Raw genomic sequence first — 72,089 nt, forward strand, 5'->3', positions numbered from 1 at the left:
TTTTTTCAAGAGTTGAGATCTGATCTTAAGGCAGTTTGCCCTGGGGTCAGTGTTTCTGACTGACTTCCAATGCTGGGTAATTATTGCCAGGTGCTGAGCTCTTCTGGGGCTCAGCAGCTTACAATTTACCTTTTGTATCACTTGTTGGGTGTTTTACAGCAAATCTGCTAAGACTGCTTGCAACCAGAACAGAGTAGCCTAAGAGTCTCACAGAAGATTCCCTGGTTCATGAAAGTTGCAACCTGTGACTCCTTACTCCAACTCCTTGCCCCAGGCTCCCTGTGTTGTGTCTGGGCTTGACAGACTATCACTATCCCATTTGAAAAAGACCTCTTCTGAAGTTCTTTCAAAGCATCTTCATATGGGGATGTGTTGTACTCCAGATATTTGTGGGTTCTATTACTCTAAAACCACTTTAGAGTCTTAATCTTCTGTTGGTTTGAGAGAAGGTCAGAGGAGGTCACAGAAAGTCATGTCTGCTCTCTGCCATCTTGGCTACACCCCACCTCCCAAGGAGCCAGCTCATTTTACAAATTGGGAAACTTAGACAAACAAAATTGAATGACACAGCTACCAAATATCTGAGGTCAAATTTGAACTTAGGAATAGATGAATTTTTTTGACTACAGTTCCATCATTCTATCTCTAGTACTACATACATGTTCATAAGATGATACTTTAGTAAACTGTGTGAAGTATTATTGATGGAGATGTGACAATTAAGGTTCTCAGAAAGCTCCCTGGAAAATGTGATTAGCTTTAGGATAAGAATCAAAACTCTCAACAATATTATATATAAAAAAAATAAGGATTACTAACTTTATCTTCCCGCCCCAGGAATCTTTTAAACAGGGCATAATACAGATAAAAATTTCATTTGAGTTTGGACAGTGTTTATAATATTGACAGTAATAATAATAAATTTTTTCCCCACAATTCTGAAAGGTGTCATCCATCTTTCCAAAAGAACAAGGAAATGGAAAAAAGTACTAAACCTTACTGGAAGGAGATTGAGAATTTATTAGAGTTGGAATCTTCAGACCAATCAAATTCAACCAAAATCCAATCAAATCATGGAATTTAAACTTGAAGGAATACAAAGATTTAATCCAATCCTATACCTCTTTACATAATAATGTGGTTATACTGCCTCTACTTGAAAACCCTCAGTGAGAGAGAATCCACCATGTCTTAAAAAACCTATTAGACATCAAATGAGATAATATTTGTAAAATGCTTAGTATAATACCTGGCACACAGAGGATATTTAATAAATACTTATCTTCATTCCTTTAATTATTAAGTATTTCCCCACACATGTAGCCTAAGTTCTCATTGTACTGTTTTAATCATTTGCCTTGTTTTATCTTCTGGAGACAAACAAACAAAAAAAAAATTTCCTCTTCTAAATGACAGTGCAGAAATACAGCTGTTATATCTCACTGGAGTTTATTTGTTTCCTTCTCCAACTTAAATATACCAGCTCCTTCATTCGATCCTCATTTGGCATAAACTCAAGGCCCTTCATCATCCTTATTATATTCTTCTCAACGTTATTTTTTTCCTTTTGAATGAAGAAATGAATAAAAAAAATTATGAAGTACATACTATATGAACAGCACCATGCTAAGTACTAAGAATATAAATTTTGAAAAGCAAGACAGTCCTTATTCTCAAGAAGCTTATATTCTAATACTAAGATATTGAACATAAAATTTGAAAGCAAATCAGTTAGAAGGGTCCAGTGACTCTTTGGTTGAAATGGCAAAGCCCATGGCAATGTATTTTCTTTAATGTAATTATCATTGATAAAACCATATCCATTTCTGACCCTGAACCATTTGGCAATGTCAGGAATTTTGGTAGTAAAAACATTTTTAATCTGAATCTTCAATAGCTGCTGAGGTGAGGGAAGAGGGGAGGATTGCTATTTCCTGTATAGTCAGTCACCAGCATGCATCTCCACAAGGGTTGTGCTTTTCTCTTATGTCTAGAGATATAAGATGTTAGTCTGAGGATACAATTGGGTGCTAATCTTTGGTTTGCTTATTCCTGGTCTGCTTCCAAGAGGTTGTAGTGAGAGGTAAATATTAAAGATTTGGCAGTCATTTCTCCTGGTTCTCACATATCACCCTCTGTCTTATACTTAACATTACTTGATGCATCAAACCAAATAGTACCTATTATACCAAATGTGTTGCAACCAGGGAAGGGTACAGAAGGACTCCTTTTCACGCCTAGATTTCATTACTTTATTTAACTAACATACCATACTGCTGACTTAGCTAACAGTCCACTCAAACTTCAAGATGCTTTTCAGACAATTAATTGTCCAAATATTCCCCCTACTATAAATTGTAAAGTTGATTAATTGAACTCAGGTTTAAGTTCTTATACTTCTCTCTATTGAATTTTATCTTATTAATCACCTAAATGGTCTAAAATGTTAACATCATTTTAGCTTATTTTCAGTGTGCTCTCTATCCCTCCCATTATATAGAAGGTGGTATTTGAATTTTCTTCAAGGAAACCAGGAATTCCAAGAGTCAGAGGATAGAGAGAGTATGATATAAACATGGGAGACTGCCAGTGCAAAGACATGTAAATGGTTAGATAGAGCACCATAGAAAAGAAACAGAAAGGAGTGAAGACTGGATTGGAGTACATAGAGGATAATACCTTGTAAGAAGATTCAACTCGTATGTCATAGCATCACTTTCTTGATGTAATAATTCTCTTCAAGAACAAAGGACAAATAACAACAACAGCAATACAATAACTAAGGGGATCGTGAAGGGATTTATGGACCAAACTGAGGAGCTGTATTTGTAGAGATAATGGGAAGCTACCAAAATGTATTGAATAAGACAATGAAATGATAAAACATGCACTCTAATGGAAATTGCTTTGGCAGTCTGTGAAGAAGATTGGAATGGAGAAAGACCTGATAAAGGGAGACCATTAGGAAACTGTTTCTATAGCCTAGGTAAGAACTGATGAGGGCCTAAGCTAGGATGATGACTATGTGAATGGAGAGAAGGGGGAAGATATGCAAAACGTTATAGAGATAAAAGTGAAAAAGTTTTAGCAAATGACTCTCTATAGAAGTTCTCTATAAAACAAAGGTTTTGAACTTATCTAACTGGAATGATGAATGTAGAGAAATTTGGAAGAGGAGGGGTTAGATGAGAAAGATAGGTAATTCTGTTTTGGACATTGAATTTGAGACATCCGTAGAATATCCAATCCCTATAGGCAGTTAGTGATGTAGAATTGTGTTAAGGATAAAAACTAGGATTATATTTATGTATCTGGGAGTTAACTTCTTGAGAACTATTTTTCTAAATCTAAAATAATATCATACAGCAGTCAGTATTATAACAGAGACCTTTTAAAGCTTTTAATAAAACCCCTGGGGTGCTATTTTATGCTAAAGTGGATAGTGGTATAGTGAGGCTCCAAGATAGTAGCCATTAAATTGTTAGAAAGCTGCATCATGGGGGAATTTAATGTAACCCAAAGATTCACCACAAAAGACTCAAATCTTGTAATTGTGGGCTGAAGCCATTATCCAATTAGTTACATTTTACTCAGTAACTATAATGCATATTGAATCTGTTTACAATCTCACAACAGTGGAGGGCTATATGATCTATAATAAATGTGTTGCAACTCGATTTTATATTACAAAGCATTTTATTTATAGGAATTTTTCTATTCTTTATAAATATAAACAATTCAAGATTTGTCACAGAAATTTCAAATTATTTTCAAGCATCATATTTTTTTGGTACAAAAGCTACATTACACATCCTGAGATTATGGATTGTTGTATGGATTTCACCATCTATTTATGGACCTGAGTTAGGACAATCTAAAATTATGATTTTTCCCCCAGAAAACCAGAGTTACAGTCCCAATCCTGACATGAGTAAGCTGTATGACACTGATTCACTCTTCTAAATCTTAGTTTATTCAGCTTAAAAAAAAAAAAAGAGTTTAATCTAAGTTTCTAAGTCTTTATGATAGAGGTCATTCTGTGAATTAATTTAATGAAAATACAAATGACTCCTTTGATACCAGTAATTCATCTTCCAAAAAAAATTACATACATTTACAATATGGATGGGAAAAGAAAGTTCAATTTGAGATATATTGTGTATAATTGCAAACTAAAGTAACAAGAAAAATTGTGAACCACAATGTATATTTTTAAATGAGTTTTATTTCTTTGTTCTTTTTCCCTTAGGACTGACCTTCAGTTATATTGTGCTGCAAGTTGAAATGCATTATAATTTCATATTTTTGAGAATTCTAGCCATGTCAGTCTCAGAGTCTGATTTTATTTTCTCTTATCAATTTCTTCAGATATCTACTTTCTCAACTCTAAAACAAGACGATTTATCTTTGAAGTCCCTTCTAGTTCTAAATCTATGATATTATGATACTATGAATCCCATATGTTTCATTGATTATCTGGAATATATACTATCTGGCTACTAGAAGTGGGGTCAAAACTTCAATAGCAAATCATTCTCTAAGCAGATGCACATTTAATCAATTGGTGCACATTAATCTTATTAAGTACCTATTATGTTTCAGACACTGTTAATCATTGGAAATATAAAAATATTAAAGAAATATCCCCTATCCTCAAAAAGTTTGTATAATTTATGTGTATTCATGTGTAACATTTAAATATGTATATATACATACATAGATGCATGTATATATGGATATATACATGTATATATGCATATATTATTTTTATATTATTTATTCATCAACATAGATAACTGATTAGGAACCTATACCTGTTAGAATCTATTCTGTAATTTGTAATTTTAGAGAATGGGCTGGGGAAGCAAGAAGTTATGTGGTTTGTTCAGTGTTAGATACTATTTGTCAAAACTGGGATTCAATTCATTTTACCACTTGAGCCTTATTCTCAATCTATTATGCCAATTGGGAAGTGGGAAGACAATGAAAACAATGATATCTGAGCTGAGTTTTGATGAAAATTTGTGATTCTAAAAAGCAGAGGGGAAGAAAAAATTAATTCAAAACATGGGAATAGCCAGCAAAAATGGAGTATCTATCATGTGTGAAGAGCAACAAGAAAGCCAATATGACTCAAACATAAAGTGTGTGAAGAAGGGTAATGTATAATAAATATGAAAAGATAAATTGGAATCAGGTTGTGAAGGATAAAGAACACCAAAAGAACTTATTCTGCATATACATTAGCATTGAACAATTTTTAAAATAAAAGCAAATGATTAATTGACAATTTTTTTCATACTTGATTCTTCCCAAAGACTCTTCCTTCCCTCTCCAACCTTAACCCTCATCAACAGAAATATATTCTTATGGAACAGTGTAGCAAAACAGTGAGATGATTTTACTATAGAGGTGAAAAGCCTATTGAACTTAATGATAGCTGGTTGTCCAAAAAATGAATTTAAATTCAACTTTAAATTTCACCTAAGTACCTATAGACATTATTTAAATTTAAATGTTACTCAAAAGAGGGACAACTCTTTTGATACGCAGACAAACTTTTCTAGAGGATAATGGAACTAACACAAAACATCATAGGCCTAAGAGCAGCCATCAATTAAGAAAGCATGAAAGCTCAAACTTATTTAATACTTAATACCTATAATTAATCAAAATCCCTAATCTTATATTGGACAATTCTATATTTATTTAGAAGATATAATGCTAATATGAGTAACCTGAATATATTCTCCTTGCACAAGCATATATACAGATCGGAACAACTGCTTACACTTTACCAAACAAATAATTATAACTACATACTAGTACCTTATTATATATTTTGTTAACCCAACCCAGGTGTGCATGTAAAGGAAAGATTAAAAGGAATAAAAGGAACTCGGCAAATATGAACCCCGCCTGTTTCCCAAAAACATCACCTCTAGCATTTACCAGTATTAGAGGCACTGCCTGCCCGGTGAGTTATGACTTTAACGGCCGTGGTATCCTGACCGTGCAAAGGTAGCATCATCACTTAAGCAAAACATAGCATAATGGCCATAACTGCCAGTGTATGCCTAATTCTTCACATATGCAATCTATCACCTTCCTTTTAAGGGAAAAATGTTTCAGCAACAGTTTTCTGAAATTGTAATTGTCAAAGTTCTGGCATTAAGCTAAAGGGAATTATGCTGCTAGATGTGGTTTCTTTCATAGAAGGAAACGAGGAAAATGTAGAGCACTAAAATTCCATGGTGGTTTTTGCAAAAGCAATTAAGTTAATCTTGGTGTCTTGACCTAATTTTAGCATAATTTAGTTAATCATATTTTCTCTTTTAAAATATCTTCTTCAATTTCAGTCAATGCAATATTTTCTTCAAAACACTGGCTAAATTTCATCCCAAAAACAATTGCATTTATATATGTAAGTGAACCTGTTATAAGATTTAAGAAACACTCTGGGAATATCCCAGTTTGAAAGTGCTATATAATTATCACTATTAGGCTTAGGAGATTTTTTTTCCCACTGAGGTTGAAACAGATTCAATTGATTCTCTATTCTCAAAACAAAAACAAGGTTATTTGTATAAATAGAATTCTCCCCTTTTTGCATTTTACTATCCTACTTCTTTAAAAAAATAAAATTTATTTTTCCTTTGGGCCTATTTGTATGTATGCCAGTCAATTACACTTATTTTACATTTCCAACTGAAATGTTTTCAAGGAGGAAAAGTGACAAATTCCAAATAGAAGAAAATGAAGATGACAAAGAAGAAGAAGGTAAAGGCCAAGATAGCAAAGGAGAAGACAACAAAGATGAAAGTAGTGAAGAGGAGGACAAGGAAAAAGAGAAAAAGGAGCAGGAGGAGGAGCAGGAAGAACAACAGAGGGAGGAGGAGAAAAATGAGGAGAAGACAAAGGAAAAAAGAAGACAAAAGAAAAGGAAAAGGAGGAGGAGGAGGAGGAAAAATAAGAGGAGAAGGAGGAGGAGAAGAAGATAAGCAGAAAGAAAAAAGAAGAAAAAGAAGATATTGTTGAAAAGAACCTTAGAGATCACTCAGAACAGGGTTTTTAGCCTTTTTTTTTGTTTCATGAGCCCCTTTAGCAGTCTGTTGAAGCTTATGGACCTCTTCTCAGAAAAAAAAATAATGCATAAAATAAAGTACAAAAGCTTACCAAAAATATTAAAACATAGTAATCACAATATTTTAAAAAACATTTCCATGGATGTCAGTTTAAGAACCCTATATATAGAAAAAAATGAGAAAGTTGAGATCTAAAGTGATGAAATAATTTGTTCAAAGTCACACATCACTTAGTGGGATAGGAGAACTAGAAACTATTATTACTTCCTTTCTAAAATATTCATTTTCACTTACAGTCTAGATTCATTATAGGTTATCTATTTGCAGAGATTTTCCTAGATAAACAAGGTTTTTTACTGGCATAATATTAGAAGGAGGATTTGGAATCCTAAATAGTCATTCTTTGAATTATAGAAGACCAATACTGAGTAAAGAAACAGTTAGGGGGGAGGGAAAATCAATCTCAAGTTGTTACACATGTTACACATACACATATACTTTCACTATTGTAGCAGTGACTATGATAAAGTAGACTGAAGTAAGAGAGGTTATCTGAGAATGGCAGGATTCCTTCTCAAAGAGATGCTCAAATTTAATTTCAGTGAAGGGCTCAGGAATACCAAAAAGAAATCAATTAATCAGGAATCATTTTTAAGTACCAGACATTCTGTGAGGCACAACAAGACAAATGAGAGACAGTCTTTGCCTCAAGGAGCTTGCATTCTGTTAGGGAGATAAAGGAATGATTAAATGGGGGGAATAACTAATAAGTGAGGGAATGGGGAAAAGCCTCTTTGAGGAGGTAATATTTGATTTAATTCTGGTTGGAAAATAAGGATTGCAAGAGGCAGAGGTAAGGAAGGAGCTCATGCCAAACATAAAGAGCACCTTTTGCAAATACTCTAAAGCATAAACACAAAACATAACTTGAATCAGATTAAAATGTAATTGGGGATTGTTTAACAAAATAAATTTAAAATACAGTATTACATAGACAATGTTAATTTGAGATTTTCTAAGTCAATTTGCTGCCCTCAGGAATCTGTTTCTATTTGATTTTGACACCACTGATCTAAAAGAAGCCTGAGAAATTAGGAGGATAATATTACCATCTACAGTAATAAGGAAAGGAGGAGAAAAGGGAGGGTTTAAAGGGAAATATAATTCAGTTTTGTGGTTATTGCGTTTAAGGTGTTTATCGGGCATACCATTAAAGATATCTGAAAGGTAGCTAGAGATGAAATTTAGAGGTCAGCAAGGAGATTGGGACACTAAAGGTATAAAGGATACATATATACTAGCAAGCTATGAAAACTAAGATCTAACAAAGGCCTTTGTCAAAATGTGGTACTTGAACTTCCTTCTGAAGAAAGTTAAGAGCTTTATGAGAAATAGTTAAGAAAGAACATTCAGGTAGGGAATAGCCAACAAAAAAACACTCAAACAGGAGATGGCTCAGTCCATGTGAGGAAACAAATAGACCCAATATTGTTGAACCACAGAGTGTGTTGAGGAGAGTACTAGAAAGTAAGAACACAAAGGGTGGGTAAGAATTTTAAAAGAAGAGTGTGTTACTGAGGAAAAGGAGAAAGGTGACATAGTCAGACCTGTACTTTGGGAAAATCATCTTAGTATTACATGGAAAAAAGTGCTGAAATAGAGAAAGACTTCAGTCAGGGACACCAATGAAAAGTTATTGTCACAGTCCATGTAAAAACTGATTGTAAAGAATAAGGAGAAGGGGATAAATAGATAGATAGTTTATCTCTATTCATTTATCTGATGTTGGAAAAAAAAAAAGAAATGACAAGATTTGGTAACTAATTAGGTGTTATATAACAACTGAGGAGTCAAGGATCACACATAGACTATGAATTTAAGTAAATGGAAGAATGATGGTGTTCTCAGTAGAAGTAGTGAAGATAGCTAAAATATAGAAACTAAAGAGGGGGTCACAAATTTTTGATGTAATCCTGTAAGAGTTGTGGCAAGAACATATATAATTTATATCAGATTACTTACCATCTCTGGAGCAGAGGTAGGGGAAGCAGGAGTGGGGGCAGGGCAAGGAAGGAAAAAGGGATAGAATTTGGAACTTAAAACTTTATTTTTAAATGTCAAAAAATTTTAATGTAATTGGGGAAAATAGAATATAAAAATTAATTGTGGGAAGAAAATTTATATTAAGAATGAAATCAGATTGTAAGGAATTCAAAAAGGTTTACTTTCCCTCTCTTTGTATTTTAAGATATATTGGGGGAAATGATGATGATGATAACACTATTAATAATAATAATAGCTAGCATTTGTGTAGCACTTACTATATTCCAGACATTTACTGAATACTTTACAATTTGTTGATGCAAATTTTTGGTGGTCATAATAACTCTGCAAAAGAGGTACTATTATTATCCCCATTTTATAGATGAGGAAATTGAGGCAGGAGGTAAATGATTTCCCCAGTATTATGAAGCTAGTTCATATCTTTCTCATTTGTGGTCCAACACATTATCTATTGTTCTTCCTTACTGGGATAAGACCATTGCTCTAGATAGATCCCAAAATGAGAAATAACAACAGAGCAAAAACAGAGTTGCCGATTTCTTGTTTTCCTTCTGTTTACAAAGAAGGATCTTTAGACTGGAAAGAAAAAAAAAATCATCTAGCTGCCCTGAAAAATTCAAGTACCATAGCCCAGATAAACTGTGTTATTTGGTATTGGAAAAAAAAAATCAACACATGTGCTAACTGAACCTCTGTCAGTGGTATTTGAAAGATCCTTGGAAATGCAGTAATGAGAATTCACTTCAGATCTGGATTTCACTAGCTTGCTGCAGAGATCTTCCTCTTCCAGATTTGAAAAGATGTGATTTTCTATTCTCTACTGGTTTTCTTATACATCAGAAAGGAATAGAAGACATTTTGTCCACTGTTATTACAGTGCTGATTGTAAGGATTTGTGGGGGGAAAAGATCACCTCATAAATATTTGTAGCTTATACATCAAGATTTTTTTCTATAGGACATAGATGTAGATAAATTTTATGACTAATAATAAAAATATCCATATTAAATCAACTTAATTTTGATATTTGGTGATATCAATCAACAACCATTTATTCAGTGCCTATTATGCACACTTAAGGGCACTTAGTGGTACAAAGACAAGTGAATTCCAGGCTCATGACAATATGTACTTGTCACTTCAAGGAAAGTATATCACCATCATCAATGCAAAATCTCCCACCATGATAAACCCTGATGAGGTCAAAGAAAATTTTATCAAGACATGTATTCTAATGTATTGTTGGATGAAAATCAATCCAAACATTCTATAAATGTATTTAAAATTATGTAAGGATAGTTGATTAACCAACATTTATTAAGCACTATGTCCCTGGTATTGTGCAAAGCACTGGGTATATAAAGAAAGGCAAAAAACTGTATCTTCTCTCAAGGAGTGTATAGTCTAATGAAGGAGACAATAGATAAACAAGATGTACAGCCAAACTATATAGGATCAATTGGAGAAAAATCAATAGAGAGAAGGCATAGTACAGTAAAAATTGATTAATTGTTGATCCAGGGATTCCACTCCCAGGCGTATGAACTAAGGAGGTTAAACACAGAAGGAAAGATCTCATATACACAGTATAATACTTTTTTTTTTTTGTATGAGTAAACAATTAGAAAATAAGTGCCCATAGATTAGAGTACAATTTAGTTGTAGTCAAGAAGCAACAAATATGAGAACAAAGAATCAAATAAACAAATAATAAACCACAAAAATAATATATACAACTATTTAAATACTGTAAGTAGAAATAACAACAAAATGACCAAACTTTATAATTATGATGATGAAAATGAGAAAATGTGCCCCCCTTTCTATTGCAAAAGGTAGGGTCTTGTGAATGGGAAATAATGCATGTACTATCAGAAATGTTTTAAACTATTGGGCGGTTTCTAAAAATTGCTTTCCCCCCCTTTTTTTTCTTTTAATCTTTGTGATAAGGGGATAATATCTTAAAAGTATTTATCTGGAGAGTATAAAAAAATAACATCAATCTTTTAAATTTAAAAAATAAAAAATTATCACATTTTTAAAACATTTTAAAATAATTTAAAATTCTGCTATATGAGTTTCTCTTTTGTCATAAAGAGAAGAAAACAAAAGAAAAATGTAAAATCATAAATGAAGTACTTCATCTGTGTTTCTTCTAGTTAAACTATTCATCTTTAATTAAACCAGAATTGTTTCTGGGGAAAATTGGAATTCTATTTTTTTTTTAAATGACAAACTCCTCTAGGGCAAGGGTCTGTGTTATATAAATCTTTATATTCAAATGGGAGAAATATATACAAACATTTCTTAAAAGATATAAAGTTTTATAGCATTTGATCACTAAGCATATATTCTAAGTAATGGTTCACTAATTTGGAAGTAGGTATTTGTCATATATTATAAATTCTTGGCAATAATTTGTAATTCTATATGATTTTTTTAGAAGCCTGGGTAAGTTTTGAAAACTTCATAGATTAAGAAAAAAAGAATATTATTAAAAATATTTTGTGGAGTACAATAGTAGATCCTATGTTGATCTTAATAACTTTATTTTTCTACATTTAATAATATAGAAGTAACCCTCAGAGAGAGGAGGAAATATAGGCCCTGGCTATGATTATGCTATATCAAGTAATTCTTGGTAATAATCAGCTATCACCTTTTGTATCAGCTTTCTCCCTCAGCCAAACTTTTCTTTTTCCATTTCATTTCATTTTCTTTCTTTTTCTCTTCTAGCTCCTTTGTTTATGCATAAAGCTTGCCAATTATATGTCTACTATATTCCACTGAGTTAGACTATAGTCACTGTGGTGTTCTCTTCTTTTTTATAATATATGATGGTTATCTGTGAGGATAATAATTGTTATTATCCAACAATAGATAATGTGTTGGACGTCAAATGAGAAAGATCTGAACTAGCTTCATGATACTGGGGAAACCTGAGAGCAGGTTTCTTGGGGAGGTTTCTGGAGGCAGCCTTAGTTTCAGTTCAGAATAATAATCATCCCAAACACAGTCAGGTGTTAAAGTAGTTCTTTATTGTTTCTTTCAAAATAGCCCAGTTAGCTTTCTTTGGTTCTGAGAGCTCTTGTTGCTAGCTTCAGCCTCTCTCTGAAATTTGGTTCTGCCCGACTGCAGATTAGCTTCTCAATCTCCCAAACTGAACTCTCACTCTGTCAATCTTCTGAAGTGACTTCTGGCTCTAGCTCAACTCTGACTTGGGGTTTCTTCTGAACTGACTCTGACTGACTCACTGAAGCTCTTTTTATGCTCGGTGTAAAAGGTTGACTCCTCCTCCAAGAGTGGGATTATGTGAGGTGTGAATTCACAAAGTTACAAAGTTAACTTTGTGTATCTCCTGTACTTGTGAACTCCAATGTGTGAGCTCTAATGTGTGGTCTCTAATGTGTAAACTCTTAAAGGTGCAAACCCAAGCACACAAGCATTGCTTTCATCAATTCCACTTAGTACCTTGTCTCAAGTTCTAGCCCATAACATCTCCTTGTAAAATCAGATCAATCATACTGAACCATGCTAAATTAGATAATTATTGTCTCTATCAATTCTAATGACTTAACACTTTGTAAGGATTCCAACAAGTCAGAGAATAATATTTTATTCTAGAAACTCATGTTAGGGCATTAATTCTCTGTGAAACATCCAGAAGAGGGAAATAAGGATAATGAAGTAACTTGAGAATAAGCTCTATGATCAACTGAAACAATTGAGAGTATTTATTCTGAAGAGGGAAAAGAAAGTTTAGAAAGAATTTGTGTCTTCAAGTATTTGAAGGACTCAGATAGAAATTGAACAATATTGTTTTTCTTAGTCCCAGACAGCAAAGTAGGACTAATTGAAGAGAGACTTAGAATTGATACAAAGCAATGTACCAAATGATTTAGAAGTAGAAAAAAAATGGAATGAGATTCTTCAAGATGGAGTATAATCCTTCTTATTAACAATGAAAACTGGATAACTAGTTGATAGATATTTTACACATTCTTGTTTGGAAATAGGTTGGATCTTTTCCTATCCTCATAGACTCCTCCTATCCTCATAGTCCTCATAGACTATCTTTTAGTCTATGAGATAGAAGAAATTCTGAAATAATGTTATTCTAATGACACTAGGAATACTGATAGTTTAGGTCAATTGGTAGCATTAATAGTTGAAGTGCTGATTTTTTGGAGTCTACTACCGGTTTCCATGGATTTAAACTTATAAATATTATGTGATGGGAAACTAACCAATGAAAGTCTAATACATGAAAGCATATATACTGTACTAGATCAGATAAAATGTCCTTTATGGATTTTGCAGCATGGACAGGTAATCTAGAGTTATTTCTAATCTTTCTATTGCATGACTTTAGGTTGTCTGCTAAGCCAGTACTGAAAATACATATAAAAGACTCCCAGAGAGGCAATTTGGTCTTTTCCCTCACTGGTTGTGTTTGAGTGAGGAGACAATAACTGCTATAAATCTTTAGGTGGGAACAGTGCCAATGGCCAGGTAGACATAAAACCATGAGTGAATACATGGCCCTGCTGTTCTTTGTCCCTATTGTGTCTAATTTTTCTTGCCTTTTGCCTAGGAATATTGGAGATGGAAAACAAAACAAAACCAAACACCACCATCACTATTCTGTGACCTTGTGAGTTTAAAAAGGTTATGAGATCAAGGTCCAGGAGCTAGAGTCCATGCCAGAGTGTTTAAACAATTAATCTAGGTGAAGAATGATCTGTTTGTTCCAATTTGTTCTAGTATATTGCTGGCAGTTGAGTCAACAACTCATCCATCAGAGATGCTACATTCGAAAGTAAATTTAGTGGAGTGAATGCTTTTGCAGCCACTATGTTAAATTTGAGCTCATTCTCAGAGACTAATCTGATATCAGGGAGGATGTATACCTAGGTATTAAAGAAATGTTTTTGCAATTCCCATTATATCTTTCAAATAAACATTGCTTTAGTTTTTTAATTTAATTTTTCCTGGTTATACATCAACATTCATTTTTTTAAACACATTTCCTTATGAATCATGTTGAGAGAGAAAAATAAGAATAAAAAGGGAAAAACCATGAAAAAAAAACCAAAAAAAATTTTTAAATGAACATAACATGTATGGATTTACATTCAATTTCCACATTTTTCTCTCTGGATGCAGATGGCCTTTTTCATCCAAAATGTTTTAAGATTGCCTTGAATCACTGAATTGCTGAGAAGAATCAAGTCTTTCCTAGTTGATCAATGCACAATCTTGCTGTAACCATGCACAATGTATTTCTAGTTCTGCCTGTTTTACTCAGCATCATTCATGTAAATCTTTCCAGGTTTTTCTAAAATCAGCTTGTTCATCTCCTCCCCCCCCCCCCCCCCCCCCCCGGCCCGGCAATTGGAGTTAAGTGACTTGCCTAGGGTCACACAGCTAAGAAGTATTAAATTACTTAGATCAGATTTGAACTCAGTTCCTCCTGATTTCAGGACTGGTGCTCTATCTGGTGTACCAACTAGCTGCCCTTTGTTCATCATTTTTAATAGAACAATAATATTCCATTCCTTTCATATGCCATCATTTATTCAGCCATTCCCCAATTAACGGACAACTACTCATTTTCCAATTTTTGCCACCACAAAAACTACTGCTACAAACATTTTTGTACATCTGGGTCCTTTCCCCTCCTTTTTGATTTCCGTGGGATACGCAATAGTGACACTATTGGATCAAAGAGTGTGCACAGTTTTATATACCTTTGAGCATAGTTCCAACTTATTCTCCAAAATAGTTAGTGTGTTAGTTTTCCCACATCCCCTCCAACATTTATCATTATTGTTTCCTGTTATTTTAGCCAATTTGAGAGGTGAATAGTGGTATCTCTGTCATGTGCAAGTAATTGTTATTGCTGTGGGGCAGGAGAGGAAAAAATCCCTCTTTTCTGCCACGGAAATTTCAAAACCATTGGTGTCTTAAGTCATACAATTAGAAGAGAAAAAGAGAGAAACAATAGTAATTCTCTGTCCTTTAAAGTCCATTGATTAGACAACTCTTCCTTTCATTATCTTCGATGCAGCCCCTTCATGGAGGTAGGTAGGATTGGACACATAAGGGCAAATCTGAAGCTTCTAGTTATGCAGAGGTCAAATTGCATGTATTGAAGGAAGTAGTCAGGAATGGGACTCACACCATACAAGTTCTATAGGATGACTCTGTGAATTGATTCCCAATCAAGCTACATGAGGAAGATTCTGAACTAATTTATCTCTCCTCGATCAATCTCCCCTCCCTCCCAAACTACATTACAAAAAATTCTAATTATGTGAAATGTACTGCTAGCATAAACTTACAAATTCATCTTCTTGTATCAAAACTTAGAAACTTGAACACTTTTAAATCTAATTCCTTGAAATTCCATGGCCAGTTAAAGAACATTTCTCAGAAATGACATTGTTTTCTTAGTATAAGTTTGGTGTGCTTATAACTTAGTTATTTTCTTTTGTGAAATAATTTCCCATTTTTTTTCATGTATGCACTGTATTGCAATATAGACTGAAACACTGACTACCCACTGACTGAAGGAATGCTAATTATCTTTCATCCTTGCCTCATGTTCTTTGAAACTCTTAAGGGGGGTTAAGGTTTAATGGTTCTTTGCTAATGCTTCAAGACTGTACAGATAGTGTTCAGTCAAGAGTAAGAGAAGATCCTCTGTTCCCCAGTTCCATTTAACCACTAAGATTTGGATTAGATTTTATAAAGGAATATTCACTTTAAAAGACTTAGTTACAAATATGCAAACTAATCCCCAAAGATGAGTCTCAATTCTTCTTCTTTCTATAACTTCATTCTCTAGGGAGAGGAAAGGGTTTAGGTTTATAATTTAGGTCAGTTCCTATGATATCCAATCCCAAATTCCAAATCCAAATTCTTCTTTGGGTTGAAGTACTGGACAATCGGGTTTCTCTGGTCTTCCCTGTTGGCTGGTTAGCCTTCTAGTACAGCCTCCAGTGCCTCTGGGACTCTAACTCCTGGCTTGGTAGGGATTACTGCCTGCATTTAGACACCAAGGACAGAAGAAATAGAGCAGAAATAGACACTCTAAATCCTTCTCTTGGGGCTAAAGTTAAAAAAAGAGAATTGATTGTGAGGCCAGGCATAGGGGAGAACAAATGGGAAGGTCCCCTATTTCTGCATCACTTCAAGATGGCTTTATAGTGGGTAAACTTTGTATTCTTATTCACTATCTGGAAGCTGTGGGAAAGCCTATAAGAAAAAGATCAAGTGTCATAGTCTGATTAGTCTTAAAGTCCCAAATTATTCAAGTAAACTATCACAGGAGGCTCCTTTCACATGATTTGATAGAAAAATACAAGATGCAGGATGCTAGATCTGGACACTCTCAGGGCAAGCCCCCTACAAAATTTAAGAGAAATTTTTATTCAATTATACAGATTACCATGGGGATTAATCAAGATTGAAATATATGCTGTGGGAACCTAAAAGTGCCAATTAAAAACATAACATTAATTTTTGTCTGTACTTTTTTGTGTTACTTTGCTTGGATATTAATAATTTATATTAATAATTTTGATAGTCAAATTTCTACACTTACTGGGATCAAATGAAAAGAGCATTCAATTTAAAGAGGCTCTAAATTCAAACCTTTTCTGTGTTGATTAGCACATTTGTGACCTTAGGAAAACAAGGGATTTAAGTCTCTTTCAGTTTTTTCATCTTTTAAAATAAGGCTAGATAGCTTCTACAATTTTTTCCATCCCTCGAGATTCAGTGCAAAAGCGTTCATTAGATCTTGGTATATATAATACATCAATCTAAGTGTTTATCTTTGAAAGACAAAAATGAAAGTCTGTACTGAAAGTCTCTACTAGAAAGAAAAGATATGCACTCAGATAGTTGAATTTAAATATATGCCAAGTAAATACAAAATAATTGTTTTTTTTTTATTTAATAGCCTTTTATTTACAGGATATATACATGGGTAACTTTACAGCATTAAGAATTGCCAGACCTCTTGTTCCAATTTTTCACCTCTTACCTCACCTTCCCTAGATGGCAGGATGACAGTAGATGTTAAATATATTAAAATATAACTTAGTATACAGTACATATATGACAAAAGTTATTTTGCTGTACAAAGAATCAGACTTAAATATTGTACATTAGCTTGTGAAGGAAATCAAAAATGCAGGTGTGTGATAAATATAGGGATTGGGAATTCAATGTAATGGTTTTTAGTCATCTCCTAGAGTTCTTTTTCTGGGCATAGTTAGTTTCAGTTCATTACTGCTCCATTAGAAATGATTTGGTTGATCTCGTTGCTGAGGATGGCCTGGTCATCAGAACTGGTCATCATATAGTATTGTTGTTGAAGTATATAATGATCTCCTGGTCCTGCCATTTCACTCAGCATCAGTTCATGTAAGTCTCTCCAGGCCTTTCTGAAATCATCCTGTTGTATTTCTTACAGAACAGTAATATTCCATAATATTCATATACCACAATTTATTCAGCTATTCTCCAACTGATGGGCATCCATTCAGTTTCAGTTTTAGCCACTACAAAGGCTGCAAAACATTCGTGCACATACAGGTCCCTTTCCTTCTTTATAATCTCTTTGGGATATAATCCCAGTAGTAACACTGTGATCAAAGGGTATGACAGTCTTGATAACTTTTGAGCATAGTTCCAAACTACTCTCAAAATGGTTGGATTCTGTTCACAGCTCCACCAACAATCATCAATGTCCAGTTTTCCTACATCCCTCCAACAATCATCATATTATTTTTCCTGTCATCTTAGCCAATCTGACAGGTGTGTAGTGGTATCTTAGAGTTGTCTTAATTTGCATTTCTCTAATTAATAATGACTTGGAGCATCTTTTCATATGACTAGAAATAGTTTCACTTCTCATCTGAGAAGTGTCTGTTCATATCTTTGACCATTTTTCAATTGAGAATGGCTTGATTTTTTATAAATAGAGTTAATTTCTATATATTTTGGAAATGAGGCCTTTATAGAACCTTTGTTGTTAAAATATTTTCCAGTTTATTGCTTCCTTCTAATCTTGTCTGTATTAGTTTTGTTTGTACAAAACTTTCAGTTTGGTATAATCGAAATTTCTATTTTGTGATCAGTAATGATCTCTAGTTCTGCTTTGGTCATAAAGACCTTCCCTTCCACAGGTCTGTAGAGGTAAACTCATCCTGTGTTCTCTAATTTATTAATATTATTCTTTATGCCTAGGTCATGAACCCATTTTGACCTTATCTGTGTACGGTGTAAGTATGGATCAATGCCTAGTTTCTGCCATATTAGTTTCAATTTTCTAGCAATTTTATCAAACAGTAAGTTCTTATCCAAAAGCTGGGTCTTGGGTTTGTCAAAGACTAGGTTGCTATATTTGCTTGACTGTTTTATCCCTTGAACCTAGTCTATTCCACTGATCAACTAATTCTATTCCTTAGCCAATACCAAATAGTTTTGGTAACTGCTGCTTTATAATATAATTTAGATCTGTACAGCTTAAGACTCATTTGATTTTTTTTTCATTATTCCTTTGAAATTTTGACCTTTGTTTTTCCATATGAACTTTGTTGTTATTTTTTCTAGGTCATTAAAATAGTTTTTTGGGAGTCTGATTGGTATAGCACTAAATAAATAGATTAGTTTAGGTAATATTGTCATCTTTATTATATTTGCTCGTCCTATCTAAGAGCATTTAATATTTTTCCAATTGGTTAGATCAGACTTAATTTGTGTGAAAAGTAGTCTGTAATTTTGCTCATAAAGTTTCTGATTTTCCTTGCAGATAGATTCCTAAATATTTTATATTATCAGTAGTTACTTTAAATGGAATTTCTCTTTGTAACTCTGACTGTTGGATTTGTTAGTGATATATAAGAATTTGATGACTTATGTGGTTTATTTTATAACCAGCAACTTTACTAAAGTTGTGGATTATTTCTAATAACTTTTTGGCAGAATCTCTGGGGTTCTCTAAGTTACATCATGTCATCGGTAAAGAGTGACAATTTGGTTTCTCATTGCCTATTCTTATTCCTTTAATCTCTTTCTCAGCTCTTATTACTATAGCTAGCGTTTCTAACACAATATTAAATAGTAACGGTGATGTGGGCAACCTTGTTTCCTCCAGATCTTATTGGGAATGGTTGCAGTTTGTCTCCATTACATATGATGCTGATGGTTTTAAATAGATGCAGCTGATTATTTTAAGGAAAAGTCCATTTATTCCTATACTCTCAAGTGTTTTTAATAGGAATGGATGTTGGATTTTATCAAATGCTTTTTCTGCATCTATTGAGATGATCATATGGTTTTGTTAATTTGTATTAACATGGCCAATTATATTGATAGTTTTCCAATATTGAACCAGCCCTGCATTCCTGGTATAAATCCTACTTGATCATAGTGTATTATCTTGAGATGATTTTCTGTAGTCTTTTGCTAATATCTTATTTAAGATTTTAGCATCAATATCATTAGGGAGATTGGTCTATAATTTTCTTCTTGTTTTCAGCCTACCTGGTTTAGGTATCAGTACCATGTCTGTGTCATAGAAGGAATTTGGTAGGACTCCTTCATTCCTATTTTATCAAATAATTTATATAGCATTGGGGCCAATTGTTCTTTTAAATGTTTGGTAAAATTCACATGTAAATCCATCTGTCCTGGGATTTTTCTTAGGGAGTTGTTTAATTGCCTGTTCTATTTCTTTTTCTGAAATGGGACTATTCAAGCAATTTACTTCTCCTCTGTTAGTCTGGGAAGTTCATATTTTTGAGGTAGTCATCCATTTCACTTAGGTTATCAAATTATTTGCACAAAGTTGGGCAAAATAACTCCTTATTATTTCTCTAATTTCCTCTTCCTTGGTGGAAAGTTCTCCTTTTCATTTTTAAGACTACTAATTTCATTTTCCTCTCCTTTTCTAATCAGATTTACCAAAGGCTTATCTATTTTATTGGCTTTTCATAGAACCAAGTCTTAGTTTTATTAATTAGTTCAATAGTTTTTTACTTTCAATATTTTTAATTTCTCTTTAATTTTAGAATTTCCAATTTAGTATTGATTGGGGTTTTAATTTGGTCTTTTTAGTTTTTTTTTAGTTGAGCCCAATTCATTAATCTTTTTCTTTTCTGTTTTATCTCAGTAAGCCTCTAGGATATAAAATTCCTCTTATTATGCTTTTTGCATCCTAAATTTTGTATGATGTCTCATCATTGTCATTATCTTGAGTGAAATTATTAATTGTATCTATAATTTGCTGCTTCACCCAATCATTCTTTAAGATGAGATTGTTTAGTTTCCATTACTTTTGGTCTATTTCCCTAACTTTATGTTGAATGTAGTTTTATTGCATCATGATCTGAAAAGAAAGCATTTACTATTTCTGCTTTCTTGCATTTAATTTTGAGGTCTTTATGTCCTAATATATGGTCAATTTTGAATAGGTTCCATGAACTGCTGAGAAGAAAGTATATTCCTTTCTATCTCCATTCAATTTTCTCAAAATCCAACATACCTAATTTTTCTAATATTCTATTTACTTTAATTTCTTTTCTTATTTGTTTTGTGGTTTGATTTGTCTAATTCTGAGAGTGCAAGGTTGAGATCTCCTACTATTACAGTTTCTTGTCTATTTCTTCTTGCAACTCTCTTTTAACTTCTCCTTTAGGAAGTTGGATGCATACCACTTGGTGCATATATGTTTAATATTGATATTGTTCTTGTTTATGCTACTTTAGCAGGATGTGGTTTCTTCCTTCTCTTTTAATTAGATCAATTTTTACTTTTGCTTGATCTGAGATAAGGATGGCTACCCTGCTTTTTGACTTCACCTGAAGCATATAGATTTTGCTCAGCCTTTTACCTTTACTCTATATGTATCTCCTGCTTTAAATGTGTTTCTTGTAAACAAATATTGTAGGGTTCTGACTTTTGATCCAGTCTGCTATCTGCCTCCTCTTATGGGGGAGTTCATCCCATTCATCATTACGGTTAGAATTACAAATCTGTATTTCTGCCATCCTATACCCCAGATTATGCTTTACTTATTCTTTTGCCTCCCCAACACTCTTTCCCCTTTAAACTTATGTACCCTCTTTTATCACAATGCTTATCCTCTTTATAATCCCTCCTCCCCTTTGAGTCTTCCCCTTCCTTCCTTTATTACTCTTTTTCTTTCTTTCCTCTCCCCGTTTTAATGAGGCGAGAGAATTTTCTCTAAAACAAATGTCAATTATTTTTCTTTGAGCCAACTCTGTTTAGAGTAAGATTCTACATAATGTTCCTCCACTCTAAGTTCCCTCAGATAGTATAAATTTCCTTGCTCTTTGTGGGATGTGGTTTCCTTTTATCCTATCCCTTCTTCTGCCATCATCCCTTTTCATATCTACTTCCTTTTTATGTTATATCAGTAAATCAAATTATACATGTATTCTTTTGTATATCCACAATCAGAAATACAATTCTCAAGAGTATTTTACCTTTTCTGCATCTCTGAGTTCTATGGTTGAGATCAATTTTTTTGTTTAGCTGGTTTTTTCAGAAACAAATGGAATTCATTTGTTCATTAAATGTCCATCTTTCTTCCTGGAAGAAAATGCTCAGCTTAGCTGTAGTTTTATTCTTGTGCATCCTAAGTTCTTGTGCTTTTGGAATATCATATTCAGGCCTTTTTCCTTTTAATGAGAGGCAGCCAGATCTTGGGTGATCCTTATTGTGGCACCTTCGGTTTTTAAATGGTGTTTTTTGGCTGCTTGTAAAATTTTTTCCTTAATCTGATAGTTCTGAAATTTGGCCACAATATTCCTTGGGTTTTTATTTTAGGTTTCTTTCAGAAGGTGTTAGATGAATTCTTTCAATGCCTATTTTTACCTTCTGATTCTATTACATCTGGAAAGTTCTTTTGATGATTTCTTTGTAAATAGTATCTTAGGCTTTTTTTCATCATAGTTTTCGGAAAGTCAATAATCCTCAGATTATCCTCCTAGATCTATTTTCCAAGTCTGTCATTTTGCAAGTAGATAATCATGGTTTTTCCAGTTTGTCTTTTTTTTTTTTTGCTTGATCTGATTCTTGCTGTCTCAATGAATCATTAGTTTCATTTGTTCAGCTTCCAATTTTTAAAGAATTATTTTCTTTCATAGCTTTTTTTTTACTTTTTCTGTATATGTCAATTGAGTTTTAAATGTATTGCTTTGGTCTGTGGAATTTTTCCATTTCATAATTTTTTTTTTTTTAGTGATTATTTTTTTCAATTCACAGATCCTTCTTTCTTGCTTGAGTTCTTTGTCTTTTCATTTCACAAATCCTACTTTCTAGTGGAATTCTTTATTTTCACAAATTCTATACTTTCCTGAGATTTTTTATTTTTTCACTTCACCAATTTTGTTTCCCTGGATCTGGGAATTTTAACTTTTCACATTGATTTGCATGGGTTAGTTGCTCTCTGGTTTTTCTCCCATTTATTTCTAACTCTTTTGAGACTTTCAATGGTCTCTTCTAGAGCATATGTGTGAGGACGTCTTGATGCATTTGTGTTGAGGTCTCCCTTCCAGGTTTGTGATCTGTCTTTTCTGCATAGAAGCTGTTGATAGTCTTTTCATCTTTTGTTTGCAATGTTTTAAAATCTTTAGGTAATGTCTCCCTAGTGCAGTGTATAGCTTCCTCTGCGAGCAGGAGAGATGTAAAGCCTTTCAGTTCTGAGGTATGGGGTAGCTTGAGTGAGAGTTTTCCTTCCAACGGAGTGGATTTAGCACTGGTCGAAGCTAATGGTGCCCAGTTTGGCTGTGTGGGTTAGCCGACTGCCCTTTGGCTTAGAGACTAGGGTGAAAGTCTGCCTAGCTTCGAGCTTTGTGGACTGAGAGATTGAGCTGAGACATGTAGGGTGAGAAGGACGCTGAAACTCTGCCAGGGTTTCTGCATATTGGTCTGACCTCTGAAAAGTTATGTGTAAAGATCTAAGATTAGGAAGCAATGAGGGCTGTGTTCTGGAGTGATACAACTGACTCTAAGGAAAACTGACTGGTTGAAGTGGATTGTGTGAGATCTGTGCTTACTTTGGTTGAGGGCTCTCTCAGAACTAACTTCTCCAGTTTCTGATTTCCCTGGCCAGGGAACAAATTTTTGTGAGACAGCAGATTTTTTCTTCGGTCGAGAGTTGTTCTACTCTTATCTTTATGAATTGTAGAGTAATGAACTATTTTGAGGTCTGAATAATATTGATAAAGAGGGTAAGAGAAGAGTTAGAAAGTAGTAGTCATTCTCCGATTTGGTCTGTCTAAAATAATTTTGTGAGGTGAGATTAACAATATTAGGAAATCTAGAGGGGCCTAATATAAGAGATATAAATTGAACTGGATTACTGAAGAAAACTAGGAATGCTAAGAGGAAAAGGGGAGGAGGACAATTAATTCCAGGGATTGGAGGGAAGGTTACATACAAGGAACAACTCATGGACCAGTTTGTTTGGAAAGTAGAATGAGGGAAGCAAAGTGATGTAAAAAAAAAAAAAATCTGAAAAGAGTGAAATTGTGGAAGGACTAAAATGATAGATTGAGAAGTTTCTATTTTATCTTAGAAGCAATGAAGAAACGAATGAAACTTTTTGAACAGAGGCGTGAATAAACATGTGCTTTAGGGTAACAATTTGGTAGGTTTGTAGAGTATGGATTAGAGTGGGTAGACATTTGAAGGTAGAAATGCCGATTAGAAGATACTTCTATTAAATTACATTGATAATTTATATATAGATAATTTGATATATAAAATGTTAAATGTCAATTTAAATAATTGATATATATAGTGATAACAGACTAGAGTAGTGATTGAGTTACAAGAAGAGAATGAATACAAACCATGGTGAAGGAGAAGTCACAAAATTTGGAAACATGATTTATGGAGAGTGTAATAGAGTGAAGGGTATGATGAAATAGGGTAACTAGAAATACAATTGTGAAACAAGGTATCCAAAGTATTGTGGAAATAATTCACAGAAATAGTGAGGTAAGGAAGAAGGATGGATTTGGAGAGATACTGTTTTACGTAAATTGAGTTTGAAGTGTCTGAGACATAAACATAGAAATGTTCAGCAGGTAGTTTGGGGGCACAAATATTTAACTCCATAAAAAGATGAGGACAGGAAGTATAAATCTGGGAATCATTTGTATAGAATTTATTTTAACTGATTGCATGAGATCATAAAGAGAGAATATAAAAAAGAAAAGAGGATCCAAGATAGATGATTCATAACTGAAGAAGAAGAAATTGATTTTAATTTATGAAGGAGACCGAGGATGATGAGGAAAGAAGAGAGAAAAGAGAAAAAAGCAGGAGAATCAAGAAAAGAACATTGTAGCTAATAGTTGAGATTGTTGGTAAACAACTTTGGATAGGCCATTTTCAGTTTAGAGCAGGGGTCAGGAGTCAGATAGAATCTAGAAGAGAGTAAGCAATTAAAGAATTTATTCAATATTCAACTAGAAAAATTAGTCCCGTGGTCATTTAACTCCACTCATACATGGTCCCCCACCTGCTTGTAGTCCCGAAACTTCTCTCAATCAAGAGTTAAAATATGTGCTGATAAAGGATAACCACTGTGGTGACTGAGAAAAGAGAAGAGAATGAATAAAAGACATAGAGTAAAATATCGAAATACAATTTGCTAGTGACGGTAACAAGAAGATGTCCCTACAAACTCAGCTGTATGAAAGAACGGCTGGACTGGGGAGTCATGGGAGGTTGTGAATTGTCTGGGGTCACTCGGCTTGTACAGGTAAATGCTAACCCAGATTTTCCGTCCACAATACCAAGTAGAACCAAGATGGTTCTAGACATCCACCGGGACAGTGCTTAATATTCGTTCTCTGGACTGATGAAATTTCGTGCACTGTGATAAGTTTAAAATAAGTCTCTGAACAAGCAGGGCCAAGAGATCATTATATACTTCAACAACAATACTATATGATGACCAGTTCTGATGGACCTGGCCATCCTCAGCAATGAGATCAACCAAATCAGTTCCAATGGTGCAGTAATGAACTGAGCCAGCTACGCCCAGAGAAAGAACTCTGGGAGATGACTAAAAACCATTACATTGAATTCCCAATCCCTATATTTATGCCCACCTGCATTTTTTATTTCCTTCACAAGCTAATTGTACAATATTTCAGAGTCTGATGCTTTTTGTGCAGCAAAATAACGGTTTGGTCATGTATACTTATTGTGTATCTAATTTATATTTTAATATATTTAACATCTACTGGTCATCCTGCCATCTGGGGGAGGGGGTGGGGGCTGAGGTGAAAAATTGGAACAAGAGATTTGGCAATTGTTTTTTATTTTTTTTTTTATTTAATAGCCTTTTGTTTACAGGATATATGCATGGGTAACTTTACAGCATTAACAATGATTTGGCAATTGTTAATGCTGTAAAGCTACCCATGCATATAAACCTGTAAATAAAAGGCTATTAAATTAAAAAAAGAAAAAAAAAGAAAAAGAAAAAAAGTCTCAGGAAAGAATGAGTCTCCATTTTCTTAATAATGGGAAAATAAATTTATATTCCCGTTGCTCAGACGACTTCGAAAAAATGTGTCGACCTCCTTTAGCAACAAACAAATTAAACCAGCGGCACACGGAGACTCTACAGAGCTCCCCTGGGCCCTTTCCCCAGGATCACTATGTGCCCGCCTCCTGCGTGTGACGTCACCGACGCTTCCTTCTCCACCCTTCCTGCCCCCACCCCTTTCGTCGTTTTATGGCAACAAGAAGCGTCCCTAGTAGCCGGGGCGTCTCTAGAGATGTGCAAACTTCCGGTTCCCGCAGTGGCCCGGGCCTGGCCTCCGCCGCCGGTTCCTCCTCCCAGGCGTCCGCCTACTTCTTTGCTGCGCCCATGGTTCTAGCCGGCGCCCAGGCCTGGGCCGGGGCCGGCAAGGCGGAGCGGGCGAAGGCGGCGTGGTGAGCCGGCGGCGCGGGTATGATGTGGACCTCGCGTTGCCGCTGCTGTTGCCACCGCTTGCTGTCGGCCGCGCTGCTGCTGGCGCTAAGCGGGCAGCTGTCTTTGCTGCTGCTGCTGCTGCTGCTCCTGCTGGACGGAGCGGCCGCCCTCGCCTCTCACACCTCTGTGCCCGGAGCCCCACTGAAGCCTTCCCAGCCCCCGCCGCTGCCTCGGGCCTCGGGCACTGTCTTCCCCGCCAGGCCCGGCCTCCCGAGTGCTGGCAGGACCGTGTCCCCTTCCGGGCAGGCCGGGCTCAGCGGCAATGGCAGCGGCCCCGGAGCCGGGCCTGCCGAGATCGGAGGCGGCGGGCTGGCGGTGTCCCCGAATTCTGGCGACAAACCCATGACCCAGCGGGCCCTCCTGGTGCTGATGGTGGTGAGCGCCGCGGTGCTTGTGTACTTTGTGATTAGAACCATCAGGTGAGGCGGGCCTGCGTGGGGAGCACGGGTCCCGGGAGGGGCTGGGGGGGTTCGCTATGACCCCGAGTGCACCATCTCGGGTTACCTTGCTGCGGTCTTTGGAAAGGTTACAGTGACAAGTTTCCTTATGGGAGCGGGGCGTCAAATGACTGAGACTTCCGCTCATTTCTAATTATCTAGTGATAGTGGAGTGTTACAGCTGTCAAGTAGCAGTCGTTTCCAATTTATAATAGTTACAGAGCTCCTTCATTTCCGGATTTCCCAATTTCCTTGGCAGATTGTGTCTGTTACCTGGGGAGCCATTCACAGGCTGCTTGCAAGGTGATACATTTTTCATCGACTGCAACTCTTGAAGTTTAATGGGGAGAATCTCCATATCAGCAAAATCACGCATCTTTTGATAATTAAAATAGTTACTTCACTTATGATGCTTTAAAAAAAAATCAATCAGCTTTACAATCCCTATCACAAAAGAAGATTTTTATTTTATTACCCAATTTATGACTAATTTTAAGTGTTTTCATTGTTTTGGCAGCATTACTTTTAGGATACCTCAGATGATGGAAACAAGTTAAGTAGTGACTGTAACTTCCCTGTACACAGTAGAAATGATTCCAGGTATAGATTTATGATTCTATGAGAGTCCTCTAATTTTGTCATGCTTGGACCATAACATTAATACTGAGAGCTACATTTTATTAATTATATTGACCAACTCAAGTTGGTGCTGGAAATAGTGATCACTGAGATAGTGTGTCACCAAAATGATGAGGGTACTTAAAATGAACTCCATTGGAAATTCCATTGAAGTTACTACTGTGAATAATTAACCTGGAAAAGAATATACATTTTTAGAGTATGATGACACCTTAAAATACTTCAAGAGAACTATGTGTAAGGTGAATAAGATTAAAAAAAAATAAAAACTTTTACTCAACAATTATATTTATAATTGGAAGTTATAGAGAGGCAGCTCTAGCTAATGAAGAATTTCACAAAAATTATAGTTTTTGTATTGTATTGTATTGTATTGTATGGCTTCCACCATAACATTAATACTGAGTTTATTTCTAGAGCTGCATTTTATTAATTATATTGACCAACTCAAGTTGGTGCTGGAAATAGTGATCACTGAGATAGTGTGTCACCAAAATGATGAGGGTACTTAAAATGAACTCCATTGGAAATTCCATTGAAGTTACTACTGTGAATAATTAACCTGGAAAAGAATATACATTTTTAGAGTATGATGACACCTTAAAATACTTCAAGAGAACTATGTGTAAGGTGAATAAGATTAAAAAAAAAAAACTTTTACTCAACAATTATATTTATAATTGGAAGTTATAGAGAGGCAGCTCTAGCTAATGAAGAATTTCACAAAAATTATAGTTTTTGTATTGTATTGTATTGTATGGCTTCCACCATAACATTAATACTGAGTTTATTTCTAGAGCTGCATTTTATTAGTTATATTGACCAACTCAAGCTGGTGCTGGAAATAGTGATCACTGAGATAGTGTGTCACCAAAATGATGAGGGTACTTAAAATGAACTCCATTGGAAATTCCATTGAAGTTACTACTGTGAATAATTAACCTGGAAAAGAATATACATTTTTAGAGTATGATGACACCTTAAAATACTTCAAGAGAACTATGTGTAAGGTGAATAAGATTTAAAAAAAAACCAACTTTTACTCAACAGACAATTATATGTATAATTGGAAGTTATAGAGAGGCAGCTCTAGCTAATGAAGAATTTCACAAAAATTATAGTTGTTGTATTGTAAAAATTAGTGAGTTACCCACCACTGGAGGTCTTTAAGTTGAAGAGCTGTTTGGGATATTTTATAGAAAGTTCTTGCCTACATATGGTTATATTATGATTTCTTAGGTCTCTTCCACTCTACCATCTGTGATTCTATTAATGAATAGATGCTTGTATAGTAAAGTTAATCAAAAAATTGCTTTTACTCTCAAAAAGCTTACTTGTTAATATTGGAATGTCACTTTTGTTTACTAACAAAGGGGTCTTAACTGTCAAGTCAACAAGCTTTTTTTTAAGCTTTTGACTGTGTGAAACACTATCTAACGTACTGAGAATACAATTTGTATTTGACTTCATTAAAATGCATCATGTAAAACTATGACCATAGAAATATATAAATTAGGATTTTTTTTTTTTTTTTTTTTTTTTTTTTGATGAGGCACTTGGGGTTAAGTGACTTGCCCAGGGCTGTATTTGAACTGCTCAGGTCTTCTTGACCCTGACTTCAGAGCAGATGCTCTATCCACTCTGCCATATATCTGCCCTTTAAATTACTGTTTAAAAAATAATAACAATTTTATTTTTTCAATGAACAAAAATCTGTTTTCCCTCTCTGGAACTTACATTGAGAAAGGAAAAGGAAAGAAAAAACAAAACCATGGAAACAAATACATATATAATACATCAAACATATATCATATTCAGGGACCAGATAAAAAGTAGGGACCAGAATTTAAATATGAGGAAGAAAACAAGCTGGATTACTTTTGTTCCCATATGTTGCACTTTATTTCTTGCTATTTTTTTCAGTTTTATTGATGTATATTTGTTGCTACATTATACATAAGTTCAAGATTATACCCTGTGTACAAGCTCTCTTGCAGATTAAATTATTAATCAAAACTAGCTACTCTAGGGAATTCTATTTATATTCTGCTCAAATGTTACTTTATGAAAAATGACCTTATTTAAGTATATATCTTTGTTTTATTTGATATTATTGTAATAAAAAGATTATCAGACAAAATCCAAATGCATATAGTATCTAAGAAAACAAAAAAAAGTTCTAGCATCAACCATATTCAAAAATATATCCTTCATTCTGAATCCTGAGTCTAATGACTGTTAAGTGAAAAACATGCTTCATCACTGGCCCTTTGTAATTCTGATTGGTCATTGAGTTGATCAGAGTTCTTAAGTCTTTCAAAATTGTTTGTCTTTGCAATACTTTTATTGCATTTTTTTTTCACCTGGTTTTGCTCACTTTATTCTGCATTAATTCATTCTAGTCTTTCTAGGTTTCACTGTAACTATTTCGTTTACCACTACTTATGTCACAATAGTATTCCATTATATACATATCATTATAATTTGTTTAGCCATTCTGTAATTGATATCTTCTTAGTTTCCAGTTTTTTTTTCCCCCACTACAAAAAGAGTTTCCATAGATATGTTTTGTACAAATTGTACAAATTTTCTTTCCTTGATCAATTTGGAGTATAAACCCAGGCACAAAGAGGATATGCAGTTCAGTAACTTTGGGAGCCTAATTGTAAATTACATTCTGGACTGCCTACACCAACTGATATCCCAACATTGCAATAATGTGCTTATTTTCCCACAATCCTTCCCAATATTTGTTATTTTTCTTTTTTACCCAAATCAACTTTGCTAATTTTATGAACATGAGATGGCTCCAGAATTTATTTAATTTGCTTCATGTAGCTTTAGATAACCTTTTTTTTTACCCTTTAGAAAACTAGCTGGTCATATTATTAGTGCATATATCACTATAAGTGGCTCTTATTCTTATATTTTTGAATCTGTTAACTGTGTCATCTTGGAACTGAGACCTTTGTCAGAGATTGCTGTGAAGATTTTTTTTCCCAGTTCTGTTTCCTTTTTTCTCTTTTAATTTTTGGCTATATTAGCTTTATGCAAAAACTTTATATAGTCAAAATTATCTTTCTACCAAGAGTTTTTCTATCCTTTGTTTAGTCATGAACTGTGTCTTTATCTATGGATCTAAAAGATAATTCTTCTGTGGGGCATTTAGGTGGTGCAGTGAATTGAGCACCAGCCCTGAAGTCCGGAAGACCTGAGTTCAAATGTGACCTTAGACACTTAACACTTCCTAGCTATTGTGGCCCTGGGCAAGTTAACCCCAATTACCTCAAAGAAAGAGAAAGAGAGGGAGAGAGAGAGAGAGAGAAAGAGAGAGAGGGAGGGAGGGGGAGAGGGGAGAGGGGGGCGGGGAGAGAGAGAGAGAATGAGAATGAAAGATAATTCTTCCATATGCCTTAATTTTTTAGAAATGATTTTATTCTTTTTGTCTTTTTAACATCCATTGGAGTTTATTTTGGCATATCATTTATATGTTTGTATGTGTATATATATATATATATATATATATATATATATAGCTTCTACTAGACTAGTTGCCACTTTTCTCAAGAGTTTATTGAATTGATCAACTAACAGGCTATTATGTTTATTTGCTTCTGTGTACTGTATGCCTTACCTCTTCCATTAACTGATCTCTCTGTTAATCAGTAACAATGGTTGATTATCATGCTTGCTTGACTTCCTTTTCTATTTTTTAAATGTTCCTTGAGATTCTAGATCTTTTGTTATCCCAAAAAATTTTGGTCTGTTTTGTTTTTGTTTTGTTATTTTTCCCCTAGCTCCATAAAAGTTATCTTTTGATAATTTGACTGATGGAGCACTGAAGTTATGAATTGATTTTGTTAGGGTTGTAGAATGAATATTTCTATAAATATTTGTGTAAAAAGGATTTTTAGTTTTATGCATTGAGTATGTATATATATCTTCATAGGTAGACTCCCAAACATTTTATATGTTTTCTAGTTTTTTTTTTGTTTGTTTTTTTTTTTTTGTAATTTTTCTATCTATTCCTGCTGGGTTTTGGTGGTAATATATAGAAATACTAGTAATTTAAGTAGATTTACTTCCCATTCTACAACTTTAGTGAAGTTACTTCAATTAATTTTTAGTTAAATCTCCAGGGTTCATATCATCATTTTCAAAAAATGATACTTTTATTTACTTCAATTGCTTTTGGTTTTTGTTATAGGTAGCATTTCTTGTATTATATTAAATGGTCATGATGGTAACAGTGATGACAGTGGACACATTCTTGCTTTATTCCTGGTTTTGTTAGAGAGGTCTTTAGTTTATCAACATGCTATGTCTACTAGTTCTTTATTTTTGATAGATACTATTTATATTAAGGAAATATCTATATATCATACTTTCTAGTGTTTTTTGCAGGAATGGAAATTAGATCTTGGCAAAAACTAAATTTGGTGGTTCACTAAATAAGAGAGAAAAGCTTGAAGTCAAAAAGACTCATTTTCTGAGTTCAAATCTGGCCTCAGACCCCGATTAACTGTGGAACCTTACACAGATCACTTAGCTCTGTTTGGTTCAGTTTCCTCATCTATAAAATGATCTTGAAAAGGAAATGGCAAGCCATTCCCGCTATCTTTGCCAAGAAAACTCCAAGTGGGTTTATAAAGAGTCAGACATAGCTAAAGCCAGTGAACAAGAAGAAGAAAAAGCTAAATTAGGAGTTTTTGGAAGATAATATCTATTTAAAAGGTTTCTAATTTTGAAATGAATTTTATTACCAAAATGTGTTTGTCAGACTTTAAGATTATTGCTTTCATTCTAAAAAATATTGTATCTGGCACTTATTGTTGTTAATATCCTCTCCTGGAAAGAATTATAAAAATAAACTGTTGAATGTTGTAATGAGTACTGTCTTTTAAATCAGAAGATTTATATTTTGAATTCTGGCTTTGTCACTTAATATCTCTGTGACCTTTGGCAGTCCATTTTAAGGGCCCTTCCTCTCCCTAATCCAGATAACTTAAGGGAAAATCTCTGAATAAAGCTAAGTATGGCTCATGTGTGGGATTGCTCCAATAAAGATACTATTGTAACTCCCTAAAAATATATATTCCACATAAAATGTGGACATCAGATATGAGGCAGCTGTTTATTTCCTTTGACAAAAATCATACAAGAAGCATAAAAACACATAAGCACATAATGACTAATACATAAAACATTTACTTTGACCTATTATACTCCCTAGAAAATTTCTGATAACTAGTGCAAATGTTAAATATATATTTTATATTTTTATTAGAACTGTACTATCCAATCAGTTGCAAGTTCCAGTTCTTTCCAGCCAAAGCATGACTTTATTTAGTCTTTCAGTTATGTAATGATGCAGCCTTTGGTCATCTCCTCAATCAAGCATGCTGTTAAAAGAATCATACCTCTGGTTGGCTATAGACCATTCTCAATCTCGATACCTATCAATTTATGAGATAAATAATAAGGTTGAAAGTATCCAATTCTCAGAATTACTAATCAAACAGAAATACAGAAGACAGCCAAGGAACTCTGGTACACTTGGGCAAATACATTTCTCCCATGGTCCTATGCTTATGTTACAAACTGCTGTTAATATTGGAGAGAAAAGGAGAGAGAGAAAGTTCTCTTTTTCTCTTCCCAATTGCTGGAAATCCAAGGGAAAAAAATAAATGAAAATAATTAGTAGTCCAAAATATTTGTAGCTAATACATAAATTTGAATCTTGATTCTGCTTTATAAAACTATATGAACTTGCTAAGGAAATTTGTGTTTCTGGGTCTCCGTTTCTATATGAGAGATATTGGACTATCAAAGAAGTACAGATATTTAGAGTTGAAATAGACTTTAATCAGTTATCTAGTCTAATTCATGAAAAGAATTCCCTCTATAATATAGCTAAGAAGTGGTCATCTAGTTCTTTGTCTAAAGTTTTCCAAATAGTGAAATTTACCAGCTCTCAAGGCAGTTCTCATTGAACAGCTCCATTTCTGAAATGATGCCTTGCATTTCCCTCTTTACATCTCTTTTTGTATTTAGTCCTACTCTCTGGGTCTAAACAAGTCAAGTCATATCTCTGATTCACATGACAGCCCTTCAGATACTTTAAGAAAGCTCTTATATCTCCCTCAAGTATTCTTTTCTCCAAGATAAATATCCCTGAGATCCTTCAATTGCTCTTCATGTCATGGACTCAATAGCCTTTACCATCCTGGTTGTCCTCATTTGTACATTCTCAAATGCTCAATTTTTTTTTTTTATTTTTGAAAATTATTTTATCCTTAATTTATGGAATAAAACATATATTTTCATAGTATAATATAATAAAAAAGATAATTGCACATGAAACTGAAACTCTATTATGTACTACTTGCCATGGAAAAGAGAATTTCTGCTACTCTCCTAGAGAAGTTAAAATGTTAAGGGGTTAATCAGTGCCTCTCATGGAGTTTCCTTAGCAACTTCTGAAGTTCCTTGTGATTCATTGCTGAAGATGTCAAAACAAATTCCCTTATTTACCCCCAGGTGAGTACTGCTGACTCAGTAACTATTTAAAAAAGTAGTGAATCCTCCCTATCTCTGGACTTTGTATGAGAATCTGTAGATCATGAACACGCATGTTAGCTTAGACAAGCCTAAACCCAGAGTTTGGCTGCCTCTTCTTTTTTGTGTTTCTATCCAAAGCCTGGTCTCCCCTAAGGTAATCAAGCTTGAGGAACAAGATTCCAGCCTTTTTCACTCAGAGCTAACTGGTAGCAGGGGTATCTGCATTGGACAAGGTGGGTCACTAACAGGAAGAAGAGCTCCACTTTTGGCCTACTTTGGACTTAGTTGTAGAGTTAGGTCCAGTTTGGGTGAGATGAGGCAGTCACAAGTTACTGAAAGTAAAGTTGGGACTAGCTCTCTGGAGGACCTCCCGATCAGCCTTGATCTTAGTGGAGTGAAAGAGGCAGGAGGCCCATGTGGCTGGTCAAAGATAGAGTCTGGAATCTGGTGTCTTCTCTTGTTTCTATGGCTGAGAGAGTGATCTGAGTCTGAGACTCCCTTTAAATACTCCAGTAGGGTTACATTACTACCTCACACTGAGCATTTGAAATTGTAGAACATTACATCACCATATTACCCTAAGTATATGCCAACTAGATTGATTACATTAAGTATGTGCTTAGAGAACCATTATCTCATATTGAGTAGGTAATTAACTATAAATACCCTGCTGTCCTAGATTAAGTACACCTTTTCAGAGTTCCTGCCTTCTACAACTGAACATGTAATCAAAAGAGTTTTACTTGCTCCAACACAACAAGAAGGGACAAGAATACAGTGATCTTTAGTTTCTCAGTATGAAGGGGAAGGGAAAAAGAATTTATATAGTGCCTAGTTTGGGTCAAACATTGTGCTAAATGCTTTTACAAATATCTCATTTGACCTCACACCATTATTTAACTTTTTTTTTTCCATTTTTTCATTTTGCTTTATTGTATCTTGATTTCTCATAAAGTCATTAGCTCCATTTGCTCAGTTCTGTTTTTTAAGGAATTATTTTCCTCAGGGAGCTTTTGTACCTCCTTTCCCAATTGTCCAATTTTATTTTTTAGACCTTCTCTTCATTAAATTTTTGTATTTCCTTTTGCATCTTTCTCAATTCTTTCTCTAATTTTTCCTCTCTTTCTTACCTGATTTTCAAAGTCCTTTTTAAGCTCTTCCATGGCTTGAACCCAATTCTTATTTTTCTTGGAGGCTTTGGATGTAAGCTTTGAATTTGTTATCATCTTTTATGTGTTTTGATCCTCCTTGTCAGTATAATAACTTTAAATGGTCAGAAACTTATTTTTGTTTTCTAATAGTTTTCCTAGCCTAGTTTAGAGATAAACACTACAGTTGGAGCAGGGGTCCTCAAACTTTTTAAATCAGGGGCCAGTTCACTGTCCCTCAGACTATTGGAGGGCCCGGATTATAGTAAAAACAAAAACTTTGTTTTGTGGGCCTTTAAATAAAGAAACTTCATAGCCCTGGGTGAGGGGGTTAACTGTCCTCAGCTGACACATCTGGCCCACAGGCCATAGTTTGAGGACCCCGGCACTATAGACGATGAACAAAACAACAATTGAACACTAAATTGTAGCATTTGCTGTTAGACAATTCCTTAAGTGTAAATGATCATCCTGAAAATTTAACAATCTGAAGAGCAGGTTTGAACTGCCTCCAGCATATCTTTGGTGGATATATATCACTTGTTCCAGCCTCTAAGCCTACATTTCCAAGTCTATGGAAAAAATCTTAGAGATCGTCTAATTCAGTTTTATAAATGAAGAAGCTGACATTCAAATAGAAAAATAAATGAATGTGTGTGTGTGTGTGTGTGTGTGTGTATGTGTGTGTATATATATATATATATATATTTATTTATTTATTTATTTTTTTTTGCTTTTAACCCTTTGTTAAGAAGGACTCTGTTTCCAGGGGGAAAAGTACACAGTCCCAAACTTCTGGGATTTTGTGCAGCTGTTTTCAGAAATCCTTAGGAACCTGACAACAAGTACTCTTTTCTGCCCTGGAATTGTTGAGTATGAATTTGCCCCACTGTTGCTGTAAGATCTAGTGTGCTGGCCGGTCCTGAGGTTCTGCTGATCTTGGCTGCTCTGGGACTGCACAACAGAACCCTACTCTCTTGCTACAGACCCTCTCCACTGACCTTACGAGTCTTCCCTGATGTCCCCAGATTGAGAGGTCCAGAAGCCTCCAGCACTGCTGCTGATTTAGAGGCCCTGCCTCACTGATGCTGGGGTCTGGACTGAGGTTGGGGCTGCACTGGGATTGTGGGCTGGGATCCCATTTTGGTTCCACAGACCTTTTCTGCTGACCTTCCAGCTCCTGTTTGGTGTTTCTGAACTGAGAGGTCTGGAAGTCATCAGTACTGCTGCTGATTCTGAGGTCGAGCCGGGTCCAGCTGGGTCTGGGGCTATAAGCTGGACTCCCACCCTAATGTCACACACCTTTGCAGCCAAGTTTCTAAGTTGTCTTCAGATGGAAAATGTTCTACTCTGTCTTTTTTGGGTGTTCTGATGCTCTAAAATTTATTTAGTCTTTATTTAAAGGAATTTGTAGCAGTTTGGGGAAGAGCTTGGGTGAGTTCCTACCTTTATTCCACCATCTTGACTGCACTGCCTATAAATCTTCATCAAAATTCTCAGTCCATTCTCATGTCTTTCCTCATATGATTTAATTAGTGTATATTCTTTGTGTGATTATGCAAATTTTGCTTTGCATCATTTTATAAAGTACTCTTTAGATTTCTTTATAATCCACATATTTGTCCACTTTAATTACTTTCTAGTGTTTCATTACTTTGATAGAATATTCTCTCATTATTGCATATTTAATATGCTTCCAGCTTTTTTTTTTTTTTTTTTGGTATGTTTTTGTTTGTTTGTTTGTTTGTTTGGGGGTTTTTTGCAATTAAATAAAAAACTCATAAAATAGGAAGCTCTTTCTACTGTTTTTGATAACATTTTCTGGGTATATTCTTAAGGGAATCTTTGAATCAAGTGGTAGGATTTTTTTTTCCTTTGGAATCTTTACTATTTTATATTTTAATGTTTCCCTTCTTTCTAGATTTTTTATTTTCCTCCAAAGGATCTTTTATTGAATACATAAATATGTAATTTAGATTTATAATATTAATGGGGATTTATGATCTCTCTGTTCTTCAGCAGGAACTTGAATAAAGGAAGAAATAGTGGGCATCACGAGGGAAGAAATAGGAGATTACGTGAATAAACTAAACCCAGACATAAAACAATCAAAGTGAGGTGTCCTCATTTTCTTTGAAAAAGTGCCTGCAAAGCTGGCATCATCTGGTTGGTAATTCTTTTTTGCATTCCCATATCAATGCATCAATCATTATCAAAAGTACAAAGTATCACAGTGAATAGAGTACTAAGGCTGTTGTCAGGAAGACCTCAGTTCAACTCCAACCTCAGCTTTTTATTAACTGTTAGGCTCCAGGCAAGCCATTTTAACCTCTCTCTGCTTCTATTTCCTCTACTGTGAAATGGAGATGATAATAGAACTCACTTCCCAGGGCTGTTGTGAGTATCAAATGAAATAATATTTGCAAAGCTCTTAGCACAGTGCCTGGCACAAAGTAAGAACTTAAATGCTTCTTACTTTAAAAAAAAAAAAAAAAAAAGTAATACAATTTCATATATTAGAATCAAGGTGTTGCTAAAGATATGTTTGGAATAAAACAGATTCTATTCCTCTCAAAGACAAAAGTTATTGATGATTGTTAGATAAAGAAACACACATTCTGATTGTTTATATAGCTTATTGTGTAGAGATTTGCTTTGCAAAATCTCTGCCCTAGGCATTTTTGTCAGGTATTATTCTCAGAGGTTTCTTTTATAAGTATGAAAATGACCGCATGTGTGTGTGTGTGAGAGAGAGAGAGAGAGAGAGAGAAGGAGAACTTTATACATTTTTATCTTTTATTATTCAAATGTTAATATTTCATGCTTTAAAAAAAATACTACAAAAATTATGATCCTAATGGGGGTGGGATAACTACCGAAAATTATTGGCAAGTGTCAAAAATTTGTGAGTTAATAATTTTTGTTAGTTTTTGTTTCTAATATTTGACATCCCTCAGTAAAATAATAAAAGCAATTTGCCTTTTTTAGACAGTTTAATTAGAAATACAGAGAAAAGTTTTCCAAAATATGTTTTAAACAAAAAAGGGCCAAAAGCAATTTGATGCCCAATGTGAGAAATGATTATTTCCCTCTTATAATTAATAGCTAATTATTATACTAGGATCAAAGGATTTCACCTTTTCTACTTCCTTGTTCAGAAATCAACCAGTATGGGAAATCTTTCTTAAAGACTTACTCAGGTCAATATCTAAACAGACAGAAAAAGAAATTCTAAGTTTAGACTGATGGGTGTATTTCTTCTCACTATGTTTGCTCTGACATATCCTGGGAAAATATTGATTTAGGTGTTATGGAAATTGATGTCTCTTTGGCCAAGATTTTAGTGACCTAAGTCATACATCCTACAGTGGTCCATCTCCAATTTGATTAACCAATTAGAGATCATATTGGACATCCCTCAGGAACACCTCCTTTTTGAAGGGCATATAAACTGTGATCCTACTTCTATTAGAGGTCTTTGGTCCAAGAGAGATGGTCAGGTGATATCTTTTTATTAATAATATGCTGGCCTTATTAATAAAATGATTAAATTATCAGGAAATTATTTCTTTTGAACTTTTTTAAACATCACACTAGGCATAATAAAAACACCCAGACCACTCATTTTTTTCTAACATTTAATTAATAGCAAAGCTTTTTGTTCTATAAAATACGTGCAAAATACATCAACATTTTCCTGTAATCCATTTCTTAATTGTCCTAAATGTTATTTTAACTTTTTAAACATATTTAGTCTTTTTCATATTCAAAAAAAGTTCATATCTAATAAAAATGGTAATCTCAGTGAATTATATTGATATACTCTTTCATTGTCAGAGTAATAAAATAAAATAGCCTTTTATTCTGTTATGTTTACATACACTTTTGTGTAAAATTTTATCCTGTTTGTTTTAGTATTTTGGTTTTATTTTTGTACTGTAGTTTGTGAGAGGCAGTATGAGCTTTTTAAAGTGGATAGGGAATAGAATCTAGAGATAAAAAGGATAGACTGTAGGTTCTCTGATATATTTTAGCTCTGTAATGGACCAGTTACTTCATCACTCAATCAAACAACTCTTCAAAATAGAGGTTCCTAACCTGGAGTCCATCAACTTATTTTACTATATATTCTGATAACTATATGTCATTATAATTGATTTCCTTTGTAATCCTATATATTTTTATTTTATGCACTTAAAAATATTTGGAGAAGAAATCTACAGATTTCACTAAATTGTAAAAGGGCCAATGTAACAAAAATTTAGAATTTCTGTCTGAAATGATAAATTTGAGTGTGAAGTGATGATCTACATTGATAGAGAAATATTCCTTGCTTGAAGCTCCCCAAATCAACAAAATCACAAATGTGGTACAAAAGAAAAAGCTTTTCACTTATTCAGATGGGTAAATTATATCTAATTTCGTCAAATAGAAAACTATTTAAACTGCCCTCTACCTAGAGAGAGACCATAGCTTAAACTATATAGCTTCACCTTAGAGACTTCACATTAATACCAAATGACTTGACCTGGGTTATTCATGTTGTAAGTGACAGAGTTAAAATTTGAATTCTATCTCATATAAGATAAAAAACAAAAAATGGATATTATATGCCCTTTTTTACCTCCAGCTTCACCCAGGCATCTTGCTGGTGCTGTTATTAGAGCACTGTACCTAGAGTTTGGAAGACCTGACTTCAGATCTGTGGCACCGGACAAGTCACTTGATTTCTGTTTGTTTCATTTTCTTCGACTGTAAAATGGAGATAATAACAGCATCTGCCTCTAAAGATTTTTTTGAGGATCAAATAAGATAATATTTGTAAAGTATTTAACTAGGTGCCTAGAACTTAGTAGGTGCTACATTTCCTTTCTTTTCTCTTCCCTCTTCCCTCTCCCAATAGTGTCTGACCCTCCATGACTATATGGGCGATGGGTCCCTTGGGATAAAAGAATAAAACCAAACCTCACTGAGATACTCTTAGCAGCTATGGGAGGCAAATTCTCTTGCAACTTCTTTTCAGCTTTCTTTGCCACTTCTAAGTTCCCTTTTACACTGATAACCAGTGTCAGGTTTTATCATAGCCATTATAATCTCTTTTCTAAATCCCTCTCACCCTTCTCCCCCCCATTTTTCGATTTTTCATTCCTTTAGTTTGAAAGATTTCACCAGATGGGCAGGTATAGGTGGAAATCTAATTATATTATCTTTTTTTCTTCAAACCCACCCCTTTTCCAATTTTTGTTGAGCATACTCAACACCTAGATTCTCAACTTTATCATTATCTGTTCTTGATCCTTCATTTTTTGGCAACTTGTATATATGAAGCAATGCTAAATCTTGTCAGTTCTTCTTCAACATCCTTTGAATTTGTTTATTCTGCTTATTAGATCTGGTTTAGGTCCTCCCTATCTATCTTTTCATGTAAGTTTGTCTCAGAATTCCATGATATGATGTTACTTTCAAAGCATAAAATCCTTATGTTAAATCATAAGAATTACATAATAAATGAGAAGTTGGAATTCCATGTAAATTTTTTCAATTACTTGGAACTCTTAAAATTCCCCCAATAGTAGGAACTTTAAATCAAGAGCCAATTGCTCAGTAGCATCTGAAGCAAACCATCCCTTTTTGTTTGTTTTTTGTTTTTGTTTTTTTCCTAAAAAATAATCCAATTAGTGCTTATGTCATTTTTGATAAGATATTAAAGCCTTTAGACCCTTTACTTCTTGGCCTGTTTAATTGGAGCTGACATTTTGAAAGCTAATGAAATGTTCACAGAGTACTTTTGAGGTGATAACTACTATATAAATAAAAGACATTTAATAATGATGATTATAATTGTAAATAGCAATGGCATTCATTTTGCAGTACAAAGGATCATCTTTCTCTTAATAGCTTGGATTTATCTGTTAACTGTTTCACTTAATCAATATGCAATGCTTTGGAAAATTTTGAAAATAAATATGGTATATTAATAAATTTCTAATTTATTTGATATTGTTTTTCTATCAATTCATACTTTCATGTATGTATATTATATATATATTGTGTGTGCATGTATATGCTTATATGTTTTTTGTACAAACAAAATATGTGTGTTTGGGAAAGATTGTGTATGTGTAAGGATATTATATATATAATAAATTGGGGGTAGTCTTAAAGAAAAGGAACTAAGATTAAGGAGCAATGAAGAGGGCTTTTTTTTTTTTTTTTGCCTGCCTCTCTTTCCTTTTCACAACCTAAGGTTTTAGCTTAGACTTGAAGGAAGCCAGAAAAACTAAAAGACAGGGGAGGAGGGAAGTATTCCCCTTCCTTTCCTAAAGGCATGGGGAATAGCTTTAAAATGGTTTGTTGTTGTCAAGGAATAGCAAGAAGACCAGTGTCTTTAGATCATAGAATATGTGGAAAGGTATAAAGTGTAACAAAACTGGAAAGGTAGAAAATGAACAGGTTTTATATAAAGGGCTCTAAAATCCAGATAATATTTTATATTTGATCCTATGTGTCATAGGTAGCACTGCAGTTTTTTGAGGAAAATGAAAGCTCCATTTACCACTGTGTTTTCCATTATTTCTGATTGTAATGAGTGTCATATTTGGTCTTAAAGATTATAATGTTCTTTGGTTCAGTTTTCTTGGGGTCTCTGGGAACAGCTTTTGTTTCTGTTCAGTAATCATTACGGAGTCAGAGGTTAAAGTCCAAATCCTTTATTGTCTCTTTGCCTAGGGCCTAGCTAGCTTTCTTAAAGGCCTTCTGGAGTCTTGGTTTCAGTGGAGAAATGAAAGAGAGCCTGCCATTTAGGTGGTATGAGATGGGATGAATGAATCTAAGTCCAAGGGCATGTGCCTCAGCCTCCAGTCCACTTGTCTTCTCCAGCTTTGAATCTGGCTGAGTTTGTCTGAGCTTATGTGCTTTCTTATCATAGGTGTGAATCTTGTAGAACTATATAAAGTACTAAGTATATGTACTGTACTAGAGAACTATTAAGCACCATGCTAAACTGGATAACTATTGTCTCATCAATTCCACCTACTTAGCACCTTATAAGAGTCCTTGTTTCAAGTTCAGAATTCTGGCCCATAACAAAAGATTTTTCTGCATTTATTGATATAATCATGATTTTTGCTGTTTTATTATTGATATAGTCAATTATGCAGACAGTTTTCCTAAAAATGATATATACACACCCCCCCCCACACACACACATACCCCCTATGGGATTAAAAAAGAACAAAAATAAGATAATGATAAAGAGGTAAGGGGAATTTAAAGAAATAGGAGGACTAATGGAGAACTGTGTAAGAGTACTGAGGATTGCTTGATGAAAGTGTCGATATGTGTCAGAGACTGGACTTGAACACAGATTTTCCTGGCTTTAAGAACAGATCCCTTAATTGAGGGCCATTGCTGCCTTTCCTAAGAGATAAACAAGGGGATTGTATTATGCTCAAAAGAACTATAAACAGTTAAAAAAAAAAGTATTGATATTAAACATATGCTAAATTGAATATGTAATTCTGTAAAGCAAATATTAAATTATAAAAAAGAAAAAAAACAGAGGGTAAAATAGTAGTGATAGGAAGACACTCCTTTCTCAGAGCTGTAGACATCTAACAAGAAATTTAAATAATGTATATAACCAAGTACATATAAAATGTATACAGAATAAACTGGAAATAATCGATAAAGGAAAGGGAACTAAAATTAAAGGGGACTGGGAAATACGTCTTATAAAAGGTGCGATTTAATAAAATTGATAATTAAAAGAAGATAGCATGCAGAAATGAAGAGGTAATAAATTCCAGGTATGGGAGAGAGTAAGTTGAAAATATAGTCTGGAGAGAGAGTATCTTGTATGAAGACTAGCAAAGAGGCTAGTGTCAATGAACTGCAGTGTATTTACTGGTGAGTATACAAAAACATTATTTATGAAATAATATGAAAGACTTTAAACCTTTTTTTGGGGGGGCTGGGGTTATTAACATGGATTAAGTACTTTGCCCAGGATCACACAGCTAGTAAGGAAAGAGCCAAGAACAGATTTGAACACAGAATGAGTTGATTTCTTTGATATTTTTTCAAAGGCAGTCAGGGTTAAGTAACTTGCCCACGGTGATATAACTAATAAGAGTCTGAGGTCTGATTTGAATTCTGGTCTTCCTGAGTTCAGAACCAGTGTCCTAACTCTAGCTGCCCCATGTGAAAAGGATACAACATTGATTCTTTTCCCTCCCTCTTGTCTTCCCTGACCACCAGTTAGAATCCTGAGGGAGGAACACGTGGCACCTTTCAACCTTGACCAGTCATTTCGTACTGAAACCTGCATGTATCAATAACATAAGTTTTAAATTCTTAATCTAATGAATTCTTGAAGTTTGTTTCTGTACTTTCAAAAAAGAAAAACTAGACCAACCTACATGGTATTAGGGTCTTTTCCTACTAGTCCTACCATACTTTGTATCAGGGGAGGGGGGAAGGGAAGTTAAGCAAGACCAACTCTATGTCTGGGAATTTAGGCAGCATTTTTACTCTTTGAGAAGAGAAGAGAGAGGTAACTTCCAAATCTCTCAGTGGCAAACATTAGTCATAATTACTCTACTTATTGTAACATGGTGGTCGTCATTGTATACAATTCTGTTTACATTGTCTATGTTTATTTTAATTCTTAACATTCAGCATTTCTCATGCAGGCTTCTGTACAAATAATGTTCCATTGCATTCTTAAGCCTCAACTTGTTTACCTATTTCTTTGTTCATGGATACCAGTTATTTTTAGGTCATCTATTACCCCAAAATATGCTCTATTAATCTTTTGTTATCTTTGATTCTTTTCTTTATTTTTGACCTACTTTAACCAAATACAGGATCACTTGGGCAAAAAGGCAAACAATTTGCTTATTCTTTTTCATATTCAAAATAATTTTCAAGAACAATTAAACCAATTCAAAGTTTATGTATGAATGTCCTTGTTTTCCCTTATCTCCTTGAGTGCTATTTCCATCTCATGTTATCTTTCCAAATTTGCTTCTATGAAGTTAAACCCAGATTGATTTCAATTTACATTACCCTTATTAATGATTTCCAGCAGTCTCTTTTCATTTGGCTCTAGTTTACAATTCTTTTATGAAAAATGTTCATGTCATTGGACTACATATTCATTAGGGAGAATGACTCCTGACTGAACATTTGTGTTAATTTCCTATCTGTTATTTCAGATCTTTCTCACAGAGATGTTAAAACAAGTATTCCCCTGCCCCTACCATCAGTTTCTCTTATATTGTCTTATTTTTATATTTACATTGCCTTTTTCTTTCTTTCTTCCCTTCCCCTTGAATACTTTTATCCATTTTTTGGTTAAGAATTCATCTCCTAAAAAAATTGGCAAGGATTATTATCTCCCTCCAAAATTTACTCTTTTTTAATGCAATGGCAAGATTGTGGATGTAAGCAAGAAGGAATTAAAAAGAACAAGGGTAAAAGACACCATTACCAAAACATGGGATCAAAAGAGAATATAGTGTGATCAAGAGCAAGAGAAGAATGTGTGGTCTTATGACCAATGTACCCATGAGATGTAGGAAGAAAGTGAGGATGGAAAATTCACATCAGATGGATCCCTCTTGTATTGTACTTTTAGGAGAAATAAGACAAGAATCTTACAGAAAGAGCAAATAGAGATAAGTTGTGATCTTTATCATTGCAACTCTTAAATTGATGAATTCTTTTTAAGTGTGGCTTTTTTTGTCATATGTCCTATATCTATTTGCAATTATAGTTTGTAGTATATATAGTATATAGTATAAAATTCTGGACTAATCTGTCTTTTTTATTTCAACAAACTACTTTTCAATTCCCTTTGTAGTTCTTACTGAAGAGAATCTCTGGGTTTATCAAATACTAGACTACTGATTGTGATTGCTTCTGATTCTGCTTCCACCATTATGTACTCCGAGTCTCTGTTGTTTCTTGAAATTGTCTATCCTCCATTCCAAACTCTACGAAGTGTAGAGGTGGCCTGGAATAGTGCATAGTGAGCTGGTCTTTACGACAGGGAAACCTTGTCTTAAGTCCCACTTCTATAACTTAGGGCTTTATAACCTTGGAAAAATCATGTAGTCTCGTTGTATAGACTGTTTCTTCACATGTTAGTTCCATATACCAGTGAAATCATATGTATCATTTTTATCTCTGTCTTCTCTACCTAGTTAATCCTTGGTAATTTGTTATAAAATTAAATCTGTAAATTTAAGTATTATTATTTGTCATATTTGAATAGATGTCTTCATTTGCCACCAGCTGTTCAGTTTGGTTTTGACTCTACCACCATCAGCATAATGCTCTCCCAGGATAAACATATCACTAGGAAACTCATCATCATGGAGCCCACTTTTAAGCTTTGTTCCTCACACTTCATCAGTACTTAGTGGCTTCTGCCTCTCTAATTGGAGGATTGGAGGTTGGAGCAAGAAATACTTCTCATAGTCTTCCTTTATAAAAGGCTCAAAATCTTAACCATCTTTTCATTTAATACTAGCTTCTCTGCTTGGTTTTAGCTGTAATATATGTAAGTCTTAAATTTATATTTGTTGACTTGATTTTCAGATATTTTATGCATTTCTGTAGTTACTTTAAATGGATTTTCTCTTTATAACTGCCCTATCATTCTAACTTCTGTTCTTGCTGTTGAAAGTATATGATATTATTTCAAAAACTGATTTTGAATTCTGGTGCTTAAAACTATTCTTTGAATATTTTCTTCACTAATTATCCAGGGCTTTCTAAGTAAATACCATAATCTCAAAAAAGTATATATTTTTTTCTCTTTGCCAATACTCATATTTATAATTTCTGTTATCTGTTGCTAAAAGTAGCATTACCAGAGCTTACATGTCAAGTAATAATGGAAAAAAGGAAACAAATCAATATTTATTGAGAAACCTTATCATATTTGATTTTGCTTTTAGATACATACTTTTTATCATATTAAATATGACTCTTCTGTTCTTATTTTCCTTTGGTGTTTAACATTAAAATATAGTGTAGTAATTTTCACTAAGATTTTTATATTAGTAATACATTAATAATATTGGTCTATGATTTACTACTTTATCTCTCCTTTGTTTAGGTATTAGGACCATGTTCTCTTATAAGAATAAATTGTAAGAATGTTTTCTTCTTAAGAAGTAGCATGGGTATTAGTTGATCCTTCTGGGTCACAGGTTCTCTCTTCTTCACTCCTGAGAGTTTTCCTTATATAGCTCTTATGTCAATTTTTAAAGTTGTATTAAACTTTTTCTACTTAATTTTTGTAGGTTACCATTAATTTTCTTTATCTTTTAATTTTTCCTAATATATAATTGTGTATAGTTAGGCCTAGTAGTTCTTTTCTCCTCCATTATGAATATACTTTATTAATTTTTAATTTAATTTTTAATTGTCTTACTTAAAGGCTTATGGCCTTTTAATTAATATTCGCAAAGAGCCAGATTTTTATTTTGTCATTTCTTTTATATTTATTATTTTTCATTTCATCATTTTTTTTTTATTTCTGCTATTTCAGATTCTTTTATACTTCTTTTGGGTTTACTAATTTTATTTTCTATTTAAATAAAAATATTCTAAATAAAAATTAATGGTAAGTTTGCTAAAAAATCTTTTTTCTATCAATATGAATTATTAGTGAGAGAGCACAGTTATCCTTTGAGAACTCCTTTAGCTACATCTCTGAAATTTTGGTGTGTTATCTCATTATTCTCTGCTGCATAATATTTTTTACTCATCACTCAGAATGCCAAGTTTCCACATAGTTCTGCATATTCTCCTTTTGTTTCCTAAGTTTCTTACTAGCTAGTTTCTGATATGTGAATAATGATTTCATTTTCAAATTTGAACTACTTATTTCCATTGAGTTGGAACCAATTGCCATTATAACTTACATAATTATAATTTTGAATAGTGAAAATTCAGTTATCTTTGACTTTTGAGGATTTATTATTCACACTAATCTGCACTTGGCTATAGTATACTATCTCTATAATGGCTGTATTGCTTAGTTCTACCTTTAATATTTATTATTTCCAAGTGTTCCAACACAATATCTATTTTTATAAAGGCACCATTTGATCATGTGTATGTGTGCATGCGTATGTATGTATGTGTTTCCTTACCATTCAGAAGACTATTTTATGTTTCAGCTCTTACCTCAGTTACAATTCTTCATCAGATATTTTGTTTCCTTTTTGTTATATTAAGTCACCAAGAGAGGAAGATTTAGAACTTTTATAATTATTTGATTACCCATATGTAATATTACAGTATTATAGCTCAGGTACTTTGTATTTATAGGTTTAGGTTCTATGCCATTTGATGTATATGGGAAAATAAATATACATATTAAATAGTAATATTGTTTCATTGTGGTACCTTTGAACATGAGAGACAGCATGTGTATGTGACCTTGTAATCCAGAAGATGAGTTTAATTTCTGCTTGTCATAATACTGATCTTATAACCCTTGGTCATTCACTCAGTTTCCTAGTATCCTTGGTCACTAACTCAAAGATGATTAAGTTTCAAAGGAGATGTTGATTTGCTTTGGTTGAATAAATTTCCTTATCTGAAGTACTCCAAAATAGTGAAATCAGCATTTTGTTGTTGTTGTTTTGTAATTATAAATGTAAATGTAGTTTCTCTGCCTCTGATGAATTATTATTCTTTTTTATTTGATAACTGCATTGCAACTCTTGGAAATCTTCATTTTATTTCTGTTTTCATGAAATTCAATTTTGATTTACTTCTTGAGAGATAGGCCTTTTTCTTGTATTCCAATGGCTTATTTCTGTTTTCCCTCATCCTTCCATTTTTGTAACATAGTCCTATTTCCTTTTCACTATAATCAGCAAATATTTGTTAACTCTGTATCAGGTATTGAGGATACATAAGAAAAAGTAAAATTTCCCTACTTAGTAAGCTTATTTGAAGAGATATCCTATATACATAATAAGTATGTAGAAATACAAGTTATTTGGAGGAGGAGCTAGGGAAGACTCAATATGGAAAGTAGTGCTTGAGCTTAGATTTGAAAGAAATTCAGGATTATAAAAGGCAGGGATGAAGAGGAATTAGGCATGGAAGATAGCCTGAGACAAAACATTGTGTGAAAAAAGCCAGAATGTCAGTTTATATGGATTCTAATATCCATGCAAATTGAACCCAGCAAGGTTTTTTGGTGTGTGAGTGTAAAGGATAGTTTCAGCTTTTTTTTTTTTTTTTTTGGGGGGGGGGAGAAGAATGAAGGTCAAAGGGGAGGGGTTGGTTAAGACCCTGCCCAGAATCAATTCACTGCAATTTGGTGTCTTATCTTCTTTCCCTTGTCCATGAAAGCACCTTCCCTAACTTCTCCTACATATACATTCCCTTTTTTTTTTTTTCATGTAGATGAACCAGATCAATGTTTTTAATGTCTCATGACTGTACAAGGGTTAATACATAAGTGTGAGAGGATAGTTGTACCCCAAAACAGTCAATGAGGTTGCTTCTGCTAATATATGAACTGTGTGTAGTAAAATTGAATGGGATCTATCAGCTTTCTAATGTTATTCATATGCCTTTTATTTTACATGATATTACTTTCTTATTGATTTACTACATAAAGGGCCTCATGTCTCAACTTTGTCTTCAGAAGTTCTTAAGGCATGTATATGTCCCTTAAATTTCCATTACTTTTTGAGGTCAGTATTACTGAGAAAATTCCAGCACAGAATAAATACTGAATATACCATTTCAAGATGAAAAAAGAAAACATTTGTAGGGATATTGCTGGATGTGTGTGTGGTTGCAGGTAAGTGTGAATTTAAATTAAAGTTATTCTAAGTTATTATAAATGAGGACCTTCCATACATTTTACTTGCTCTATATTAAAACTTTTCTTACTATGTATATTTTGGTAGAATGAGAAGAAGAAATAGAAAGACACGAAGATATGGAGTTTTGGACACAAATCTAGAAAATATGGAATTAACACCTTTAGAACAAGATGATGATGATGATGATACAACTCTTTTTGATGCCAATCATCCCCGAAGGTAAATAAAAATTCAGACTAAACAATGTACTAGAATAAAAATTACAAGGAGAGTCATGTTTTATTATATTTTCTTCCTAATAGCCAGCTTTCTCTGCTTTGACTGCATTACCATCAAACTTTATACACTAAAATTGCTATTATACATATATTGCATTTGTGTGTGGGTGCATGAGGACACACACACACACACACACACACACACACACACACATACATCAATGTTGAGTTGGTTATATAGGAAGAGTCCATTAGAGCAAATATATTTATTTGCTGTGCTTTGCTTATCTGCCAAAACTGTTTTGAAGATAACTGAGATAATATCAGGAAGTCCATTCAAAAAAGTAAATACTTCTCATCTACTAGTGTACCCTGTCCATAATTGAGCATTAGTGTTTTTAGGAAATTTGAATGCAATGGATCTATTATAATATTCCTGCAAATTTATCATAAGATGGAATTCTGTCTGTAATGTTTACTCTTGTAAAACTTACTGGTGAAGAAATTAGATGATTTGTTTCCATGCTCAAAAATATGTCATGCTATAAGTTTGTAGAGTATAATCTGAGAGGAATGCTAGGTTAAAATAAAGTTTTCATTATATAAAACTAAAGAAAAGCAAGATAAATGGAGTAATAAGATTATTACCACAAGGGTTATGAAATCTGCTTAGAGTGTTACTTCTCTCATTTCACTGAGAAAGGCAACTCTTCACCAAGGAATTTCCTTTACTAGTGTGAAGTGATTCTTAGTTTGTAATTTCTAACCTTAGAAGGTTTTGGGATAGTCCAGGAGTGAGAGTTAAGTAACTGACCCAACAGCCAGAATATATGTCAGAAGTGAGATCTTGACTATCAGGCTATCTTTACCATGCTGTGTTCCCTATCCATGACATGAAGATTTTGATATGCTATTAAGGGGTTAATTCATTTACATAATAGGAGCTCCCCTTGATATATTTCAGTTCTTTTCCGTGCCATCACTCCTGCACTAAGTATACTTGCCTTCTTTCACCTTCTTGATTTTTTGATGAACCAGTTCATCTCTACACTGTCCTCATTGTTAATCTGTATCTGCCAAGACTAGCCTTGAATTACTACCATCAACTGACACCTTTGTTCCTACATATGTGCTGGAAAACAAAGCTGGAGAAAATCAGAAAAATATTCAGATTGAGTTCACTACAAATTTACATTAGAAAACCTCAACTGGTCCCTCACTGTAGGAAAGCCATCTTCTTATACTTTCTTAATTAACTCACATTACAACTCACCATAGTAGCTCATCCTTTTCATCCTTCCTCAAAACTTCCTTCTCCCTCTTCCTATCATTTAAGAATCTATCTTGTATTTTACAGAAAAAGTTGAGACCATTCTCCCAGAACTTCCTCTTCTTTCCTTTTTTTCATTTCACATTAAGATACCTTTTTCTACTATCTCTGCCTTCAATCATCTCTCACCTGAAGACAAATACCTCCACATGCACAAATGTTCCCATTCTATTCCATCTTCTCCAACATATTCTCTCTTCCATCTTTCTTTTACTCTCACTTATGTTCACTACAAACATGTCTGTTTTTCCCATCCTCAAAAAACCCTTACTTGATCCAAAATCATTTCCACTAGCTAATGTTCCATTATCTCTTCTTTTTTTTGGCTAAACTCCTTGAGAATGCTCTCTCTGATGTTTGCCTCTGCTTCCTTTCTCCATTCTTCTAAAACTGTTTTCTCCAAGTTTACCATGATCTTTAGTATCATATCTAATGACTTTTCCCCACTTCCACCCCACCCCTACCCTCATACTTCTGGACTTCTTTGTAGGCTTTGAGATTTTCGATCACTTTCTCTTTGATACCCTTGTCTCTCTAGGTTTTCGTGATATTACTGTATCCTGGTCCTCCTTCTACCTGTCTGACCGTTTCTTCCCAATCTCCTTTGTTGAATCTTCTTCCAGCCCAGGAAAGGTAGGTATCATCCAGGGTTCTGTCCTGGGTCCTCTTTTCTCCCTTCATACCATTTTACTTGGTCATTTCACCAGCTTTCATGATCTCAGTTATCATCCCTGTACTGGTAATGCTGAAATCTGTTTATCCAATCCAGACTTCTGATCTTCAGATTCACATCCCTAGTTGCATGACATTTCAAACTGGATATTATACAAATATCTTAAATGCAACAGAGCCAAAATTGAACTCAATTATCTTTTCCCTAAATCCTTATATCTTCTCATCTTCCTTATTTTTGTCACTACCATTCTGTCATTCACCCAGAATCACAACTAAGGTATCTTCAAACCCTCACTTTCACCTCCCCATTTCCAGCCTGTTGCCAAGTTCTATTGATTTTATCTTTTTAATCAACTCTCATATGCCCATTTTCTTCCTTGCTACCATTTGTTACAAGTTCTTTTGCCTGGTGTGTGGCAGTAACCTGCTGGATGGTTTTCCTGTTTCAAGTGTCCTCATCCTAGTCCATCTTCCACTCAGCTGTCAAGTTGTTTTCCTGAAGCAAATCCAATATTCCAGTAAACATCTAAATGCCTAATGGCCTGGGGATACACTTAAGAAAAATATAGTCCCTGCCCTTGAGTAACTTACCATGTAAAGGGGGTGGAGGACAATATACAAAATAAAGCAAGAAAGTAGGGGCAAGAGCCATCTTGTTCCAGGTATTGAAACTAGGCAGAGCAATAGAGGCAAAATGGACTGGGTTTCTACTTTTTATACAGAAAGGCAAGGAGAGAATTTTGCTACTTTACTTTCCAGCTTTCCAAAGGAGAGAGAAAGCTGAGAGAGAAGTAATGTCAATTTAGGCTTATTAGTAACATTGTGGTAAGTTTAGAAGGGATGAACCTCTGGGAAGAGCATCTTGTTTCTACCTTTAAAACCAGGCAAGAATGCGGATATAGAGTGGAATGGCCATATTAACTCCTATTAGGTAAACTTAAACTCCCTATTACCTGCAGTATCAGCCAGAAAAACTTGTGGTTACTTTCAAAATCAAGCCTCTTCTGTCTTTCCATTCTTCTTGTATATTACTCTCAGGTTCTAGATAATCTTATGAATGACCTTGCTGTTCTTCACACAAGACACTCCATTTTCAGATATTACTGGAATACTCTCCCTATATCCCTTTACCTCCTGACTTCTTGGCTTCCATTAAGTCCCAGCTAAAATCCCATTTTTTGCAACAAGCCTTTCTTCATACCCCCTTAATGCTACTTTCTTCCTTCCATTGATTACCTCCAACTTCTTGTCACATAGTTGTTTTCATGTTGTTTGCCTAATTAGGGTGTGGGCTACTTGAGAGCAGTGATTATCTTTTCCCATCTTTATTTTCCTCAGTACCTGGCTGCTCATTGGCTGATTGATTTTTTTTTTTTTAAGCATATAAACATCTCAGGATTCAAACACAGTTCTAATTTCAAGTATGTTGCTAGGAGATAATTGCTTCTCTCACAATGGTCAAGATGTTGATAATAGGCTCCAATAAATTTAGCATTTTAAACAAATTCAATTTTAGGAATATTATTTGTCCAAAAATCAAACAGTTGGGAAATAGGTAGTCAAATATTGCTAAGTCCATAAAACAATCATGCAACAATATTAAATCATTACAACAAAATAATCATTATCTAGAAGACACTTTCAACATAATTCTTGAAATTTATTTAAAAATGTTTTCTTCTTTAGGCTACTATAACCACTATCTCTTTGGAAAAAGTAAATGAATAAAGGTGAAAATTTTTAAAAATCTGTAGATAAAGATAATTTTTTCTATAGTAATATAGTTAAGATGTATATCAGAATGGTTGGATTTGATAAAATTGATAAGTAATAATATTAGTACATGTACTTAAATTTCCTAAATTGATAACTTTAATTATAAACTTTTATTTTTCTCTTTCCACCTTAACTAAAACTTTGTTTAAGAAAATAGAAATGTACTAAAATGTGTAAAAGAAGGATTTAAATAGTATTACCTGCTTTTTTTGGTTACAGATAAGAATGTGCCTTTTAATGAGAAAACATCATTGGTGAACATCATAGGAAAAAGCTTATGATTAAGGAAGAAGAAGCCAATATCAGTCACAGTATGGGGGGTATTTAAGTTATGTATATTATGACTTTTAATTTGTTGTTGAAAAAAATACTGTATCAGTTTGTTGCATCTTTGTATATATATATAGGAATGTTATAAATGAGTTCAAATCTGAAGAAAAAGAAATGCATTATAATATAAAGCTACTTGAAAATTACCATTAAAATAGTGTTTTCATTTTTCTTTTCTTTACTGTTTACCATGTGGTAAACAGTTTCTGTTTATATGCTAATCAGCTAAAGTTAATTGTTTTGCTGGTATAATGTTTTAAGTAATTATACTTGTAGGTACCCACTGAAGTGCAAATTCTTTAATATAATTTGATTTTTTTTCCCCAATAAAATATATTTCCCATTTTTGGGGGGAAATGCCAGATGTACTGCTTTGTTTTTGAGTATTTTTTAAACTATATAATTATATGAGCTGTTGTATGCAAAGCAATAAATGTGATATTAAATTGTTTTAAGTGCACTAAAAGAAATGTGGAAAGGAACTATCATTTGAAGATAAAAATTTATTTCCAAAATAACTCTAAAATTTCTGTGGTATTATTTCAATAATACATATTTTTCCTCATTTCTAGAAAAGTTTTGTGACATATTGCATATTATTAATACTGCCATCATATATAATTTTGTAATTTCAAAAACTTGAATATATATACAAGATATTAATTTCAAGGACTTTAAAAAATTTTGAGACTTAAGATATTTTCAGAAATCATTGATTTCAAAGATTTTTCACCATATATTTTCTTCACATAATGTGATCAGATGCAATTTAATTATTAGAATGAAAACTTGAGATAATTGCAAAAATGGTAAGGGTAGTGGCTATAGTGATCATTGACATTTATATATTTCTTTAAAATATGCAAAGCATTTTGCATAGATTTATCTCATTTCACTTTGATAACAATACTATAAAGTATGTTATGTTACGTGACTTTTTTATATGTAGTCATGTATATGTTCTGTTATGGCTATTATTTATAGTAACTATTTTCATTTTACTGATGAGGAAACTGAGGCATTGCTACATTCATTGTAGTAAACATTGGCATTTGAATTCAAATGTTCCTGCTTTTGAGACCAGGATATTATCTGTTGTATTGTGGTACCTGTCAGGGATACTAAAATAATGACAGTGAAGAGTTAGAGGAAAGAAGTTCTGCTCCCAAGATGAGAGAGTGAAGAAAAAAATCCTCAGAAGCCTTCCCAAATTCCCCTCCAAACAACCAGAAAATATCAGAATTGAAACAGGCACAGGAGAACAACCTATCAGCCTGGCAGGAAAGCTCCCAGCCTGCAGCAATATTCCAAAGGAGCTCTTCTCCTTCAAGTGAGCAGTCTGTGTATCACAGCAAGGTCCTGTCCTAATGACCCCAACCCCAGTACAAGCCACCAGCAAGGCCTTGACCCAATTTCTGACCAGTACTGCGAAGCCCCTCCCTGGGGCTGACCAGAGAGTAGAACCCTGCTCCTGGGACCTACCAGCAGAAAGACCCTATTTCCAACCATCAATATCCCTGACTTTGGGGCACACCAGCAACAAGATCTGTCCTCCAGTGTCAGCTACCAGAAAAACTCTGTTACCATAGCAACTCAGCAGCACTGCCCTACCCCTGGAGTGTGACAGCTGCTAAGCCTTACATCCAGGGGAGACCCCTTTTAATATGAGTCAGAGGGGAAGCTTATCTTCCACAGGAAATAAGCAGGTAAGGCCTGAAGCCAATTGAAAGCCAGCAGTAAGACCCAGAGCCCCAGCATAAAAAGCTTAGGACAGGAGCCCAACTCACATAAAAACACCGCATCACAAAAAAGGCAGAAAAATGAGCAAAAAACATACCAAAAAAACCCCAAAACAACTTTGACTATAGAAAGTTACTATGGTGATAGGGAGGATTAAAGTATAATCTTAGAAGAGGACAATAGTATCAAAATGATTATATTGAAGCCACAAAGAAAATATAATTTAGTCTTGGGGCCAAAAAGAATTCCTGGAAGAATTTAAGATGAGATTTTAAAAAGAAAATTAGAAAAATAGAAGAAAACTGGGGAAACAGATATGAAGAATGCAAGTGTCATGAAAAAAAGAATCAATAGCATGGGAAAAGATATACAAAATTTTTCTGAGGAAAAGACATCCCTAAAAAATAGAATTGGCTAGTTGTAAAAGGAAGTATGAAAACTCCCTGAAGAAAATTATCCTTAAAATTAGATTTGAACAAGTGGAGACCAATGACTCTATGAGATATGTTCTTTAGCTATGATTAAAAACAAAACCAAAAAAGGAAAGAAATAGAAGAAAATGTGAGATTTCTCATTGGAAAAACAACTGACCTACAAAATAGAACCAGGAGAGATAATAAGGATTATTGAACTACCCAAAAGCCAAGGTAAAAAAAAAAAAAAATTAAAAGAAAAAACCCGGACATTTTTTTTAATTATCATAACGGAAATTTCTCCAGTGTATTAGAAGCAGAGGGCAAAATAAAAATTAAAAGAACCATTCTCTGAAAGAGATCCCAAGGAAGCAAAACCAAGATGGTGGAATAAAGGATGAGACTCATCTGAGCTGTCTCCCAAATAACTTTAAATAATGACTAAACAAATTTTAGAGCATCAGAGCCCACAAAAACCCAGAGTGAAATAATTTTCCAGTCAAAGACAATTTAGAAGTTCAGCAAGAAAGGGCTGTTGCACAAGGGAGGGAGAGCAGTGCAGGCTGCACCAACACAGCTCTGGTCCCAGCAAACAAGCAGTGGGCCTTGGGGCCTCTGAATTAGTGGTAACAGCGGTGGTTTCCAGACTTTTGCTCAAAACTCAACCTTTTCAAAACTTGGAATGTCAGCAGGAAAGGTTTTTCACACTAGAGTGTGAGGGGAGCCCAAAAAATTCAGGAGTAAGCCTTGGGAACCACCATATTAGTAATGGTGACAGCAGTAACAGGTGGAGGCAGCCTCCACAAGTCTCAGCCCACAGTTTTTAAGGGGATCAAACAATTGATCAAAGGAAATTACTGGAGTTTCTTTGCTAGCTCTAAGGCAAGACTCTGTTGCTTTGCCTATACTCAGATCCAGGACACAGTTCTAGGGTAAAGAGGAGCTCTAACCCACTAGAACTTATAGCCAGAGTGGATTGGGAACCTCCTCACAATTCCAGTATAGAAAAGAGTGCTTGTGTTCCCTCACAAACCAAAGCACAGGCCAGAAAAAGTATAGACACACCTCTTGGATCATACAACTCTGGAAGAACTGAAAACTCACAGGTTCTAGAAGGATCTCTGAAAACAGCTGCACAAAACCTGGAAGCTTGGGATATTGCATCCTTTACCCTGGAAACAGAGCCCTACTTAAATAAAAAGCTCCTAAAAGAAAAACTCCTAGGAGCATCATGGCAAATTCCAGCACTCACAAATTAAAGAGAAAGTATTACAAATAGCCAAAAAGAATTCAATATTGTGGAGCTACAATCAGGATGACAAAGGATTTGGCAGGTTCCACATTAAAAATATAACTAGAGGCAAAGGAATTATGATTATAACCAAGAATCATCTACCCAGAAAACCTGAGCATAATCTTTAGGGTGGGGGGAAGGGGAGAGGAGGGGAGAGGGAGGAGGAGAGGAGGACATGGACATTTAATGAAGTAGAAAATGTCCAAGCATTTCTAATTAAAAGACCACAGAGCTGAATAAAAAGTTTGACATAGAAAACATCAAGGTAAAGAAGAAACATGAAAAAGAAAACATTCAATAAGGTTAAACTTTATATGTCCATATGGCAAGATACTACTTGTAACTCAATAACTATTATTGTAAGAGCAATTGGAGAATATGTAGACAGAGGGTGTGGATATAAGTTGACTTTGATGGGATGATATCCCAAAACCAAAGGGTGAGAAAGAAAATTATTTATCTTGGAAGAAGCAGAGGAGAGATTGAATGAGTTGTTATCCCACATAAAAGAGGCATGAAAGAGCTATTTTAATGGAGGAGTAGATGATGGCAAGGAAAGTTTAGACCTCTTTTGGCTCAGAGGGAATAACATCTACACTCAGTTCTATATAGAAAACATCCTTTAAGGAAGTAAAATGGGGGCGCATAATTGAAGAGGGAAGGAGGACTGACAAAAAGGAAGGTGTTTTAGGGAAAGCAGTAGTCAGAAGTAAAACACTTGGGAGAAGGGGAAGGATGAATGATAAAAGTGATGTGATAAACAAAAGTAAGTGATAAACAAATGAAAAATAGGATGGAGGGAAATACATATTCTTCTATAAAATGGAAGTGGAAAGCAGAATGGATTAAAACCAGAATTTTACAATATGTTGCTAATAAGAAATACATTTGAAGCAGAGAGCCGACACATGGATAAGGGTAAGGTAGCAGAATCTATTTTGCTTCACCTAAAACAATGAAATTAGGCATAGCAATCAAGATCTCAAACAAAAGGCAAAAATAGATTTAATCAAAAGAGATGAGGAAGAAAAATATATTTTACTGAAAGGTACCATAAACATTAACATGTGTAACATATTGGATAGCTTGGGGGGAAGGAGGGAAAAATCTGAAACACAAGATTATGCAAGGGTCAATGAATATGAAAAATTATCCATGCATATGTTTTGAAAATCAGATTTAAAAAACAAAATATTAAATAGTGGGCAATGGAAAGAGATTAAAAATGATTTGAATTAATTCTAAAAAAAAGACAACAACTAGAAACAACCGATAAATTCATTAAAGAAAATGACACATGAAACAATATACCAAAAATTATGGGATGGAGCCAAAGCAGTTCTTACAAGAAAATTTTTGATTTTAACAGGATTAATTGAAAATGACCCTTTTGTCAAATGCTAAAACTCAGAATGAGCTGAAATTGGACAGAAAAAAGAAGATCCATAAAAAAGTATTCCTTTTTCTGTTTGTGTTTCATTTTTCCTACTTTAATGGGAAGAAAAGGATTAAAGAAGGAAATAGAATACTGCTTAAAGGTGGGGGAGAGGGCAGCGCTAACATAGATATTAATTCCTTATCTTGCTTCTGTTTTCTCTCTGAAAAAAAAATGACTTGTTTTAGAGATGGGAAGTGTGATTTGGAATAAAGACCATTGAGACTAAATTCAGAGGACTTGGGTATAGGTAGAAACAATTGCTCAGTAGATGTCAATTTCTTAAAGTTTGAGGAAAATATAAGTGGGGGACTGTTGGAGAATGCAAATGTTTGCCTGATTTTCAAAAATTATAAGATTTTTCAGAAACTTTAGAATCAAGTCTACAAGTCTGACTGATTCCTGTTAACATTATATGACAGTTCATTAAAGAGAGAACTAGTGAACATCTGGAAGAGAAATCAGTGATTACAAAGAGCCAACTTGGTTTCAACAAGAACAGATCATATTAATTTTATTTTTTTTCTTTTTGGATAATCATTAGCTGATGATGAGGGGAAATTTATATATACATATGTGTGTGTTTATGTAAATAGACTTGAAAACTGTTATTAGTGACAGGTTAATGAAGTACCTTTTGTCTGAGTGTATATATGTATATATACATAAATACACATATATACATAGACATATGCATACATATGTCTGTACATTTACTGAGAGAGAATCTAGATTAATGAACTATGTCATGCTGTTGTTTGAAAGAAAAAAAAAAAGATATGGATTAGAAAATGACTGAATGATCATATTCTAAGTAGTCCTAACTGGTTCAACATTAGCTTGGAAAAATGTTTCCCATAGTGTTCCTGAGATTATGGTTGATTCTTTACTGTTTTTTGTTTGTTTTTTGTTTTTTTTTTTAGTGAACTAAATAAAAACATACATGAATTGTAATTAAAATTTGCAGATGACACAAGCGGCATAAAATTAACACATTAAATGACAGAGTTAGGATTCAATGATTTTGACACTTTTAAGTATTAGACCAAATATAATTAGGTGAAATATAAGAGGATAAAGTTTAATGAAGTCTTTAATTTAGTTTAAAACAACTTTACAAAGGGATATTGTTAAAGAGCATTTTGCTTGATGAAAATGGAGATGCAGTGAAACAAAAAGAAGAAAATACATAGACAAACACACTAAGTATCTATTGCAGTTATTTTTATGGTATCAAAGAACTGGAAACTAAAGGAATGCCCATCATATGGGAAATGGCTGAAGAAGATGGCTATGAATGTAATGAAATACTATTTTATCTAAAAGAATTGATAAAAAAAAGATGATTTCAGAGAAACCTGGGAAGACTTGTATGAACTGATAAAGAATGAGATGAACTAGGAGAATGTTTTATAGTATACCTTTCCAACCTTCTTGGGCATTATTCCTTATTGTCCAACAAAAATGACCCTTTTATTGTTCCTTACATATATTCAACATTTTTATCATTGTCTTTTGCATAGGCTATCCACGAATCTGTAATGTACTCTTCATTTCTACCTTTTAAGTCTTCTGGTTTGCTTCAAACTATAGTTCATGAATTACTTGAAGAATTTTCTTAATCTAGCAGCTAGTGCATTCCCCAGCCCAAAAAAAAAAAATTTTGATTATACATAAATCCACACATATCTATACATATATGTATATATACATATACATATAATTTAACATCATTATAGGTATATACACAGATATGTATATATGCATAAGCATACCCGTGTGTGTGTATATACACACACACATACACAAAATATTTCTCTTGATATATGTAAGCCTTTCAAAGCTCAGAGCCTTTTTGTTTTTGTTGTTGCATCCTCCAGAGCTAGCACCATACCTAGTACATAGTAGGCCCTTAATAATTAGTGGATTAACTGAACTAAAATCTAAAGACAAGTTAAGATAGAATCTTTGGAGGCCAAGTAGATAAGTACTCTCACTAGAAACAAAACCAAAAATAGAGCTTCAAAAGAATCCAGAATCATTAAGATTTTCAATATGACTATAGCATTCAGTGGCATGAGTGCTCTAAGTAGAAATAGCTGCATGTCATCTAAGAAACTACCAAGGAGAGCCACAGCTGTCAATGACAAAGAATCCAAGAGGGTCAGAGAAAGCTTTATATTTGGTATTTCCTATTGAAGGATCCTTAGGCTTAGGTAGTTATTTATTGATAATGGCAAAAGAGAGTTTTTAATCTTCTGAACTAAAACAAAATAGGAAATCTGCTGGTTTTAAAAAATCAAGTGACTGATCCCTGGAAACCCTTGATATAAAAACCATATTGAGGAGGGAGGATTTGGGGTAGTCAATTGATAGAAGAACCATTGGATAAAGGTAGGAGGACCGTTAGCATTAGAATATCCCAATTATAGTTACAAATTGGTTTGAAGTTATAGTAGGGATCAATTTTCTGGGTTTGTGAAAGCTAGTTTTAATTAAAACTTGTTTGATCAGCCAATCCCATTATATTGGAATAGCCCTTTAATTAGTTCTGGGGGAAGAGCCAAGATGGTGGAGTGAAATCAAGAAGCCGCTTGAGCTCTCCCAGTTTCCCTCTAAATCCAGATGAAACCAAGTCTCTGAAAATAACACAATGAAACCACTCTTTACTCTTTACTTCAAAATAGATCAGAAGGATTTCAAGAAGGGTCAGTCTCACTGGGGTGAAAGGGATGTCCAGCCCAGCTTAGAGAGAGTCTGAGAAAGCTAGTGATAGGATCTTAAACATACTAGATAAACAACCACCTTCAATCCCAGCTCAATAGAAAAACGGAGCAGTGGGGCAGCCTCTAGCCCCAGCTCAAAAGGCAAATTCTGGAAAACCAATCTGTTTCCTAAAAGAGCAGGTAAAGCTACTTCTTTCTGGGGCTCTTTTTTTGTGATTTTTGATCTTTCCCTGTCATCATAGTAGAGGAAATACAAAAAGAAAAGGAAAGAGAATGAGCAAGACACAGAAAAGCAAGGTTCTTTTTCAAAACACCAACTCAGATGTGGGCAAAATGTCCACAGAGGAAATCTCAAAAGAGTTGACATGAATTGGTCTCAAGCCCAAAAAACCTTTTTGGGAGTGTTCATAAAAGACTTTAGAAGGCAAATAAAATAAGAAAGGTGGACAAAAAGATGAAAAGAGAAATGAGGTATGCAGCTTGGAAAAGGGAGGTACTTTCTTAAAAAATACAATTGGCCAAATGCAAAAAAAAAAAAAAAAAATAACACCTTCAAAAGTCAAATTAACCAATTGGAAAAAGAGATACAAAAGTGAACTAAAGAAAATCACACATTAAAAACCAGAATAAGGCAAATGGAGGCTAATGACTCTGAGACATCAAGAATCAGAAACTAAAAGGAATGAAAAAAATGGAAGAAAATGTAAAATACCTTATTGGAAAAAATGGCCAACCTGAAAATAGATTTTAAAATTAGTCTATGAGAAAGCGATGATGGGGTTAAAAAAAAAAAAAAAAAAAAGCCTGTAGAGCATTCTTCAAAAGATCATCAAGGAAAACTGCCCTGATATACTAGAACTAGAGGGCAAAATAGTCATTTAAAGAATTCATCCAGAAAGAGATCCTACAAGGAAAACCTCAAGAAATATTGCAAAACCCCAGAACTATAATCTCAAAAATAATAATAATAAAATACTACAAGCTACCAGGAAAAAAAAAATCAAGTATTGAGGAGCCACATTTAGGATTACCCAGAATCTGGCAGTATTCTACAATAAAGTATTGGAGGGTCTGAAATACCTTATTCTGGAAGGCAAAGAACCTGGAATTACAACCAAGAATCAACTACCCAGTGAGATTGAGCATCATCTTTCAGAGGAGGAAATAATCTTCAGTGGAATAAGGAACTTTCAATCATTTCTATTGAAAAAAACAGAACTAAACAAAAAAATGTGATTTTTAAACATGGGACTCAAGAAGAAAGTTTAACAGAAAAAAAAAAAAAATATATATATATATATTGTCTTGAGAGAAGGGGAAAGTGGAGGTCAAATGAAATATATTAGATCAGATGAAGAGGCACAAAAGACCTATTACAATAAAGGGAAAGAAGGAAAGGGGTTGAGCATTGTCTGAAGCTTAATCTCAACAGTTTTGGCTCAAAGAGGGAATGACATTCACTCCGTTGAGTACAGCAATTTATCATATGCTAAAAGGAAGTAAAATTAGAAAGGAGAAAAAAAAGGAAGGGTCTAGATAGAAGGAATAGGAAAAAGGAATAAGGGAAGAGAGGAAAGATGATAGAAGGGAGGGCAGAATCAGAGCAGAGAGATTAGGGGAAAAAACTATTAAGAAGTGACAGAGTAGAAAGAGGAAAAAAGTTTATCCAGAAGAGGAAATAGAATGAAGGGAAATGCACAACTGATAATCATAACTGAATGTGAATGGGCTAAATTCTTCCATAAAACTGCAGCTGATAGCTGAGTGGATTAAAAAACAGAATTCTATAATCTATTGTTTACAAGAACCATATTTGAAACAGAGATATAAATACACAGTAAGGGTAAAATGCTGGAGCAGAATTTATCATGTCTACCTGCCAAAAACAAAACTGGGAACTGTATGAATACAATTATAAAATACTTTTTACACAAAGTCAAATCTAAACAATTGGGAAAATAGCAATTGCTCATGAATTGACAAAGCTAATTCGATAAAAAAATAACAGTTTTACTTAAATTAGTCTACTTATTCAGTGCCATACCAATCAAATTGACAAAAAAATGATTTTATAGTGCTAGAAAAATAACAAAATTCATCTGAAAAAACAAAAAAGTCAAGAATATCAAGGGAATTAATGGGGGGAAAAAGTAGAAAGAATGGTGCTCTAGTTGTATCATCTATAAAACTCTATTATAAAGCATCAGTCATCAAGACCATCTGGTACTGGCTGAGAAATAGAGTGATGGGTCAATGGAATAGTTTAGAAATGCACGACACAGTAACCAATGACTATGGTAATCTAGTGTTTTATAAGCCCCCAAATTCTAGCTTTTGGGATAAGAACTCACTATTTCACAAAAATTTCTGGGAAAATTGGAAAATAATATGTCAGAAACTTGGCATAGATCAACATCTCCCATACTAAAAAAAAAAAAAAGGTTAAAATGAGTACATTACCTAGGTGTAAAGAGTGATACTATAGAGGCGGAGCCAAGTTGGTGGAAAAGGCACACATGATTTTCTAAGCTCCTCTCATACCCTCAAGACTAACATCAAATTCAGCCTCAAAAATAGTGCTTGACTGGTAAAACCCACAAAGACTAGAAATACAACAACTCACCAGCTGAAGATAATCTGGAATTTCGTCAGAAAAGGTTTGTCCTGAGGGGCTGAGGAGAAGATCTGTGCAAGTAGGGAGAGAACTAGAGGGTAACATATTGTGCAGACCAGGCAGGAGTAGTCATTATCTGAGAGGCTTTTGCATCTAAACGAGAAGTTTCTTCCTTAGAACTAACTACTACTAATATTGAGTGACTCTACGGTTGCCCTCCACCGTATCACACATTTGAACAACCAGTTTTCATTAAAGCTTAAGCAGACAAGAAAGGAAGGAATCGAACCCCCAAAAAAGTTGATTTCAAGGGTCTCTCTGGCTAGAAAATTACAGAGAGGACACTGGCATAGACTGATTGGTCTGCAAAACAGTAGAACATCCGAGAAGCCACTCTAAAAAACACCTACCAGGGTCTGGCTGTACACACCCAAAACCAGAAGTGACAGCACAGATCACAGCACAACCTGGCAGCCCCAATCGAAGTACAGGGCTTTTCCTTGGGGCAGTGATGAACCTGCACAGCAGGGGAGCATAGCCCGGGGCAGCCTCTAATCTGCACTGGGTGGGGAGGGATTGGCCTGGAGCAATAGAACTTTCTCAGAGCACTTTGCTTCTGGGCAGAGACACTTCCAGTATGAACGGGGCTATTCACTGGTCAGCTGCTAATACCCACAGCCCCAGGGGGAAGGGGGAGGTTTGGCCTGGAGTAGTGACATTTCAACCTTAGCCAACCTTAGCTTAAACCACACAGTGGGCTCCACTGGGCACTTATAGCTCTGCTCATGCTGAATCACTTCCAGTTGGGGGAGGGGGAACTTTTGCCCAGAGCACTCCCATACCTCACTGCCTGAAGCCTGTTTCCATCTCTCCCTGCTTTGCAGAGGAAGCTGGTAACTCCCTTGCTCTGAAGATAGACCCTAAAGGCTCTAAAAAGTGAGTAAAAAAAATTAAAAGCAGGATTGATAACTTCTATATAGAAAAAGAGCAGATTTGCAACTCCGAGGAGACTAATAGCAAACAATCTCCAGATAATATCTCAAAGGGCAATGTTACCTGACCCCCTTTGCATAACGCTCTCCTAGAAGAGACCATTAAAAGTATCAAAAGAGAGCTAGAACAAAAATGGGGAAAGGAAAGAGAAGCTTTACAAGCTGAACTGGAAAAGGTAAAAATTCTAAATTGAGGAAACAGAATTTGAATTGGAAAAAAAACCGGGGAAGATTTTGGAATTGGAAAGATAAAGAATTCACTAGAAAGTAGGATTTGGAATTGAAAAAAGGCAGAATTTGCAAGAAAGAGGTGGAATTGGAAAAGAAAAACCAAAAAAATTCCAAAGAGCAAAACAACCATTTAAAAAACTCAATTAATATACAAAAGAAGTAAAAAAACGAATGAAGAAAATAATTCATTAAAAAATCAGAACTGAACAATTAGAAAAAGATTCATTGAGACAAAGAACATAACAAAACCAAAAAAATGATAAATTGGGGAAAAACAAAATACCATTTGGAAAAACAGACCTGAAAATAGATTAGGAGATAACTGAGGATTAGGACTTTCTGAAAATTATGATGAAAAAGAGCCTAGATACTATTTTGAAATCATCAAAGAGAACTGTCCAGAGGTATAGAATCAAAGGTAAAAGGCATTGAAAGAATTCTGAACACCTTCTGAAAAGACCAAATAAAACTCCAAGGAAATTTGGGCCAAATTTCAGAACTATCAGATTAAGGAAAATAAAGCAGCCAGAAAACAATTCAAATACCAAGGGCGAATAAGGATCACCCAAGATCTGCTGCCTCCACATTAAAAAGATTGAAGGGCCTGAATCTGAATTCTGAAAGGCAGATTGCAGCCAAGAATAAACTACCCATGTTGGAGATTTTTCCGGAAGAAGATGACATTTAATGAAACAGATGAATTCCATTTGTTTCTAAGGAAACCAGAACTAAACAAAAAAATTTGATTCCAACCATAGGACCTAAGAGAAGGAGAAAAGGTAAAGGAACTGTTTGTTGAGAATTGTATTTTGTTGTGGATATACAAAAAGCCCCATGTATAATTTGATTTTACGATATAACATAAAAAGGGAAGTAAAATGGAAAAGGATAATTGAAAAGGGGGAAAAGGGTATAAAAAGAGGAATTCCATCCCACAAGAGGCAAAGGGAACTAATCATTCTGAGGGAATTTAGCTTATCATATCTGAGGGGAAAACAGGTGAATCTTACCTCATAGAGTTGGCTAAAGAGAAAATAATTAATATTGTTTTAAGAAAATCTTCTCACCCTCATTCAAAAGGGGGAGAAAAAGGAAAGGAAAAGAGTAATAAGGGAAGGGTACAAAAAGGAAGAGATTCAAAAAGGAAGGAAGGATTCAAAGAGGGTACATCATGACAAGTAAAAAAATTTAAAACTGGGAAAGAGGGTTTAAAAGAAAAGCATAATCTGAGGATAAAAGAGGAAAACAGAATTAGTCATTTTAACTGTAAATGTGAATGGGGATTAACTTGCCATAAAGCAGAGAACATAGCTTATTGGATCAAAAAAAGTTGAACCCTATAATATTTGTTTAAGGAAAACATTTAAAGCAAGAAGATACAAAGAAAAAGGTAAAGGAGGAGGAATCTATTATGCCAGGTGAAGTAAAAAAAAAACCATCCTTATCTGAACAAGCAAAAGCAAAATTGATCTAATTAAAAAAAGGGAAGAAATTATATCTTCAAAGGGTGTCGACAATGAAGCAATATAATACTAAACATTGCACTAAGTGGATAACCTAACTTGTAAAGGAGAAGTTAAGAGAATTGAAGAAGAAATAGACAGAAACTGTAATAGTGGGAGATCTCAACCTGACTTAATTAGACAAATCAAACCACAAAACAAAAATAAAGAAATTAAAGAGGTTAGAATATTGAAATAAGGTATGATAGATCTTTGGAGAAAACTGAATGGAAAGAAAGGAAATACTTTCTTTTCAGAGTTCATGGAACCTATAAAAATTGACCATAATTAGGACATAAAGACCCAAAATTAAATGCAGGAAGGCAGAATTACTAAATGCTTTTTCAGATCATGATGCAATAAAAAATAATTCAAAAAAAGTTAGAGTAAATAGACCAAAAAGTAATTGAAAATTAAATAATCTCATCTTAAAGAATGATTGGGTGAAACAGCAAATTATAGACACAATTAATAATTTCACTCAAAATAATGACGAGACATCACACCAAAATATGTGGGATGGAGCCAAAGCGGTAATAAGAGGAAATTTTGTATCTGTAGAGGCTTACTTGAATAAAATAGAGAAAGAGAAGATCAATGAATTGGGCTTGCAACTAAAAAAGCTAGAAAAAGACCAAATTAAAAACCCCAATCAAATTTCAAATTTAAATTTAAAGGAGAAATTTAATATTGAAAGAAAAAAGAACATTGACAAAAATAAAACTAAGAGTTGGTTTTATGAAAAACCAATAAAATAGATAAAACTTTGGTAAATCTGATTAGAAAAAGGAGAGAGGAATATCAAATTAGTAGTCTTACAAATGAAAAGGGAGAACATTCCACCAATGAAAAGGAAATTAGAGAAATAATAAGGAGTTACTTTGCCCAAATTTATGCCAATAAATTTAATAACCTAAGCGAAATGGATGACTAGCTCCAAAAATATAGGCTTCCCAGATTAACAGAGGAGGAAGTAAATTGCTTGAATAGTCCCATTTCAGAAAAAGAAATAGAACAAGCTATTGATCAAGTCCCTAAGAAAAAATCCCCAGGACCAGATGGATTTACATGTGAATTCTACCAAACATTTAAAGAACAATTAGCCCCAATGCTATATAAACTATTTGATAAAATAGGGAATGAAGGAGCCTAACAAATTCCTTTTATGACACAGACATGGTACTGATAACCTAAACCAGGTAGGTTGAAAACAGAGAAAGAAAATTATGGACCAATCTCCCTAATTATAGACCAATCTCCCTAATGAATATTGATGCTAAAATCTTAAATAAGATATTAGGAAAAAGACTACAGAAAATCATCCCCAGGATAATACACCATGATCAAGTAGGATTTATACCAGGAATGCATGGCTGGTTCAATATTAGGAAAACTATAAGTATAATTGACCATATTAATAATCAAATTAACAAAAACTATATGATCATCTCAGTAGATGCTGAAAAAGCATTTGATAAAATCCAACATTCATTCCTATTAAAAACACTTGAGAGTATAGGAATAAATGAGCTTTTCCTTGAAATAATCAGTAGCATTTATTTAAAACCATCAGTAAGCATCATTTGTAATGGGGATAAACTGGGACCATTCCCAGTAAGGTCAGGAGTAAAACAAGGTTGCGCACCATCACCATTACTATTTAATGTTGTATTAGAAATGCTAGCTTTGGCAATAAGAGTTGAGAAAGAGATTAAAGGAATTAGAGCAGGTAATAAGGAAATCAAATTATCACTCTTTGCTGATGATATGATGGTATACTTAGAGAACCCCAGAGATTCTACTAGAAAGCTATTAGAAATAATCCACACCTTTAGCAAAGTTGCAGGATACACAATAATACCACATGAGTCAGCAGCATTTTTATATATCACTAACAAAATCCAACACTTAGATTTACAATGAGAAATTCCATTTAAAGTAACTACCAATACTATAAAACTTTTATGAATTTATCTGCCAAGGGAAAATCAGGAACTATATGAGAAAAACTAAAAACACTTTCCACACAAATAAAGTCAGATATAACCAATTGGAAAAATATTAAATGTTCTTGGATAGGGTAAGCAAATATAATAAAGATGACACCACTACCTAAACTAATCTATTTATTTAGTGCTATACCAATCAAACTCCTCAAAAAACTTTTAATGACCTATAAAAAATGACAAGAAAGTTCATATGGAAAAATAAAAGGTCAATAATAAATGAAGATGACCTAGTTGTACCAGATCTAAAATTATATTGTAAAGCAGCAGTTACCAAAACTATTTGGTATTGGCTAAGAAATAGACTAGTTGATCAGTGGAATAGGTTATGTTCAAAGGACAAAATAACTTTAATAATCTAGTGTTTGACAAATCCAAAGACTCCACCTTTTGGGATAAGAACTCACTGTTTGACAAAAATTGTTGGGAAAATTGGGAATTAGTATAGCAGAAACTAGGCATTGACCCACACTTAACACTATACACCAAGATAAGGTCAAAATGGGTTCATGACCTAGGCATAAAGAATGAGATTATAAATAAATTAGAAGAACATAGGATAGTTTATTTCTCAGACCTGTGGAAGAGGAAGGAATTTATGACCAAAGAATAACTAGAGATCATTATTGATCACAAAATAGAAAATTTTAATTATATCAAATTGAAAAGTTTTTGTACAAACAAAACTAATGCAGACAAGATTAGATAGTAAGCAGTAAACTGGGCAGACATTTTTACTGTCAGTTCTGATAAAGACCTCATTTCCAAAATATATACATAATTGACTCTAATTTATAAGAAATCATGCCATTCTCCAAATGATAAGTGGTTAAAGGATATGAACAGACAATTCTCAGATGAAGAAATTGAAAAGATTTCTAGCCATATGAAAAAATGCTCCAAGTCATTATTAATCAGAGAAATGCAAATTAAGACAATTCTGAGATACTACTACACACCTGTCAGACTGGCTAGAATGACAAGGAAAGATAACATGGAATGTTGTATGGGATATGGGAAAACTGGGACACTGATGCATTGTTGGTGGAATTGTGAATATATCCAGGCATTCTGAAGAGTGATTTGGAACTATGCTGAAAAAGTTTTCAAAATGTGCATTTCCTTTGATCCAGCAGTGTTACTACTAGGCTTATAACCCAAAGAGAATTTAAAGAAGGGAAATGGACCTCTATGTGCAAGAATGTTTGTGGCAGCCCTTTGTGTAGTGGCCAGAAACCGGAAACTGAATGGATGCCCATCAATTGGAGAATGGCTAAATAAATTATGGTATATGAATAGTATTGAATATTATTGTTCAGTAAGAAATGACCAGCAGGATGATTTCAGAAAGGCCTGGAGTGACTTACGTGAACTGATGCTGAGTGAAATGAGCAGGACCAGACGATCATTATATACTTCAACAACAATACTATATGATGATCAATTCTGATGAATGTGGCCTTCTTCAACAATGAAGATGAACAAAATCAATTCCAATAGAGCAGTAATGAATTGAACCAGCTATACCCAGTGAAAGAACTCTGGGAGATGACTATGAACCACTACATAGAATTCCCAATCCCTCTATTTTTGTCCAGCTCCATTTTTGATTTCCTTCACAGGCTAATTGTATACTATTGCAAAGTCCAATTCTTTTTGTACACCAAAATAACTGTATGGACATGTATACATATATTGTATTTAACTTACTTTAACATATTTAACATGTATTGGTCAACCTGCCATCTGGGGGAACAGGTGGAGGAAAGGATGGGAATAATTGGAATAAAAGGTTTTGCAATGATCAATGCTGAAAAATTACTCATGCATATATCTTGTAAATAGAAAAAAACTATAATAATAATTTTATAAAGACTTATCAAGTTGACAAGAAAAGATAATGATAAATATTGTAGGGCATGTGGGAAAACTGGAACACTCATGTTTTGATGTGGAATTGTAAAATGATGCAACCATTCTGGAGAGTAATTTGGAACTATGCCCAAAGAGCTGTAAAATTGTTCACATCCTTTGATCCAGCAATGCACTACTGGGTCTGTATTCTAAAGAATTTATACAGAAAAGACTCCATGTGCAAAAATATTTATATCAGCTTTTTTGCGTGGCAAAGAATTAAAAAAATTGGTAGATGTCCATCAATTGGGAAATGGCTAAATAGTTATGTTATATGAAAATAATGGAATATTATTGTTCTATAAAAAATTTCATCAGGCTGATTTTAGGAAGGTGTGGAAAGATTTACATGAACTAGTGCTGAGCTAATAGGCAGAACCAGGAATAGATTGTATACAGCAACAGAAAACTGTATGATGATCAACTATTATAGTCTTGGTTCTTCTCAGTAATTTAGTGATTCAAGGTAATCTCAATAAACTTTGGCTTGGAAAACACCATCTGCATCCAGAGAGATAAATATGGATGGAGACTGAATGTAAATCAAAAGATGCTATGTTCATTTTTTTTCTTTTTCTTCTATTTTTTTCCTTTCATGATATTTCCTTTTCAGGCTGATTTTTCTCTCCCAACATAATTTATAAGAAAATATGTTTAAAATATATGAATGTACATATAACCCCAAAAAGTTGTTTTTTACATGTAACTAGGGGAAATAAAAACTGACAAAAAGAAAAGAAAATGGGGAGAAATATATACATGAAAAAAGTTTAGATTTGAACAAATGGGAGTTCATGACTTTATGAGCAATCTAGAAACAATGAAACAAAACCAAAAAAAAAAAAAATGAAAAAAATAGAAAACAACATGAAGTATCTCATTTGAAAAAGCAGTTAACCTGGAAAATAAATTATGGAGAGGTAATTTTAAAATTATTGGTCTACCTGAAAGCCCTAGTAAAAATAAATGATCATAGGCATCATCTTTCAAAAATTTAAGAAAAAATATTTTGATATGCCAGAACCAGAATGTAAAAAAAGAAATTGAAAAAATCCCCCAATCACTTCCTGAATGAAATCCCAAGATGAAAACTCCCAGGAATATTATAGCCAACTTCCAGAATTCCCAGGTCAAGGAGAAAATATTACAAGCATCTAGAAAGAAACTATTCAAAGATAATGGAGCCATAGTCAGGAAAACACAAAATTTATCAACTTCTATATTAAATTATCAGGGGGCTTGGAATATAATATTCTGAAGAACAAAGAAGCTAGGATTACAACCAAAAATTTCTTGTCCAGCAAAATTGAGTATAATTCTTCAGTAAAAAGATGGATATTCAAGCATTAGTAATGAATGGATCAGAACTGAATAGAAAATTCAGTTTTCAAATGCAGGTCTCAGAAGAAGTATAAGAGGGTATCCTGGAAAGGAAAACCATAAGGCACTTAATAAAGTTTAATCTTTTTGTATTTCAGCATAGGAGGATGATACTAGTAACTCATTAGAATTGTCTGATTGTCATAGCAATTAGAAGGAATATATATAGCGTGCACAAGTGTGAATTGAATATGAAAGGATAACATTAAAAATATATAATTAATGAGTAGAAGCAACATACTTGGAGAATGGGCAATGGAGAAGTAGAATGACCTAAATTATGTGCAGAAGCAAGCAAAAACACGTATTTTTTGAAGGGAGGAGAGATCATTTTTCTTTTGCAACATAACTTTCATGGAAATGTTTTACATAACTTCACATGTAACTTCTCAGTTGAAGAGGGTCTAGGGTGGAGAGATAGGAAAGAATCTGAAATGCTAAGTTTTGAAGACAAATTGTTCAAAAATGATTTCATATGTAATTGGGAAAAATAAAATATCAGATAAAAGTTTGGTAGAATTAAAAATTAAACTACTTTTGAAAAAAAAAGAAAAGAACTTTGCAATCACTACCAAAAAAAGGATAATTCCAAAAGGATAAATATTATTTGAATAGTTAGAGGAATCTATATAATGGTAAATTTTCATATTCTAGTAAATAGAAAAACAATAAA

At 33.9% G+C, this 72,089-nt stretch overlaps 1 protein-coding gene across 3 annotated transcripts; it reads left to right on the forward strand.

Annotated features, from left to right (window-relative positions):
- The first annotated feature begins 25,959 nt into the window (after window positions 1-25,959).
- On the forward strand, window positions 25,960-53,687 carry FAM174A (family with sequence similarity 174 member A). 3 transcript variants are annotated; one of them, XR_004234113.1, is made up of 4 exons: window positions 25,960-26,606; window positions 48,925-49,059; window positions 50,927-51,021; window positions 53,059-53,687. XR_004234113.1 is itself a non-coding variant. In XM_031968257.1 (3 exons), the coding sequence occupies exons 1-3, from the start codon at window positions 26,167-26,169 to the stop codon at window positions 53,060-53,062; spliced, it is 579 nt and encodes a 192-aa protein (XP_031824117.1). In that variant the 5' UTR covers window positions 25,964-26,166; the 3' UTR covers window positions 53,063-53,687. The 3 variants fall into 3 exon arrangements, 2 of the variants coding, with proteins under 2 accessions (XP_031824122.1, XP_031824117.1); XM_031968257.1 differs by lacking the exon at window positions 50,927-51,021 and having other exon boundaries at window positions 25,964-26,606; XM_031968262.1 differs by lacking the exons at window positions 50,927-51,021; window positions 53,059-53,687 and having other exon boundaries at window positions 48,925-49,063.
- The last annotated feature ends 18,402 nt before the right edge of the window (window positions 53,688-72,089 follow it).

The sequence above is a fragment of the Sarcophilus harrisii genome, chromosome 1 (assembly GCF_902635505.1).
Source record: "Sarcophilus harrisii chromosome 1, mSarHar1.11, whole genome shotgun sequence".
In the NCBI taxonomy this organism is placed as follows: Eukaryota; Metazoa; Chordata; class Mammalia; order Dasyuromorphia; family Dasyuridae; genus Sarcophilus; species Sarcophilus harrisii.

Bases quoted from the DNA above. Each gene is read 5' to 3' on its own strand.
- FAM174A (XM_031968262.1), top strand. From the start codon at position 26,167: ATGATGTGGACCTCGCGTTGCCGCTGCTGTTGCCACCGCTTGCTGTCG. The intron at 26,607-48,924 runs GTGAGGCGGGCC...ATATTTTGGTAG, and splicing joins TTTGTGATTAGAACCATCAG to AATGAGAAGAAGAAATAGAA.